The sequence below is a fragment of the Ochotona princeps genome, chromosome 14 (assembly GCF_030435755.1).
Source record: "Ochotona princeps isolate mOchPri1 chromosome 14, mOchPri1.hap1, whole genome shotgun sequence".
NCBI classification, from domain to species: domain Eukaryota; kingdom Metazoa; phylum Chordata; class Mammalia; order Lagomorpha; family Ochotonidae; genus Ochotona; species Ochotona princeps.
This window is the reverse complement of record NC_080845.1, coordinates 22,442,080-22,514,168: the sequence shown is the minus strand read 5'-3', so window position 1 is coordinate 22,514,168 and position 72,089 is coordinate 22,442,080.

Here is a 72,089-nt window from a genome sequence, read left to right as displayed (position 1 = left end):
CGAGGAAATGGAAAAGAAAAAAAACCTTCTTGGAGAAAATGATGCTACTGTATGATTTATAAGTCAGTGAAGAATTTGATAAGACAGAAGAAACTATTTTGAAGAAATGAAAATAGAAATAAAAATATCAAATCCCCTGAGATGCAGCAAAAACAATATTGAAAATGCTATCAATGTTATAATTTGCATGAAGATTGCCTTTTATCAGAGAGAATATGTGATATTTGTCCTTTGGAGATTGACTTTCTCCACTGAGCATAATGGTCTCTAATTGGGACCATTTGGTTGCAAATGGCATAATTTCGGTCTTTTTAATGGCTGAGTAGTATTCCAAGGAGTAGATACACCACTGTTTCTTTATCCACTCCTCTTTGGATGGGTTGTTTCCATGTCCTTTCTATTGCGGATTGTTGCCAGTATCTCCTGTTGGGATTATCCTCACTTTTGTGAAAAATCAGTCCAATAGGTTTATGCAAGTTAATTTCTGGGCTCTCTATTTTGTTCCATTGGTTATATAACAGTTTCTATGCCAATCTCCACCTGTTTCAATTACTATAGCTTTGTACTGTGCTTTGAAATCAAATATTTTGATGCTGCCAGCTCAATCTTTCTTAGAGTTGCCCAGGCAATTCAGGGTCTTTTTCTGTGATTCCATGTGAATTTTAGAATTGGTTTTTCTAATTCTATATTTTTGGAAGGATTGTATGAACCTATAGATTGTTTTAATTAGTATAGACATTTCAGTGATAGTGATTCTTCTGTTCCATGAACAAAGGCTGTCTTTACATTTTTTGTGTGTGTTTGATGATTTCTGTCATGAATACTTGATAATTTCCAATGTAGAAAACTTTGACGTCTTTCTGGCTATTGTTAATGAGATTTCTTTCTTGATTTTTTTTTTGGTGAACTCATCATTAATATATAGAAAGTTACTAACTTCTGCATGTTTATAACCCGCAGCTTTATTTAATTGGCTTGTCAATTCTAACAGCTTTTTTGGTGGAGTGTTGAGGTTTTACCATGTACAAAAACACCATGTTATCTGCAGACATAGATAATTGACTTCCTCTTCCCTGGTTCCAATGCTCAGTATGTCTTTCTCTACCCTAATTGATTTTGGTAAAGTTTGAATAAGAGTAGTGAAAGTAGACATCCTTATCTTGTATTAGAACTTTAGTGGAAATGCCTTCAGCTTTTCCCCATTTAATATGATATTGGTTGCTGGCTTATCATGTACAACATTCATAATTTTGAGGAATGTTCCTTCTGTATTTAATGTGTAGAGATTTTGTTTTTTATCTTGAAGGAACACTGAAATTGATAGTTGCATTTATTTAATTCTGTTGCCTTGCTTGGAGAGCTTATCCAAGAAGTCATCCCTTAAATCAATGTATTGGAATGCTTCCCCTACATCTTCTTCCAGACACTTCATAGTCTCAGGTCTTAAATGTAGGTCTTTGATCCATTTTGAGTTGAATCTTTTCAAATGCTTTCTGTACATCTATTGAGATGACCATATAGTTTTTGTTCCTCATTCCATTGAGGCAACTTATAACATTTATTGATTTGGGGATATTAAACCACCCTTCACTGCAGGGATAAATCTTAATTAATAATTATATGTGATCTTTCTGATATGGTCTTGGATCAAATTTGCTCATATTCTAGTGAGAATCTTTGAATTCATATTCATTCAGAGAATATATTTCTGTAATTTTCTTTTGTGATCATGTTTGTTTTGGTATCAAAGTGATGTTGGCCTCATAAAGTTTGGCAAAGTTCTATCCTGTTCAGTATTTTGGAATAGTGTGAAACTATTGGAGTTACTTAGTCTTTGGATATTTTGCAAAACTCAGTAACAAAACCATCAGGTCCCAGACTTTTTATTTATGGAAGATGCCTGATTATTGCATCAGTCTCACTGTTTGTTTTGGTTCTGCTTAGATTGACTGTAGCTTCTTGATTAATATTTTTTAGAATTTACACATTTTTAAGAGGTTTTCCAGTTCATTAATATATAGTTCTTCCCAATATTTTTGTGTAATCCTTTGTATTTCACCATTATCAATTGCAATGTCTCCTTTTTCAATTTCAATTTTATTTATTTATTTGAATTTTCCTCTTTGTTTTTGTTGGTCTGGCTAGTGGCTTATCTGTTTTATCTACTCAAAAAATCATCTTTATGTTTTGCTGATCTTTTGCATATTTTTAGTCTCAATTTTCATTTATTTCTGCTCTGATCCTTTTTGATTCTCTGCTGATTTGAGGTTTGGTAGGGATCTTGTGCTTTGAATTCTTCAAGATGCATCATTGGATGTTTATTTTGAAGCATCATTCTTTTTTTTAATGTAATTGCTTAATGCTAAAAACTTCCCTCCATACTTCATTTTGCTTTATTTCATAGGTTTTGCTATACTGTGTTACCATTTTTATTTATTTCAAGAAAGCTTTTTATTTCTTTTTTAATTTATTTGATCACACAGTGGCATGTTATTTAATTTTCATTCATTAGTGTTCTATTGTTCTGGGTGTTGGTTTCTAGTTTTACTCCTTTATGATCTAAAAAGATACCTTGTATGATTTCAATCTTTTTAAATTTTCTGATTTAATTTATACTTTATACAGAAAATTCATATAAATTTTTTGATAAAATTTGTACTAATGTATACTCTATCCTAGAAAATGTTGCATATGCTGATGAGAAGAATGTGCGTTCTATGGCTTTTGGGCGAGATGTCTTATACATATGTGTTAGGTCTACTTGCTCGATAATCTATTTCAACACCTATGCATCCTTACTGGTTTTCTGCCTAGATATTTTATCCATTGACACAGGTAGGGTGTTGAAATCACACACAGTTATTACATTGGAGTCTCTCTCTTTAGCTCTAATAGTATTTGCTGTATATATCTGGATGGCCTTGAGTTCAGTGCATATACAATTGTTATGTGCTCCTGCTGGTTTCAACATTTTATCAAAGTGTAACACCATTTTTTATCATTTTTTCAACAGTTTTTGGATTAAAGTCTATTTTCTCTGATTTAGGACAGCTGCTCCTACTCATTTTAATTTCCATTTGCCTGGTGTATCTTTTCACAGACCTTCACTTTCAGTCTCTGTGTATCCTTGCTTCTGAAGTGTGATTTTTTTTCTTTATTTTTGACATTCTTTACATAGTTAATTAGGGCACAAAGGTTCAAGGGCTGCAGGAAAGTGAGTATGACTATTATTTCCACATTGTTTTTGTCATGTATCTGGGACAAAGGGGGAGATAAAGGGAGAAGTCCCACCCAGTCTCCCACCCATCCTAGGTCCCTGATGTGGGGCCTGCTCCAAGGGTCTTGCTCAAGTGGTTTTGATAGTTCACCAGTTATGAATTGCTGCCCATCTTGCCATTCCAAGCACGATAAGGTCGCTGAAGAATCCAATGATTAACATAGTCCATCTTAGAGTCTCTGTTTGCCCAATTTTTCACTGCCAACATATGGCTGAGGTAGTTGACTGACTTGTTCTGTCCTCTGTCTTTTCATGGTTAGGGTTCTGAGTCTGGCAGTTCAATTGGGGAGATCCCCAAAGAAACTTTGTCTGAGGTGTTCCCTCAGCTGGTGGTTGCAATTGCTGGATTAGTTCTGTTTCCATCTCTGTCTTCCACTGGAATCAATAGGTGTTGCTGTCCAGCCTGGTTCTGCCCAGCACACACTTGACCCTCACATAAACCAGTGGGAGCTGCAGCCTAGTCGGAGTGACCCACAATAACCCCCACCAGGCCCGACCCCTACCCAGGTTTGCCAGTATGTGCAGCAGATGAATCCAGTCTGTTCCATATCCCATTCAGCTCTCATACATGTCAATGGGCATTGAAGCCTAGTTCAACCCAACAAGCCCGACTATCCAGCCCACACACATGCTGTTGGGCGCCTTTCTGTCTAGCCACTCCAGCCCCTGTCCTAGTTTTTGTGCCCTCCTGTGGGAGTGGTAACCCAACTATTTCCCTTCTAGGCCACTCCCACTCCCGGATTATGCACTCTCCAGGTGGTTCTGCAGTGTAACTTGACAGAATCTGCTACGGCTAAGCCCAACCAACCCTCACCCACTCTGATTTTTGCACCAGTAGAAACAATCAGCCCAGCCTGGCTTTTCCCTGATCTAGTCCACATGAGGCCCACAGGTGCTGTAACCCTGCCTAGTCTGGTTTGCCCCATCCCAGCTCATGCTCTCCAGTGGGAGTAGCTGCCCAGCAGAGGGTCTCCCTCCACATTTCTCCTGCCAGCTCCAACCCCTCCCTCCCTGGTTCTCACATGTACTGGTTGGGCGCTATGGTCACATCCAGAACAGGTCACTTCATCTTGGCATTCCATAATGTGCACTGGTTTTTGTTGCGACCGAACCTGGCTGACTCACACTCTCTTCTGGTGCTTGGATTCACCAGTAGGTGATGTGAACTGGTTCAGCCTGGTCTGCCTCCGACCCATGCCAAATGTATGCCAGTGAGAAACTTCCAATGGCATGTTCTGGGCTGTTTCCTATTATGCTTCTTGCATTTACCTGCAGGGACTGTGTCCTGCCAGAGGAGTTGCCCAGGATTCTCTATCAGAACCTCTCCCCATGCCAGATTTCACACATACCAGTGGGTCCATGAGCCAGCCCTACTCAGTTCACTTCCTGTCCTAGCAGGGACAGTGGCTTTTCCTGACTAGCCTTCAACCCAATCTGGTTCTTACTGTTGGATGATTCAGCCCAGCCATGGCTTGTCCATATCCACATACAGCTCACACTTGGCTCAGTAGGGGCTGAGACCTAGCCTAGTCCATCCCACATCTACCCTGGTCCTTCCAGAGCACCAGATGATGTTGGAGTCTAGCCCGGCTTAGTGCGTCCAGTCCCAGCCCACACTTGGGAGACTACAGCCATATTCAGATCAGAATGCAGCCCCCATTCCAGCCCCCATGCTACTTGGTGGGATCTCAACCCAGCTTGGGTGTCCTTAGCTCCCCCACTGGGCCTGTTCCCAGCCATAGATCGCATGCATGCCAGTGGTTGCTCTGACTCAGCTTGGCACAGCCCCTCATCTGTCCAGGCCCCTGCCCTAGCTGTTGTTGCTTAGCGTCCCAGGCTCACGCAGACCAGTAGGTGCAAGAGCCTAGCTCAGCATGACCTGTGCTCCATCCTGGTTTCTAGTTTTGCTTGTGGGCTAAGGTTTGCTCAGTCTTACCCGGTCCACCCCATTCCATTACCAACCCACACATTAGCCAGCCATTGGAGTTACTTTACCCAGCTTGTCCGACCCCCAGGTCTGGACCAGGTGTTCACCAGTGGGAGCTATGACCTGCCAGGGGAGTTTCCCAAGTTCCTGCACTTAACCCACTCCCAGACCCAATTCTCATACATGCCAGTGGGTTTTAGGCCAGTGTCAGGCATAGTCTGGCCTTCCATTTGGTCTCGTATGAGCTGGTGAACGTTGCAGCCCGGCCCACACCACACCCTATTTAGGATGCACATTTGGGTGCCGCTGCCTTGACCAGTCCAGACTGCTATGGGTTCCTTTACACATGAGTGATGGCAGACTCCTTGGTCACACCTAGCTTAGACCATCACCACCCCATATTTTGAGCTAACCAGTGGGGCTAGTATTTCCACAGGGTTTGGCCCACACATCCCCCACAGAATCTACCCCCGGATAAGGTTCTCTTGCTTGCTAGTTAATGTCATGGCCATGCCTAATGAGACCCATCTCCTGATTCATCATCATGTCAGATAACAGGATATGATCATGCTAGACAAGCTTTTGCATCGGCTGGTGTTCAGTGCTCAGCTTTGTTCAGTGATTACAAGTTCTACACAGGATTGATAGGAGGTTGGTATATCAGACTTTTCATAGAGATCATCTGGTCCCTCTCCTCAAACCTGCCAGGTCTCATTACCCTCACTTATCTTCAAGGAAAAGTTACTCTGTTGTTGGGAGTCATTGACATCACAGAATTGATTGACATCCCAGAGGTACAGTGGGCTTAACATGGAGCTACCTAAGCAGCAATTCAAAGCCCCAAAGCTCCAGAGCTGGCCACCAGGGGGGCCAGCAGGGGGAGCCTGGCACCAAATGGCGCACTGGCTGCCCAGGGACAGGTCACTGCATGTATGCGGTGGCTGGAATTGGGACTCCAAGCATAGAAATGACCCCAGCCTGGTACCCGCCAGCAGCCAATAGGTTGTTGGAAGTTTTAATTCCCAGACCCCAAGTTTGCCCTCTCCCCAGTCCAATCCACCATGCAATGATGGCAGCAGGTGGGACCTGGGCCTGCTCAGCTCTCCAGACTTCCCCTTTTGGTGTACTCACCATGAAGGGAGCAGCCTCTGGAGTTTGGGTAGGCCCAGAGACAGGTCACCAAGTGTACACGGTGGCTGGAATCGGGGGTCAGAGCATGGAGACGATCCCTGCCTGGCACCCACCTTAAGTGTGATTCTTAAAGGCAGTATATAGTGGGGTCTTTGTTTTTTAATCACTTAGCTAATCTAAGACTTTTGGTTGGAGAATTTAACCCACTTACATTCAAAGTTAACAGTGATAGATAAAAACTCTATCATTGAATTTGGTGATGTCATGTGTTTTCATGTTTACTTCTAATTCATGATGGTCTTCAGAATTTCTTGTAAGTCTGGTCTGGTGGTGGTAAATCTAATTTTGCTTCACTAGAAATTACCTTATTTTCCCTTCACTTCAAAGGATAGCTTCACTGTATATAATATTCTTAATTGGAAGCTTTTTTTTTTCATTCTAAGAACTGAACTATGTCATGGCATGCCAAGTCAGTATTATTTTCCCAGTAGGACCAATACAATGCATTGAACTGGATGTAAGTTCTCCCTTGGCCTAGTACATATTATCTCACTGTTGTGCCTTCCAGGGGTTTTGCTGCAGAATTCAAAGTGGTGCTTAATGTAGCACTGATGGGGGTGTGGGCTGTGAAATTCACCCTGTTCCCATACCTAACCAATAGCAGTCCATTACTTCTGCTTATGATCAATTTTAAACAACAGCAGGTCCACAATTCTCTGGCTCCATTCATCTGCTGTATTCCTGGTGATTTCCTCTTCCCACCTGACCACTGGTGGAGTTCCAATTGTCAGTGAATTATTTGTTTGCTGCAACACTGCTCTGCTGTCTCTGTGTTCCTGTATCCACAGGTCACCGAGTGTCACTCTGCCATCAGCAGGACCTTTCCTATTTCCTAAGATCACACCTTCTCTGCTTCTCCTTGGTGAATCCTTCTTTATCAGTTTTAACACGTCCCTACCTTATTCCACCATCTTGCTCTCCCTCTAACTTCCTTGGTCATAGTCAATGTCAGTTGTGCTGTGACAGAGTGGTTTAGTATGCTGCAACTCAAGTAGATGATAATAAGACTTTGAGATGAATATGGGTTTCCTAGGATATGTGTCTTTGATCTAGAGAGCTTAGTGTCCGTCTCCCTGCTAATTGGCCAGAGCTGTGTTCTTGCCACTGAAAGAGAAAAAGATAGCTGTCTCCTTGTCTTTCTGGCAACACTGTTAGATGTTGGGACTTGTTGCACCAATTAGTGTGGCTCCAGGACTGTGATGTAGATAGGCCCTTTATCAGGTCCTACTAAGAGAGTAAAACTAGTTCTATGACTTACACCACCAACAACCCTAGTGTTAGGACTAAGAGATGTGAACTGAACCATGCTCCAGTACTTCATCGTGACAAAAAAGCACGCAGGGGATTTAGCTCTGGAGGAAAGTACAGAGTGGTAAAATGCAGCTGGCTTCTTTCCGAAGCCCACAGGTAAAGTCCATTGAGAAATTTAGAATGGCTAATTACAGTGTTGCATTTGCAGGGCATAGTAGGGTCACTACCCAGATCTCTCAGTGTAGGAGAAGATTTTTGTGGGCTGTTTCTGGTATTTACTCCCTAAAGCTAAAGCAAACACCTGGGGCTCATGTCAAATGTGAGATAGCTCTAGGGTTATGCCCCCAAATTCTCGTAGTTGCAGGATGCAACTCAAACATTGTCATGGCTTTGAATCTAATACTGGCAGGGGTGGAAAAGAAACATGATGTGTGACTTTTGCTGTGTAAGAGCTTGAGAGGGGAAGAAACACAGTGGTATCCCTGCTCCAATCCTGGAGGGTTTTCACACCCCAGTCAACCAGCCAGGCTGAAGTAAAAGCCCATGAATTTTGGGCATCTTTAAAGGTTTTTTTTTAATGTAATAAACCTGGTACCTACTTTCCAAACACTGTTGCTTATCAGCTTTGGCTGGGAATTGAGGACTCCCCAAAAATCTTGATTCTTAAAAGGTTTGCAAGTGATTGTGATATATGTGTGACCTAAACAAGGAAGCTAAAGTATAAATTATTGTGAATAGCTTTTCTTCAAGTTCCTTCCTTCAAGTGACTGTTTAAGTCAAGCACATATCCATGTAACTTGAAAATTCCTCTTTTATGTTCATCACAGTAAATCTTTTCTTTCTTCATTTAGCATCTCTGTAAATGATACCAGTCATAAGTGGAGATCATTTGGGGGAAAGCAATGTTCTAAATGACAGAGGACATAGGTTCTAGAACAAACTTGGGTAAGTATGTGTTGAATACATGTAACCCATTTGGGGGCTCTGAGTTTTAATTTCCCTGTATTGCAACAACAACATGAAGCAAATGTGCATCTTTGAAGGTGGACTTGGTCATTCCACACTATCTCTTGGCACTGCTACTTTATGTTGCTAGATACATGACTATCATTAGTGAAAAAATTTTGAGGATATCTTGGAAACAGATTGGGAAAATAGTGGCACTAGTAACAACCTTCAAATGGCAGAATATTTTCTTCATTCGCTGGGTGCAGAAACAACAACTATGGATAAATTGTGCTTAAGAAAACAGAACTCCCATAGTCTGCCAACTGGGGTACTTTCATTTCATTCCTGAAGATGCTGGGTGTAGCCATGCTTTGATTCCCAAGCCTTCCATTCCAGCTCTGAGTGATAGCAGTGGTGTCTACCCATGAAGGGATTGGAGAGAATCATTTTCTCTGTCTCTCACTGCACATGTGTGCTTACTGCTAAACTCCAGGCTAAGGCTTCCCTGAAGAAAGCTGAAGTGAGGGCTGGAGTACGAGTATTTCTCAAGAAGTAAAAGGAGGGTCAGGAAACAAAATGAATTGCCCTAGATGGCTCAACCAATGAATCACTGAGCACTAACTTTAGCTTCATATTCTGCAGCCTTTCCACCATTTGATGCTGCCTCACAAAGAAACTCAAGGCTAGACCCTTGAAGAAATTTTTTAGTTATCCACAATGAGACCCATTTGTTTAAGAAATGTGATTATGACCAGTTACCCTCCCAATCCTCTCTCCGTGTAGATTCACTTCTGATACTACGAATCCTACTGGACTTTTTCAAGCCCAGCTAATTTAGAAAAAAAGATTTGGAAAATCCTTTCTCTTCTCTGGAATCAAATGTTTCTTGTGTCTTGGACCAAATTGCTGTTTTTTGTGTCAAGATGTTAAGCTTGTGATATCAGACCTCTGGGGTGTACTTCTAGCTGCTCCACTTGGAGTCTGTCTGCCATTCAAGAATCTAACTCAGCAGTCAGACCATTTTTTGCACTTTCCCTGGGAATGCCACATCATTCCATCCTCGAAGCCCAGTTGCCTACCCATCTTTCTACCAAGATATCTCAAGAGACACATCCTCTGGAAAGTTCCTCCTATTTCTTTCACGTACAGCAGGCAATGCCAATAGGCTCCCCTAGCCCAAAACGCCACAACGGGGAGATTGTGACTCTTGGTTTACACAGCTGTCATCAAGTGAACCACAAAGTCCTAATAAGAAGGTGTGTTTTCTTCCAGTATACATATCCCAGCACTTCAGATATACCTTGCATTGACTTGGAGCTAGGCAATTATTTGTTGAAATAAGGAAGAAGGTAAGGAGGAAAAGGAGTTGTGAAACGGAGGGAGACAGCCACGAAGAGTAATTCTATTAGTGTAAGATCTCCAGGAAATCAGTGTGTGTGTGTGTGTGTGTGTGTGTGTGTGTTTGATATAGAAGTATCAAGATTATTACTTATCTACTCTGTCCAAGGATTGATTCAAAGCTGGAGACTCTGTGAAAGGAAATATGGTACTATCTGTCTCAGCTTTTTCCTTGGTTTATTTCTTCTCTCTTTGCTCTTCCCAGCCATAGGCTCAGCTCATTGCACATAACATAAGGATAAATACACTAAAAGCAATCGGATGGCATCACTCACTTGCATAGCCAATCAAGTCACCAACTGCTGCCAATCTTTCTTCCCAGATCTTTTTCCTATTTGCTTCATCTTTTCTAGCCTCTCGGAAAGCCCCAAGCCATCCCCATCTGAATGATTACCAAAGCTTCTCGGGTCAATCGGGCTCCTGGAACTTTCACCAACTGCCCAAAGAGCTTTCTAACTCTCACTGTAATTTGTTCAGGTGTCTTTATTGTTTAATATTCTGTCCTAAACAACAACAACAAAAGAAGAAACATCAGCCATAATCATTGAGGGTTTATCTCAGGGACTTCTTTTTATCTTACTTAGTGTGTTAGCATCTCCTAATAAGACCCCACTGTGTGGTTTTGGGTGTAGGAATTCAGTATGTAAATTTTAGAGGAGTACAGTTCAATTCCAAACCTCACCCTTCCAGTTCCTTTCCTACTTTCCTATTGCTGCACACATTTACCCTTATTTAGAATTACTCCCTCCTTAGCCTCCATGGGTAGAACAATTCTATATTTCTTTCCTTCCTGATCACCACTTTCTCATATCTTTTTCCACAGATGAACTTCAATGATTTTGAGGAAAATTAAATTCTCAAATTGATTGTGAAAACGTCAAAATCCATGCATAGTTTTTTTCATAATATACATTTTCTATAATTTTTGAGACTTCCTTGTATACATGAATTTCACATTATTTTGCAACAAAAGGAACTTGCCTTCAAATTCCATTTTTCCATGAACTTTTTGAAGTACCTTCATTTTAGAAGCCTTCTTTCTGTGAATAACACCTGTTTCCCTATGTATCTCCCCACCATTCTTCAGGGCAGATGTGGTCTCATTTACCATTTTGTTTCCAATGTCTAACATAGTCAGTCCCCAGAACAGAGTAGGACATATGAAATGTTTGAGAAAACAATGAATAACAAGTAGGGGGCCAGAGGAAATGACATATAAGCTGACTCTGCATAGCCCTCCACAGGGAGGATTAAAGTAATCCAAAGCAACAAGATGAGGAAGAACTCTCCAAGCCTCCCTAGAACAGTGAAGCTACATATTTACAAACCCACTAGCATCTAAAGTAGTGGGTTAGGAATTGTCAGAGGTGTGATTAAACATGTGAGCAGAGGTAGATTCTAAGAGATCTAGTGCACAAAGGAGTTTAATCAGGATTTTATACTCATTCATTTATTTTATGGACTCATAACGTATTTACTAACACCTCACACATCATGTTAAATCACTAAAAAGTTTTAAGGAAGGAAATGACATGGTCACATTTGTTGCTGGGAAGATTAGTTTTGGCAGCAAAGTGAAGACAGGGTGAAGAGTGTCAAGACTGGAAACATAGGAACCTCTCCAGAAACTGCTGTCCTGACTCTGGTTGCAGACTGGAAGGGAATGGAACAGGACAGACATTGCAGAGGTTGAGACAAGGGTGTAAACCATAGAAACATGCAGGATGCAGAAATGGATAAATAAGAAGATTGAAGAACCAAGAGACATAAAAATAATGAAAGTAAGAGCTACATCCCAAGTCTGATTGATGGTAGTAGATCTGTTCACAAAAACTTAGAGGAAAGAAGCAAGTTGGAATTTTATTTGGGAGTGGGATGGAGTAAGAGATAGACATAGAGGAAGGCAAAAGTTGAAACAAATGAAATTTGTGTTGGGGATATTCAATTGGAAATGGCAGAGAGGAGGCCATATCTACTGGCTTGGAACTAGAGAGGTTTTGACTGGAGATGTGAACACTACTATCATCAAATTAAAAAGTATAATTGAAGTCATGGGAACAGATATATAACCCACCAAAAGTGCATACAGTGAGATGACACACAAGTTGGGGATTGAACTCTAAGTCTGCCAGCAGCAACCCAGCAGCTTTGGCTCTGTCAGATTTCTTGCCAACCATATTGTTTGGAAGACTATTGCGTGCTCAAGTTCAACCTGGGAACACTTTGTTATGAGAACACATGTAAACAGACTGTGAAAGGTAAAGGCAAAATTCTAGCCTTTGATTGATCTCAGTTTCTTATTCCTTTAGTCTGCTAAGTTTATCTTTTCTCTGTGTATTATTTGCCACTTCACTATTTTATAAAATGCAGCCATCCTTCATAAGTCAAACCTCTCCTAGAAGCTTATCCAAAGTGATAGTAGCAATAATCGAATTTAGTTACATGGAGCAAGCAAAGAATAAAATCTACCCCCTCTCCTTACTTCAATGAAACAAACCATGCAAGTGAAAGTCTGTTATCTTCCAGAGATCCTACCCACACTGGAATCCTCCACTGTCAAAGGTGAAAACTGGGGGATTCATTAACAAGTGTGTCACAACTGGTCCTCATGAAGAATCAGCTTTTTACAGATTCTACTCCAACAACTTGTAATCCCAAGTTTCTTAGGTCCCTCATCTGTTATCCCTGGGCAACCTTCCAACCTAGAACAAGCGGCAATACAAGCACAGTTGACAAGCCTACTTGTCTCCTACAAACGCCTGTGACAGATAGAAGTTGTTATTCTATCCCTTGTGTGTTTTGTCTATTCTTCAGTATCTTATCTGTATTCTTAGTTTTTTCTTATTTACAAAATGAAAACTGTTCTAATTTTCCCACATAACATGCCTGCATTATAAGCTATGTTGTCTTTGACTTATCCTTCTAGTAAAATCTTTGGAATGATTTCTCTGCCAGGGTAAGCCTTTCTACTTTCATTGACTGTAGTTTCACAATAACTTTGATGTTAAAATTCCATTTCCCACATTATATTCTTTCCAAGAGAAAGAATAATATGTGTGCCAGAGAACACTCATTGAAACATTATCTATCATAGAAAGACATCTCAGAATAGGAGATGAATTAAGTAAATATCCATTCTAGACATTTTGTGAAGCTCTTAAAATGGCCTATCTGTGAAGAAAACTAAGAGGAAAAAGGATAAAGGTGATGCCAATTATATTTCTGTAATAATCTAGAGAATTTTAAATGATACAGTCATCTAAAGAAGAATTTTAAGGGAGTACTCACAAATAATTTTTTGAAAGTCAAATTACATAGTTGTCTTTGAGTTCCTATCATTTGTGTGTGTGTGCATGCATGTTTATTTCTCATAAAAACTCCACGTGGGATATGTCATCACAGCTGCCATCTGCATTGAACAGAAGCGGAAAAGGCTCAGGAATTGTCCAAGACCAGTCTTCACATGTTGTCGTAGGTGTCTCGTAAATTAATTTTCTTTTATTGTTTCTTATTACTAGTGTGGAATGGTTTTATGCACTTTTTGCTTTTGTTCTTTCTAGAAAGAAGAAGAGAATGATGAGTTTCATTCTGGAATACAAAGCAGAACCAGTTCATTTCAAATTCTGTAATTAGAAATATAAGCTTCAGCATTAGGCAGGCTCCTTGTTCCCTGGCTATTGTGGGAAATGTCTCCTATATCCCAGGTTCTCCCTCTTCCCCCTCACCCCCACAGCTGGATGCCTTGTCTTTTTCTGTACTCACTCATGACAGTGACTGAGATTCTGTCGATCATTAGCTGCACACAACTGAGCTGTCCCTTGGTCTGAAACTATACCACAGCTGGGTTGTAAAATGCAGGAGGAAGGAGCCCTACAGCTCTCGGTGTCTTGGTTGGTTTCAGCCCCTTTAAGATTGCTAATGTGAGCTAGCTCAGAGCCTCTCGGAGAGAAGACTTGAAGACTCACTTAAATGATTGACCTATTTCTGGGTTCTCTGTTGTTGCAAATTACAAGAATATACTGTGTGCATTTTCAGGTAATTTGATACTATTACCTTAAAACTCACTGGTTCCTCCTCCCCCTTCCCTCTCCTGTTCAGATGGAGTATCTGACCTTTTCCCTTGGCAGGCTGCTTCTCTTTTCCAGGTAACTGATGATGATTTTATACCCTGGATGATAATCAATATGTAGAAGCTGTCTTTATTGATTTGGATAAAACCACCAATTATGGCTATTTTGAACAGAGCTCAGTGGGATTAGATGCGATTACATAGCAATGGGGTGTGAGCCCAGAGGCTGCTGGGAGCTAAGTAATTATTGGAGAAACACAAATGGGTACTCCTATCCATTTCTCACTCACTGGGCATTGTCTCTGCCCCTCCTAGGCCAGAACCTCTAGGGTGGAGCACTTGGCCATGCACATTTCCCAGGACACACACTTAGGACTCATTGAGTCAGTCTCAGAGACAGTAAAGAGAATGGCTGTAAGAGAAACAGGGCCACGTGAATCCTATTTATTCCAGTCTCCCACAGTGTCATTCACTCAGACATCACAAGCAGTAACATTTGCAAGAATACTTGGATTTCAGACAATTCAAGGAGGAAAGAGAAGGCGAAACAACAGTTTTTGGCTCAGGTACTGTCTTCTACTTAGAAAGTCCTTCCTATAATCCCATTTCCCCAAGAGTCACAAATACATGCTATCTCTGTTGGAGACTTTCATCACGTCTGGAGGCTTGCTGTATATTCCCGTGATTGGAAGTATAAACTCTGGAGCTAGCCTGTTACTTTTCAGCTAAGTGACTGTGCAAATTGCAGTAACTTTTACGTCCGATTTGTGAAACAGAGACAATAATAACACTCTTACATCGTACTTGGCTTCCTTTTCCACCCTTCTGTTTGCTCTGAAAAAATGGTTGGAATCAAGGGCCACTTGCTTACAGGTGCTCTGTGCATTTTCTATGCAGCCCATGCTTCTGTTTCTTCATATGCAGTAGTTACATGTGACGATCTTGGCCCACGGAAGATGGGATTTGTCATTATCCCCTTCTACCTCTCACTTACCTTCTGAATGGACTGTTTTCTATTGAAGGCTTAGCAGCATAATAAGGTCAAACAATTAAAACAGCCAGCTAAAATTCACTTGTTGATTCAATCCTACACTCATTCAATCAGAAGAGTGTTCTGAGCATTTATTAAGGAAGATACTATTCTGAGTACTAAGGAACAACACTGGGTGAAGTAAATGATGCCTCTGAAACAAGGACATTACAAAATTAAGACCTGGAAACCAAAGAATCCTAGGTGAATTTCTGGGAAGGATTGCAACAAGGCCATAAGGGGGCTCAGCCCGATGTATTTGAGGAACATGGCAGCCCAGTGGGAGCGTCAGAACCAAGCAAAAAGCAAGTGTGACCTTGAGGATGACTTGTGGTGCTCCAACCCCCACTGAAATCATCAGTTCCTGTTTTAGGACTCCTGCACTGAGTCAGGGAGAGTCATGACTCAACCCTCGCTCCCTTGCGTGACTCAGCTCCTGGCTCAATTGTGTGCGCTCTCCAGAGTCGGAGCAAATGAAGGCCTCAGCCTTAATCTCCTGCAGCTTCCGTTCTGCCACACAGCATTGTCAGTGTCAGCCAAGATGTGCCCACTCTCCTGCTTTCTGTCACTCAAGAAAGGACAAGGAGGGTGGATGTTATAGTGCAGTAGGTCAAGTTGCCATTTGACTTGCCTGCATCTCCTGTGGGAGTACTAGTTACAGCCCCAGTCCCAGTTACTCTGCTTTCAATCCAACATTTTTTGTAATGTCTGAGAAGGCAAAACATGATGACAAGTACTTGATGACAAGTATTTCAGACCCTGCCACTCATAAAGGAGACCAGATGGAGTGCTTGGCGTTTGGTTTCTGGTTTTTTTCCCTCTCTCCGTCTCTCTCTCAGTCTCTCTCTCTCTCTCTCTCTCTCTCTCTTTAGATATTACATATACTATTTATATAATATATATATACTATTTCTTTCAAATAAGTAAATGTCTTTTAAAGAAAGAACAAACGTACAGACCTGTGAACACAGATGCAGGCCTGCATGTATGTTTCACTTAAACCCAAGAGCACAAAGCACCCTGGGTAACCACTTTCTTTACAAGCCCTAATGAAGTACATTCTGTTAATGTAACGGTATCTTCAGTTCATTCAAGCACCCTGAGACTCAGCTTCTTGTTACCTATCATCCATTCTGGAATCCAGAATATTTTAAAAGAATGGGAGTATGCTCCATTTTACACTAGTCTTTTATCTAGTATAATATAGGGAGGGAGAACAGACTTGAACTCAGACAGGCCCTGTCCTTTCACTGATTAGATGTATGAACTTGGGCAAGGGACACAGCCTCTCTGTGTCGCATCTTCCTTGTCTGTAAAAGAGAGAAAGTTATACTACTGTAACATAGCTTACAAAGCACCACATAAGGTTATCATATGTTTATTGTTGTTCTTGTGGACCAAAATATGCACCTTGATTTTGGCCTTTGTCCTCAATTCTCTCCTTCCTTCCTCTGATGCTAAGATGTGGCTTTTATTTTAATTCTTCATGATTTGGGACAAGATGAAAAACAGCTTGAGAGCCAGCCATCATCCTGTTTACTGAGTTACTAATTCCTCAAGATTTCCAGAACTTTGTACAAGTAAAAGAGCATGTTTCCAGAAGTACCTGGATTGTCAAGCATTGCACAGCTTTCTGCTTTCTCTGTATTCTTTGAAATTGTAGAAAAGCTAGAGATCACTCCATACTAATCAGTCTGACTTGTGGATTTGTCTGCACTTCCAGACATGCATTAAATTCATGGTGTCAGAAAATAAGCATGGTAGCCCACTGAAGGCTCCCATCCCCTTTTTCTTCTTAGCTTTATATGCTTTCCAGTTACCAAAGAACATGCTTGCTAATTTTTTAAATGCTAGTTTAGGTTGTTTTTGAAGAGAACTCCTTACACACACTGCAAGCGTTTTAAGGATTCAAAGATAGAAAACTTGGAACCACCAAGCATGACTTCTGGCCCCAAAACGTAACACTGCTTCTTCTCTCTGAGACACAGTGATGGTCTCCATTGCATAATTTAGACTCCTGGCATGCACTTAAGACTTATTAGTACAGAGCAGATGAGCTTGCAGCAAAGGTAGACTATACAGTCTCTCTGTGGTATTGTTACAGCAGGATAATGAGAGAATTATCCTGCTCACCTTCTATCCATTCTGGCAGCCTGGCATTGGGGAGGTAAGAGAAAGACAAAAATTGTGTCCAGGTGGAGTGAGCAGAAACAGGTAGCAATAGAGATGAACACTTTTGCTTCTCAGATGTAAGAAATGGGTCACATTTACTGAAATTTTATACTGCTCCTGAGCATCTCACAAATACATTAGGATTAAGGATCTCTAAACCGGAAAAGAAAGGGCCTAGCTACAGAGCAAGTCAGCACTGAAGCAGCTGCTTTTACTTTTCTAGAGTATTTGTATCCATGTCATTGATGAGACAGGAAACCAACCTGTTCTGGTTATTTTATTATTATTATTATTATTATTTGACCAGTTTTGTTTGTTTGACAACCAGGTTATATAATCACTGAGATTCAACATTCTACTACCAGGCTGTAGAGTTGAACTGTGTATCTGCAAGCTTTCCCATTATTTACCTGATACAACCAGACCAACTGGTACTCACCAGGTCATGTTGATCGTTATCTAGATAACAAAGTCCTATTCCAAGCCCTCCTCCCTCTGTCTTCCTGTGTGACTGCCTTCCTTTCTCTATTCATTCATTTGGTTTGAACTTCATGTTAATAAATTTACCCCAACATTCCTGTGGTTTGAGCCTCCACTTAATTCTATAGCAGTGTGTTCTCTCTGCTGACCTTCCAATGGATGTGACTTCATGCTTTTTGTGCTTCTTGACTTGGTTTCCTCATGGACCCTTTTGCTCACCCTACATAGCTCTCTTCTCTTCCTCCCACCTCAAATCTAAAGCCGAACTCATTTATCTTCTTCCTTCTGAATTCTCAGGAAATGCTAACTATACATATTATCCAAGCCAGGAACCCAAAGGAAATCCATGATTCTCCTGCACACTTACCATCTTTATACACTTGGTTAATAAAAGGTATCCATCCTCAACTATTAAGATGCTTTGTCACTGCAACTCAGCCAAGAACATTTCTTACCTGGATCACCCCATCAGCTCTCCCTGCTTCAGTTCTTATTCTGTTTTGTTCTATGCAAATGAAAATGATCTTTCTGAAATGCTTATCTGATTGTGTTACCTACTGCTAAAGTTCTCCACTGACTCTCTGTAACTTTCAGTATAATCTCCTTTTTTTCCATTTAAGATGCTTTCCATAACCTGAGCCTTTACTGTTTTCACAGGCCCCTCAATTACTACCTTCTGCCTACTTCCAGCCTTCCAACACAAATATACACAGTTTAACTCTTCTTTTATCACTTTCGTGCATGGATGTGTTGTGGTCCCGCTTCTGAAAATGCTTTCCTTCTTTTGTCCACCTGTTTATTTCTGTTAATTAGAACTGAGCTGATGGAACCTCTTCCAGAAAGATTTCTCTTATCAAATTCTTCCTTGGTTAGACTGTGGTCTCTTTAAAGACAGAGCCTCTAACTTCTTCATTTCTGAATCCAGAGTTACCAGCACAAGATCTTCCACAGAGTGCTCAATAAAATGTCAAAGGTTGAATGAGAATTTCACTCTCAATGCATTCTGAATGGCAGATTCACCGTGTTACTGGGAGGCCTCATGAAAAAGCCATTGCTGTGTCCTGGATTCCCCCAGCATCTTCAAGTAGGGAGGCAAATAGATCCCTGCTACTTATAGCTATGAGGCAAGCCAGCTTACTGCATCTTTTTGAAAGCTCTCAATGGCTCTGTTTTAATTTTGCAAGTAGGAAAATCGAACTGAGAGAACTGGTTGCAAACAAATAATCTCAGAGCCTTGAGCAAGTCTATCTTGATGTCTTACCAGGAACATGGCAAACAACTGACCTGTTTATTTTGGAAGGGAAAATGTCAATATATTTAATCAGAAAAATAGATACGAAATATTCTTCAAAAACATGTTTTAGTCATAAATTGAGAATTCAAAGAAGAAGTTTGTTACAAATCAAAATATCTTGTATTTATCTCATTTAAATCTCATAATAATCCTGTTAGGTAGGTTCCAATTTTATCCGTATTTGAGGGGAAAAAGCTCAGAAAAGTTCAATATCTTACCAAAACCATACTCTGGGAGCAACATAGTCAACACTTGAATCCTACTCTACCTCAGCAAGCTACAATGCCTCTCTTGAAAGAAAATCAAAAACCTGTAAAAACCGTTCTGCTACATATATAGCCTTGCCACATAGACCAGGCACTCGTTAACTACCTGTTGCATGAAAGTGAATGAAATATTAGTCTAGAATTTCTTGATGATGCATTTTCAGGCTTCTTCTATGTTTAGAACAGACTCCTCAGATGCTGGACAGCATCTTGACTTTCTTTTTTGTTTGTTTTGTTTACGAAAAATCTAACTATTGTCAACACTGGTCCTGAACAAGATACAAACATCTGGAGCATCATGGTTCAGTAGAGCTGTCTGCAATACAGAAGCATTTTGTGACTGTGCCATTTAGCCCAGGAGTCACTATCTGGCCGCATGCAACATTCCACATGTTACTATTTGATACATGAAATGTGACCTGTTTCAGGAGTTAAATTGCTAATTTATTTCATTTTAATTAGTATTAAATAAAATGGGCACATTTAACCATTTGATAGAAGTGAAGCTTCATTCAAAACTATTTATTGAACACCGTGTTCATTGCATGTCAGACATGAAGCTAAGTATTGAGGACAAAATTAACTGAAAGTACAGTAAGTTTTTTTTTAACCTAAGAGGCGTAAGTTAATGAAGCTAGTTATCAGATAATTATACCAATAAAAGTAGGATTGGTAAAGTGGCAAGTGTTGTGGAAGAAAACTATTGAATGTGTTAAGATTTAGACAGATCCATGTGTCTTGGATCTGTGGAAGTCTCCTGAAGAAGAAATGTTGAGTCTAAGATCTGATGGTCCAAGCCTGGTGAGGACTTTCTATGGCAGAAGTCTTAAGGCCAGTGGCAGCATGGGATCAGACCATGTCAGGCCTTATGGAACCATATTAAAGCTTTCTGCCTTCATATCAAACATGATGGGAATCTACTGAACTAGTCTGACTAGCAGAGAGAAAGAGATGAACTATTGGGTTTGAGAAGACTTGCTGCAATGAAGAAGAGTATCAAAAGGGACTCACAGAGAGGGGAGGCTAGTATGTATTTCGGTGACAAACTTGACAAACACGAAAACTTAACTCCAAATTCATGGGGAGTTAGGTGTCCCTACATTCACTGATTCCAGCCTTCTTTAGATTATTGTTAAAGGGCTCAAAACCAAAAGCCAACGGAGTGGGCATGTGGGCTCACTACTGCTCCTGCATATTAGCTGTGTGAACTTTCTAATCTGCTAATCCTAGTTTTGCTGTGTATAAAATATATTCTCCTGGAATCGTTAAGAAGTAAGAAACCTACAGGTATAATGCACTATGCAATTTGTTATACTTGTAGCACCCTTTCAGAATGGTTTTTATATGACTTACCCAGAGACAAGACCTGAAAATATTATGGATGATGAATTGTCCTTTCCTGGAAAGATTGGGAGTATCTGAAATGCCTGACAAGCTCTCTTCTATATAAATAATCAAAAGAAATTTAATTAACTGGAGACTATAATAAACCAAACATGGAGTATGTTCTGTCCAGTGCCCCTGAGAATTTGTGAATGATCTTGATCTTTGGATATCATTTGCCTTAATTGACTGCTTATTACATCCCACTGCCTGCCCCTCCATGACATGTGTGTATGTGATGGGGATGAACACAGACACACTCCATGCATGTGATTCGTACTATCAACTTCCCACCTATTTCAAAGGCTATGGAAGAGATTGGTTACATTCCAGGGTGAAAATAGAATTTGTCACCCTAGGGGATATTAACAATTACAGGAGTAAATGCAGGGCATCTGTGGGGATGTCAAGGACAAACATGATGCTTAAGATGAACTCCCTTTTCCGGCCAGGCGCAATAGTGGTTAAATCCTCACCTTGCAAGGCCAGGATTTCATATCAGTGCCAGTTCTTATACTGGCTGCTTCACCTCCCATCCAGTTCCCTGATTATTGCCTGTGGAGCAATAGAGGATGACCCAACGCCTTGGGAATCTGCACCCACGTGAAGACCTGAAAGAGGCTCCTGCCTTAGAATCTGCTCCACTCTGGCTATTGGGGAGTGAGCCAAAAGACAGAAGATTTTTTTCTGTGTTTCTCCTTCTCTCTGCAAATTGGCCTTTCCAATAAAAATAAGTAAATAAACCTGAAAAAGAAGAAGAAGATGGAGGAGGAGGAGGAAGAGGAAGAGAAGGAGAAGAGAAAGAAGAAGAGATCTCACCAAGTCCTTATAAAGGAAAAAAAGAAAGAAAGAAAGGAAAATAAAGATGGTCTCCCTACTCATGCTTTATCTACTCAGTAATCCTACAGCTACCTGCATATCTATTTCCAGAGCCAGGCATGAAACCTGTCTCACTTTTACCTTCTACTGCAGCTGAGATAGGCTTCATAATGATCTTTCTTCCTCAGCAACTAGGAATTAACCCACCATATATGAAGCACCTCTGGACTGTTAGATCCATGGCTCCTTAGGATGAACTGTTGTGAACATTACAACAAAAGGCTTGGCATGATAGTTCAGTTGGACAAATTCTTACCTTGCAACTGCTAGGATGTCATATGTATGTCAGTTTGTGTCCCAGCTGCTCCACTTCTCATCCAGTTTCCTGATTATTGCCTGGGAAAGCAACAGAGGATGGCTCAAAACCTTGGAACCTTGCATCCATGTGGGAGACCCAGAAGAGGCTCCTGGCTCCTGGGTAGGATTTGGCTCAACTCCAGCACTGAGGTGATTTCAGGAATGAACCAGTGGATGGAAGATCTTTGTCTTTCCTTCTCTCTATAAGTATGATCTGCCTTTCCAATAAAAATAAATAAATCTTTTTTAAAGTAAGTTACAACATAGAGCATTGATTAAGTTGAGCAAGATCCTTCTTATTGCTTTCTTCTGTATTCCCAAACATCATCACCCTTTCTCATTTCCTTTCTAGTAAAGAGTCAATTTCTCTTTCATCCAGTTACTACTCTATTCATTCGACCTCTGACAAACTCAGCCTTATAATGTTCCTCTCCTAATGACAGCTTAAGCGGCAGGAGGATGCAGGGACATGTATACAACACAGCACAAGATGACAAGTGCTGGATATCATCTTCATGAACCACATTAAAATAAGCACCTGGAATACAAAAATCATGAAAGATGTCATAGAGGGGATGAGATTGAGCTAAGAATGCTTGCATGCTTTTTGTTTGCACAGTCAGAGGTCTCTGCAAAGGAAATAAATGCATAAGCAAAGGCCAGTGAGAGAAAAGGTGAAGATTGCAACTAGAATTATTTGATTAAAGCTCTTAGGGAAGCAAGGTAGGCCAGACAAATTGGATAGAATTGAAAAGACCATGAATGCCATAACACATCAAACCATTTGGGTTGTTTTCATGAAGTAATAGGGAGTCATTGGAAATACGAGAAAATGTGAGCTTATCTGAGCGGTATCTCATGAAAATGGATGTAAGGCTCACTATGAAAACAAAAATCCCTTGGATAAAAGAACAAAAACGAGAGACAAGAGCAAGAGTGCTTGTATCACCTGGGCCAGGTTTTCTACAACTTTTATTACAGGACTCTGGTCACTACACAAGTAATTTTGTATGGAAATACTTAGTAAGCTCTATGCATAGTTACTTGAGTCCAATGTCAGACAATCAAGTTGCCCTTGACTCTTTCTATCCTAACACTTTGTAATCTTCATCTTATATCCACGGGCTCTCACACAGAACAAGGCATGTAGTAGGTGCTTAACAGGCAGTTGTCGAAGCAACTGACAACTTCAGCTGTTGAAGTGGTGACAAGGATAAGATGATCGGTAGTAGCACCAACAGTAGGGAACTACTCTGAAGCAAGCCAAACTCTACACATTTTTCATGTTGCAATTAATCTAAACTTCTCAATCACCTGATGGGATAAGCATATTACTACGCTCGTTTTAAAAACTGTTCAGCTGAGACCCATAAGGGGTAAAAGTCCAAGTCACCACAGCTTGAGCAGCAGAGTGGGAACACAACTCTTGGCATCAGTTTCGGAGTCTGTGTTGTCACTCACTTGTATCTCCCAATCTTTCCAGCATTGTCTTGTGATTTCTGGGCTCCGCCTCCCACATTCTGTTTCATGTCTAAACTAGCAGGACATTGAGACACTCTGCAAGTAAGGTTCATCAATACAGCCCCCTACCTTCATGGCAGCTATGGTGAATGCCAACCAAAAGAGGCTCTTCAGAGGCATGCTATGAGACAACATGGAAAGAAGTCTCTGGAAAACAAGTGGAAGGAAAACAGGGGGAGGTTGAGGCAAACTAAAGTTAAATAATAGGACCCATCCTCTTCTAGGAATGAGATTCCTTTTCAAAAGTAATAATAATAGAGCCCAATACAGCAGTCTAGTGGCTAAAGTCCTCACTTTGCACATGCCAGGATCCCATATGGGTGCCAGTTCTAATCCTGACAGTCCCATCCATCTCCCTGCCTGTGGCCTGGGAAAGCAGTTGAGGACAGCTCAAAGCCTTGGAACCCTGCACCCACATGGGAGACCCAGAAGAAGCTCCTGGCTCCTGGCTTTGAATTGGCTCAGCTCCAGCTGTTGTGGTCATTTGGGGAGTGATTCAGCAGATGGAAGATCTTCCTCTCTCTTTCTCCTCCTCTCTGCATATCTGACTTTCCAATAAAAATGAAATTAATTTTACATAATAATTCCTTATTTGAGAAAAGGAGGGCTCAAGAGAGCTCGTATACACTGACCTTCCCCACCCCCAAGTGCTCACAGTGACTGAGGCAGGGCCAGCGCTGAAGCCAGGATCCAGGTCAGCCCTGTGGGTGGCAGGAGCCAAACCACCTGAGCCATCACAGCTGCCTCACGGGGTCTGCATTAGCAGGAAGCTGAAGTCAGGAACTAGAACTGGGCAAAAAGTCAGTCAACTCTGATGGGAGACCGGGCTAAGCCAGGCGATCACTCTCCTGTGCTCTAGGAATCATGTTCCTCATCTGAGCTATGAACCAACAGAATCCCAGAGCAGACTGAAGTATTGCTTGGTCACATCACTACATAGTGACTGGACATGTTTATCCCTGAATAATATCCCTGTGCATGTGATCCCTGTACATACAGTGAGATATGAAATTCAGAGGACCTGGAAGAGGGACGGAAGAGGGTATTTGTGCCCCTCTCATTAGCCAAGTATCACTTACCTTCTATATGCATCACCATTGGGGATTTTGGGGAGAATTAGGGCCAATTTGTTTTGGTTCTCTTTGGATTTTTTGCTTGCCATGAAAATCAAACGCACTGCATAGCTTATCTAAATAATCTAGCTGTCCCTCATTGTAATGAAGCCACATAAGCCTTTGCCACAGTCAAATGCACTGAAGCAGGAAAATATTTCCATTTTGCCTAAGTATGTGAATTCGTAAACTTTTCAGGTTTCTCAAGTGTGTGAACACCAACTATTATCCTGTCCTGATCCAATTAGCATTACGTCAAATATCACAAAAAATTTATAGTTGAAAATCTGATAGAAAAATCTAGGTCAAACAACATGTATTGAAATCAAGCAAATAACCTGCATGACACAACATCAGGTTGTTCAATAATCCTCTTGACATTTATAGTTCTGAGTGGATGAAAAAAAAATTTTTTTTACTTTTATTTTTATTTCAAAATAGTAGTAGCAGAGAGTCAAACCTCAAAGGCCTGCTGTTCCTAGAGTCATAGTTTTCAAATATATTTCCTGTGTTCCTTTGATTACATACAATAACAAAAGTCCCTAGAAGTTCTCATTAAGGGAAGAGCTCATGGAGCTGACCACAAGTCAGGAGTTTCAGCAGATTAAGTCTGAATGATACAGCATTTCCCTATCCTACCCCCAACCTCATTAAAAAGAACGAGCTCTCACTATCATCTGATTCCACAGTCAAAGTACTCGACTGTGTCTTAAAAACAAAACAAAACAAAACAAAACAAAAAAAAAACACTGAGAACAAAAAGTAATGAAATGGTCCAAAATCATCTTAGGGATAAAAATCAGAAAAGCAATTTCTTCCCGAATGTGATCATTAGTGAATATGACTGTGCATGTGTATATGTGCAGGAACATGTATTAGGGCACTATAATCCATGTTATCTCTAAATAGTCTGAAGATATTGTCTATACGTCTCTGTCTTCAAACTAGATGGTAAACATTTTAAAGACAGACATTATGCTAACTGGGTTGTGTTGGAACCAAATAAATAGCTTATATTAAATAAGATTTGCTCCTCGGTGCCTTCCGTTTCTTTAAAATGGTGCTATGTTCACATGTAAACATCAGAAACACTCACTACATGTGAGATTCCTGAGGAAGGAAAAACGTCTTCATTGCATCCAGCTAATTCCATAACACCCACCTAGCACGCTCAAACCTAGGTACCCTCTCTTGCTCTTTTCCTTTCCTTCCTTCCTCTCTCCCCCTTCTCTCTCTCTCCATCTCTCTTTCACACACACACACACACACACACACAAATATTTTACGAAAAAGACTTGGCAGTATTAATCAATACATATTTATTGAAATGCTTCTGAATACACGCTATGTGCATGCATGTTATGAGTGCACAGGATCTGCACCAAGAATTGAAATGGCCCAACTTTCTTCCACGGAGTCTGTATCACAGAAGATAACCGTGAAAATTATATCACCACTATGCACTTGCTGTGTTTCTACAGGTGTCTATGTATTTTCCTTCTTTCTTTCATATAAATAAGTATACACCGAGCACAGACTTTAAAAAAATACACAAGGTATTTACTTCAAAAGTCGAGTGACACACAGAGGTAGAGCAGAGACCTAAAGAACGGGGTAGGGTGGTGGTGGTGGCTTTCATTTGCTGGCTCACTCGCTGAATGAATGCAATAGCCAGGTCTGGGAGACCTGAAGCCAGGAGCCAGGAACTGTATCCTAGTTGACCACACAGGTGGCAAGGACCCAAATACTTGGACCCGTTTCTACTGCTTTCCCAAGTGCAATAGTAACGAGCTAGACTAAGAGCCAAGATTCCAGGGCTGACAGTGGCACTCTGATATGGAATCCTGATGTTGCAAGCTTCAGCTTAACTCATTGTGCCACAGCATTGACCCTGAGCATTTCTTAGAGTTACTGTGAGAAAGCACAGAATCAAGCATGTGTCTTCATATGTCCAGGAAGAGGGGAAGAAGACAATGTGGTCAGAGAAAAGGGCTGTGGGTGTGGACGCTGGAGTGTGCTGGCTTTCTCCCACATTCCCCAGGTCACCTCCCGTAGGTCACTTAACACTCCAGCACGTCAGTATCTTCTTTGTAAAACAGGGTTGACAGTCCTCTTCAGGGCTTTCGCACAACTCACATAGACTCATACACGTGGTATGAAATTGGGAAAGCATTGTAGAATGCTCACTAAAATATCAGCTCACCAACAACATCTGCTAGATTTACTGAATAGTTGATACTGGAATACTGCCATCCAAAGGCCAAATCTGACCTGCACTCTGTCTTTTGAAACTTTAAATGAACAGCATTTAAATATCAGATTAAGGTTCTATTAAGTAAAAATGTGGAAAACAAATGGTAACATTGGTTCATCCTTATAGTAACAATGGACAACATTTGAATAGTAACATCACTTTTGAATGAAACACTAGTTAACCACAATCCACACCATCCCCTCTTGATTTAGGCAATTTAGAAATGACTTTAATATAAGAGAGACGGAGTATGTGCAACTGAAGAAGGGGAACTGGGAAAGGTCTTGGGTGGTGGGGAGGCCTCCATATTGTAAGAAAGCACTAGCATGTGGATGGCCTGGGAGAACTGCCTGGTGGAGGTGGTATTTAAGCACTTCTTGGTCATGTGAGAGTGTGGGAAAGGTAGCAAACATTTCAGATAAAGGAAATGTTGAAAAGGAGATATCATGACAATAACACATGGCACAATCATGGAGAATCCTAGCCACCACTGAAGTATAAGAAGGATATTCATATACTCATCAAATATTCATTGGAAGTCTATGCGTTGGGCCTTGAACATACAGAAATAAACAGGTAAACACTTTGAACTTGCCTTCTTGGAGCTCATAGTCTAGTAAGGGGAAAAAAAGGAAATAATTTCTCAGACTGCTGTAAATCTGCAATTCCACTGATGACAACTAGGAGAAACACAGAATTTCCCATCTCTGCTGAATAGATCTGATATTCACAAGGAGTTAGGATCATTGTCTCTACACATAAATACAGGTCTGCCATTCATACCCAGTGTATTTATCAAGGACTGGACAAGCTTAAACCTCTCTGAAAGAGTAGCATTAGCTGCTACTCAAAGTCTTTTGGATGACAATAGTAAAAAAGCACAAAAGTGTCAGAAATATAAAGTGTGCTATGCAAATGTGTGTTGTTAACTTCTTTCATCTCCAGGGACCATGTTGCAGGCTGTACTGAAAACCCACTTTCAGGGGCACTGCAGCACTTAATGCTTCAAACGTATGGACAAAGGAACATGAGGGCAGACAGTAACACAGGCCTGGAGTCAAATTCTATCTTCATTATTTCTTATCTGAATACCTGGATATCCTGGATATTACATAATATATTTAAGCTGATTTCTTCACTCTCAATAACACCTAATGTTTCCTGCTTCCTAAGACTGTCATGAAACTAAAATCAAAGAGTTTTATAGTACCTGGTACATGGTAATCCTTTGATGAAGGACAATAATGATGATTTTACATAGGCCTCCTCTAGCCATCTCGAGATGATTGAGATCGCATTGCACAATCAGGGAATCACAAAATTAGAAGTGATTTCAAAACCTTTTCCTTTTCTTGAGTGTATGGTCTTTCACACCTGCTATAGCTTTTATCACTGCAATAATGGTGAATCTATTTTTTGTGTCATAAAAGATTCTTCATGCATTTAAGTTCATTTTGTCTTCTGTCATTCCTCTATTAAAACGAAAGAACTAGAGACAGAGTCATCCAGATGAGACCAAGACCCAAAGTAACACAAAAATCTGGTCTTCCTGGAACTAAAGGGTTGCCCTAGCACAGTGGATCTTAAGAAATGAAACAGCAATTGTCCCAGGCAAACAGAGTTGTTCATCCCACCTCACTTAGCTCTGTAAATGCACTTCTCTCTGGTTAACTCTGAAAAGCTAAGAACTTATTATGCGCTATTTCCTACTGCATATCCCATAGCTACACAGACAACCAGGAACACTGGAGAAAATGCCCCACAGACTAGTGTGCACCCAACACATGGCCTTCTTAATCAATGTCCGGGAGCAGCTGTGGGTACTTTATGGATATACATTGTCAGGACCTTGGGAGAAATGTGGCCTTCTCTTCCACGTATCTCTAATGCCACTTCGGATGGTAAAATCTGACATCTTTGTGCCAAATGGTTTTTAATGTCTGTACTAAGAGACCTGTTTTTGAGTCTTGTCTTACCAAATCTGCACAGGATATGGCACCTCTTTTACTTGTGCATCTTTGTCTATATGTGATCTTTGTCTATAAGTCTGGGCCAAGGTCAACTTCTTCAGTTGGTGTCTGCTTGATCAGTGACAGTCCTTTCTTCTTTGATGGAAATGCTTTAACCACTTCCCTGTGTGGCTTGCAAACTGACAAATGATGTCTGAAGGCATTGAACTTTCTAACACATCTGCTGCATCTTCTTTCCAAAATTCCTGTCTTGGTTAACCTTAACTTTCATCATCTCAAAATAACTTAGTGGAACATTTTTGCTTTAGGGTTTCCTTCACTTTTTTTTTTTCTCACTGAGGTAAAGACGTGAAGCCAATCAGAACCATGTCTAGCTAGAGAGAAAAGAAGGGAGACTCCCTCCTGAATATTCTCAGCTTCCTGGAGGACTATTGGAAATAAGCCAATAATTTCCAGTGGTCAGTCTGCTTTTCCAGTAACTTGGATGACTCGCAATGGCATAAATCAGATCTTGCTCACAAAGTATTACACCATCCCCTTGAGACCACAAGCAGAAGCTTCTTGGTAAAGTTGTGCAAACCCAGCAGCTGCTGCAGAACCGTCATGATAAGCTTAAAGAACCATCTGAAGGTTTAAAATGCTGAAAAATGCTTCACAGAAATATCTGGAAGATATTGTGACAGTGACAAATGACAAAAAAAAATTGTATTACAGATGATGTACAAACAGTCTGGCTATGTTAACACCTAAAAAGCTATTGCAATTCAGTAAGAAAAAGAAACATTAACAATCCAAGAGAAAAATAAATACCACAAGGAGGCTTCTACACAGAATATAAAATAATTTATCAGGATTTGACAAGATGTCCAACTTCACTATAAGCAAATATATACAAATATGAAAGAAGTATTTTCATAATCGTTAAAATCAAAATACATTAACTTGCAAAAAAGTGTAGGTACTTTGAAAAGTTTCCAAAAATACTTAAAGGTGCCACCTCTGCAAAGGACAATTTAAATGTTCAAAACCTGTAATGCATAACAGTAGAAATTTATTTTTGTAATCAATTTGTATTGAGAGTTGTGTATAGAGACATTTTTTGCAATGGCTAAAGAAAAGACAATAAATGTTAACCAAGTAAAAATTACTAAATAAATCAGCATACATAAAGATACACACTTTGCTACTACAAAGAATGAGATAAGCTTCCCACATTCTGATGTGGAAATTTTTTGGCCACCGATTTAACTAAGAAAAATGAGCAAAGGAGACTGTGTGTGAAAAGGGGGCACATAAATATGTGCAGTTTAACACGCAAACATATAGCTAGATCATGTGTACTCTGTCCAGAAAATCCTGAGAAGGCAAACAAAAGCATGTTGTCAGTTACCTTTCAGAAAGTAGAAACTGGAATCAGCGAAAGGAGGATGCTCGTCGACGGTATCTTTGCTTATACTCCAAATCATTTCATCCTTTCTGAGATGGATGTTCACACGTTGAAGCTAGTATGTAGCCTAGCAGTTAGGATGAGAGCTTATATCTTCCTGTCCCACTTTAGAGTCCCTGGATTTCACAAGTGGCTCTGTCCTGGGCTATGATTCCTGCTAGTGCACACCCTGGGAGGCAGTGGTGATGGCTCATGTAACCGAGTTCCTGCCACCTACATGCAAGACCTAGATTGAGTTTCTTTGTGTTAAGCCTGGCCATTGCAGGCCTTTGGGGAGTGAATCAGTAGATACAAGCTTTCTCCCTCTGTCTCTTCAATAAATGAATAAAGGTGTTTTTAACAACACAATAATACAAATGCAGTATATTTTCATGTCATATTAATTCATAATAATGGAGAAAAACTTTCTAAGGACTGAAGCACCATCATGTCTTGCTCTATATCCCCTTTCTGTGTCACTTACCAGGCAGCACTGATGCATCGGCTGCCTTGTAAAACTCGTTGCAGGTTGGCTTCGCTGGTTGCTTGGATCTCCAAAGCATAGGTTAGTGTTTCATGGAATGAGGACCAGATTCTGATGCGGCCTCCAACTCAGAGCCCAGCCCCCACTAGTAGATAAGGAACCTGAACTTCAGGATGAGGACAAGGTGATTTTTATCTAAAGACAAATAGCTAGTTAGCAGTTAAATCATGACGTGAATGTTAGTGTTCTCCCTCCGGTCCTTTTTCTATCTTGGGTTACTGAGGAATACCTGAGTTTTAGAATAAACATTGACCTGATGTCTAACCTGTTCCAAGAATGGGCCTTCAGAGTTCCTTCTTTAAAGGAACCCTTCCTCATTCCAATGGCAGGCTTATGCAGAACAAGGGTTGGAATGGTGAGAGTTCCTTTGTACAAACTTTAGAGGTGCTGAATAAGGTTATGAAGTCAGTGTTAGCAGCCAAAGACAGATACATAATTTTGTAATATTTTATAAACTAATTTATATTCATAAATATAAATTTATAAAATTTTATAGATTATAATATCTAATTATATATCACATACACATATTTAATTTTATAAGTTTTTTATGTACAACTCCTTGGACCCGTTCACACATATTCAGCAGCAACTGGGGCATCTCTGGTTGACATTTCTGGTGCAAATTACCTGGGCTCTGTTGCCTTGAAACCGCTTTCCTTTGGTCACTGGTCGCTGGAGGGCTACACTGGCCCTTGAAATCTTCAGTTTCTCAGAGACCATGGATGGTGTTATAAGCTCATAGTTGAGAACTTCCTTACGGAACTTACGGTAAACAGCTGTATCAAACAGAAATAAGCTATTGAGTTTGTCCTACACTTTGCCTTTCAACCACTTCTTTTTCTTCTTGTCTCAAATGTCATGGGATCCTTATCTTTCTTGGATGACTTTGCAGCATCTTTCTTCTGGTCATCCTTGGACAGCATGGAAAGGTAGGGACTAGCTCAGGCTTACAAAAAAATTACACGTGGTTGACAGGGTCACTGGGGAGTCCCAGACTAGTGAAGACATTTGGTCGTACTACTTCCTGGCTCTTTGTGGACCAGGCCTGAGCTGGATTCCTCTTCTGTAAGATGCAGACAATAAGACTCTACAAGGTTTTCATGAGACTTAGATAAAATCAGGAAAGTGTCCTATAGTCTGCAAAGCACTCAAAAAATGTAATTTCCAAACAAACAATCATCTGTGTTTATGTCTTGTCCTGTTAATACTTTAACAATTTGGAAGTCATTCATGGTCATGCTGGGGTCAAGTCTGACTTGCATTAAGTCTTTAAACCTTTGAAAGAATGGTCAACATTTAAATTTCAGTGTTTTTTAAGAAAGATATATTTTATTTATTTGGAAGGCAGGATTGGCACAGATCTTCCGTCCACAGGTTCACTTCTAGAGGGGCAGCATTGGCACTGAGCAGGGTTAAGCGGAGGTCAGCAGGCATGCACTCCATCTGGGCCTTGCACATGTGTGACTGGAACCAAGTGCTTGTACGAGCCTTTACTGCTTTGCCAGGCACATAAGCAGGGAGCTGGACTGGAAGCAGAGCATTCCGGACTTGTCTTGATGTTCTGATATGAAATACCAGAATCATATGCAGCAGCTTGCTCTGCTGTGCTACAACACTAGCACAAATCTGAGGCTTTTTAAAATGGGTAGCAAACTGGGCAGTTTTAGTTCCATATTCTATCAGGGCAATAAGGACTAAAGCAGAGTAGCAACCTCCATATTACATGTACCTTCGGTTAGCCTCAGTGCTTACTATTCCTTTTTAATTAATTTCTATTTTTCATGAAGCAGTTCCATAGGCTTAGGGATTTCCCCTTCTCCATCCCCCAATCAACTCTCTCACTGCTGTTTTCCCCTGTATGATTACAACAGTATAGTCCTTCAGCAACAGTTGCAATTCTACCACTGGACGTAAGAGTACCATTGCACTGTAGGTAAGGACATGATAGAGAGTCTAGTATGCTAATCCCTTTTGACTTCTGTTTCACTCCTTGGCACTTTATGCCTAAAGGTCTGTGATCTCTAATCCTGCAGTTGGTTGGTCACATTTTAAAAAAAGAATATCACAGTTTCTTTGGGATCACCCCATAGCAAGAACTCAAATTCATCCATCTCTTTCACTTAACATCATATCCTCCTATTCCATCCATTTTGCTGCAAATGATAGACTATCACTCACTTTATGACTGAGTAATATTCCTTTCTGTATATTTAGACCACGTCTGCTTTAACTGTTCATCTGTTGATAGACAACTAGGTTGATTTCTGTATCATGGGTGCTGTGAATTACACAGTATGTGCGGCATAGCAGGTACCTTTTTGATATGCTGATTTCATTTCCTCTGCTTACACATCCAGAAGAGGGATAGCTAAATCAGATGAGAGATGGATTTTAGTTTGTTGAAGACCTTCCATACTTTTCTCTTTAATGGCTATATTTATGTTCTCATTATACATCATCTCCAGCACTTGCTGTTTTCTCATAATAGCAAGTATTGACTTTTCATTAAATTTTTAATAATCTATTTATTCTTATTTGAAAAGCAAATTATAAGAGAGAAAGAGACACAGAGAAGGAAAGATCTTCCATCTGCTGCTTCACTTCACAAGTAGCAGCAATGATGGGAACTGAGCTGGTCTGAGGCCAGAAGCCAGGAGTTTCCTCTGGGTCTTCCACCTGGGTGCCGGGGCCCAAGACTTGGGCCATCCTCTGCTGATTTCCCAGGCCACAAGCAAGGAACTTTATTGGAAGTGTAAAGGCTAAGTCATGAACCCGATTGCTTGAAGGTGGAGGATTAACATGTATAACCACATAGCACTGGCCCCTGATTATATTTTATCAGATTTAGAGAGAAAGAGAGAGAGAGAGAGAGAGAGAGAGAGAGAAGGAGAGGTCTTCCATCTGCTGATTCATTCTCCAAGTGACCACAGCAACCAAAACTGAACCAGGTCAAAGCCAGGAGCTTCACCCAGGTCTGGATGTGGGTGGCAGGGGCAAAAGCACTGGTGCCACCCTCAAGGGCTTTCCTGGACCTTTGCCTGGGAGCTGAATCAGAAATATATTAGCTGGGATATGAAATGAGACACATTAACATGCCAGGGTCTTAGGTAGTGACTTCATCCACTACACGACTACATCAGCCCCCTCAAAAATGTTTTAAATGTTTAAAGAGATGTAAATGCTAACTAACTTAATTTGGTGAGCACCCATTGAAGGCATATATCAAATTACCATGTTGTACCCCATGAATGTGTATAAATTCAACATTTTAAAATAAGAAAGTTAATCTAATAATGCTCACTCACGAAAAAAAAAATTAGAAACTTAACAACTTCTGTTTTGGAGCCCCTTACTCTAAATTTCCTGAGTACGGCACACATCAGAGCAGCTGGTGTGTTGGCCACTTAGTGGCTATAAAACAACAAAGATGTCTGTGTTCAGTAGTTGAGCTCAGTTTCCCCTTATTGAAAAAACAAACAAACAAAAAAAGAAAAACTAAGCTTTAAAAGATAATCCTTGAATAGAGGCCCATCTTGGTTTCCCTCTCTGGCTTAACCACTCTTACCTGCCACATGCTCCATTATGCAATTTGTCTGCTACAGTTTCCATTACTGTGTACTCACTGTCCTTATCATTTCACTAGGATGGTAACATCACAGAGCAATTGATTCTGCAGAAGCCATTTTGCTGTCAATAGAAACCTGGTTAAGTGTCAGGATCCTGTGTGAGGACAGCACTTGCCTGGATTCTGAAAGATCCACGGATAAGGAAGTGATTGTGTATTTCTGTGTGTTTCCCTGGTTAGCCATTCATATCATTTTATACTTCCAAAAAGATGAATCTAAGAGATAACTAACTTCTTGAAATTTCTGTCGGAATTCCTTGCAGCGAGTGTTTTGTTTTGTTTTGTTTTGTTTTGTTTTGTTTTTCTTAAGAATTTGTGCTTTGAAGACAGGCATTGTGACTCAGTGGGATGAAACTGCTGCTTGGGATGCAGCAAGCTATTCTGCTTCTAATCCAGCTTCCTACAGCTGCACCTGGGAAAGTAGATGTGGCTCAAACACCGGAGACTTGGATGGAATTCCTGGATCTTGGGTTTGGTCTGGTCCAGGCTTGGCTGATGTGGACATCTGGGGATGAACCAGCTGGTCAGCTGGTGGAAGGTTTCTTTCTTTCTTTCTCTTTCTCTTTCTTTCTCTTTCTCTTTCTTCCTTTCCTTCTTTCTTTCCTTCTTCCTTCCTTCCTTTCTCTTTCTTTCTCTTTTTCTCTCTCTCTTTCCCTCCCTTCCTTCCTTCTTTCTCCTTTCAAACAAATGAATAAATGAGTAATTTTTAAAAACTCCAATAATAAAAATTCTTGCTTTTGAACAGTGTTTCTGAATTTATAATTTGTTCACACTCCTCTTGGAACAATTTGCAACTGGCATGTGAAAATGGGTAGAGACCAGAAATACAGCTCAACGTCCTCCAGCGCCCAGGACAGCTCTCTCACACTGCTGAATTTTCACATTCAAATTGACAGTCATGGTAAGTATGAGAAATCTTCTTAAGGAATAATATTCAACAACAGGTCCAAAATTCCCATTCTTTCCATTTTTATCATATATTCACCTGTTGTCATCATCTGCCCCTCCCTTTGAAGTCATAAAGATGAAATGAAAATTATTTTTGTTTATAATTCCTGTACTCACTCCAACTCCAACAAGCATTGCAAGGGAAATATGTCCTGGTTCTATGGACAGGAACGAGTTCTGACTGCTACTGGATTCCCTGGGTTTAATTCCCGGAAATGTGGGAGGTCTAATTCATACACAAAAGCAGATGGTCCAGAGCCCTTTGCCTAGTTATCCAGGCCTTGGGGTGACCATAGAGCTAAAATCAATGTTTTCCATAAGGGCAACCTCGTTTAAAATGCAGGGCACCTTTCCAAAGCTAGAGGGGCAACAGGGAGGAAGAAGGAGGTGAAAGATAAAACATTTTCTCCACCTGGAGACCAGTAAGAACAACATAAGTACAAGAGAACCTTCGTGCTTCTTTCCCCTTAAATAACATGTCCATCGTTACAGGAAAATCTCTCATGTGCTGATTTTTGAAAAATAAATTTCTCAAGTGAAAGAACCAAGATGGAAAATCTCAGGAATGTTTTTTAAAAGCAGAACAAAGGGTAGAAGTCACAATAACATTTTTCAAACTCTTGTTGGAGAAATCTTGACAAACAGCTTGTCTTTACTTTGGCACTTTTCACGTTTCCCATCCAGACTGTGAGTGACATCCCTTCCTGCTTGGAAGTTCCAAGAAACATCTGGGCTGGGCTGGTGCGGACAGTAGCGTAGCTAATCTGCTTTTCTCTGTGTTGTCAAGAAGCAGGACAAGTCATGGACATTCCAGAATCATAAGAAGTAAATAGTTCATTTCCAAGTGGGTTGGTTGACTGCTCAATAGTGCAATACTTGGCACTGAGAAGATATTCAACAAATGTTTCTTAAATGAATGAATTCACTAATTAATAAATAAATCACACCTATTCTTTGAAGAGAGATTCTGTTCCCATTTTACAGATGAGTGAACTCATGGAATTGAAGTATAGCTGCCCAAATTTGCAGAATTTTTGCTATACTAAGCCAGAACCTGCACCCCAGGTCACCTAGCTGATTTTCCCTGAGACACACTTAGTCTCAAAGTATTTTAAATAAGCTGAACAGTGATCTGGCTGGGATATTAATCACACCAATAATTGTCAGCAGTGATGACAACAGATAGATTGGAAAATGCCACATTAGACCAAATTAAACCCATTTCTGTATTGCAATCTTACAGAATGTTTAATATACCAATACACAGCAGAAATAGAATGCAATTTTCCCTGAGCCTAACCTGGGAGCACACTTTGAGTAGAATTCACTACCAAAGCTATAGAGTACTTTTTTTTTTTTTGAGACACACAGGTACCCATTTTGCTTCTCTTGCCCTGTTCCCCAGTTGGATAGTAGCTGGAAAGAAGTGATCATTTCACTTCATCTTCAGAATGAACCAATGTGGCGAGGCAGCTTCTCACCATCATCTGGGTACCAGAGACCAGTTCCAGTTATTCAGAATGAAGAGCCAGCTCTATGCTTACTCAATTTACCAATGGCTATCATGTAAATTTTTGAAGAAATCATCCTTCTTTGTTTCAATGTTTGTTAGGTACAGAGTAACTCTCCAGAAGATTATGCAGCACCAAAACGTGTGTTTAATTTCCATCTCACACCAGCAGATAGCGTGACTTCATTAAAGAAAGGTATCTATGAACAAATAAAGTTGAAATGATGTTTCTCGCTGTTCCATAATGAAAAAAATCAATGTGAAGTTCATTCAGGATGCTGCCAAAACAATTACCTACCCATTGTTGGGGTACATGTGGGAATTGTTTTTTCACCCAACTCTTTCATCTCCGGTATGCACAGAGATAATTTCTCAGGAGATAGAAACATGGAACTGATACAACATTCATAGTGCCTGACTACCTACCTGGCTCATGAACTATCAGGACAATGAAAAGTAACATCCTACGATGTCTGTGCAAACTTTAAAATTGGAAAAGAAAAATATATTCTGAAATGTAAATATAGGTCAGGCTACCTAGCTCGTAGATTCTATATTTATCATCTCTTCCTTTCTATTGAAAATTGTATCAACTAGAGTGTACTTTTTTTTTTCAATTGTCACATGATGGTGCTGTGTATTCTTTGAAGGGAATTTTTTCAAAGAAATGGACTTCTAGTGACTTAAGGCAATGATGAAAACACTCCAAACACATAGATCCTCTGGAGGGGAAGAGAGTGACCCTTAGAAAGTAAAATGGAGAGGGATTTCCAAAAAAGTGACAATGTTGGGAGATTCAGAGCCCAGACTCAGTGGGCCATGGCGATTAAGAACACAAATCCAAGAGCTAGACTGCCAGATTGGAAACTGAGCCTTTTTTTAAAACTTCCCATGCCCCCGAGGTCCTCTCTACAAAATGGACGGAGAGTAGAACCCACTTGTACGGTCAGGAAGATTCATACAAAGAGTATATAGAACAGTGCTTGGGGCACAGTCAGCCTTCAGTGAACCTCAGCAATAATGAGGGTTACTCTGTGACCACGGAGTCTATTCTCTTCAGTAGGTCTCCTTTCCTCCATTCGAGATCATCATAATTACATCACAGCCTTATAAAGATGATCAAATAAGACCAGAAAAGCAGCCAAAATGGAAAACATCCCTTCACAAACATTAGGAAACTGCTTTCTTGTCTGATAGAATATAATCTTTATTCCTTCAGAAAAGGTACTTCCTTTTCATCTCCCCAAGCTTCAGGCTTTCTCTTTGAGAGCTGACCTTTCCAGTGTTCAACACAGTGTGCATTTTCTCTGTGTGCGGAGGAGGGAACCCCTGGATGTCATCAGGCGTTTCCACCACCATTGGGAAGCCGGAGCCCACAGTGCCAGGCATGACGACTTCGCCTCACCACCTGCATCCAGCTGATGGACACTTTCTCTTGTGTCACTTCCAGCATAGACAGCAAACCCTTTCACTTTTCTATGTCTGCAGCTCGCCTCCCAATTCACCTTATCAGGAAAAGCCTCCTAGGCTCCTGTTTCCACACCTGCTAATCCAATGTATCCCATTCCCTTCAATACTGTTAGAAAACTCTTTTAAAAATATGTCAGAGCCCAACATGATAGCTTAGTGGCTAAATCTTCGCTTTGCAAGCACTAGGGTCCCATGTGAGCACCAGTTCATGTTCTGGTTGCTCTACTTCTCATCCAGCTCCCTGCTTGTGGCCTGGGAAAGCAGCATAGGATAGCCCAAAGCCTTTGAATTCTGCACCTGTGTGGGAGACTCCAAAGAAGCTCCTAGCTCCTGGCTTCAGATCTACTCAGCTCCAGCTATTATGGCTATTTGGAGGATTAACCAGCAGATGGAAGATCTATTTATCTCTCCTTTTTTATAAATCTGCCTTTCCAATAAAGATAAATAAATCTTTAATATATATATATATATAATCCCAGTCATAGTTCTTTCAAATTCTATCAATAGATTCCCATTCTCATTTCCCTGACCAGAAACAGTTTTCGCAAGGTTTTGTGTGATTTTGGACCCTGCCTCATTCTCCAACTTTATCCCGTGCCATTCTGATGCCCTCAATCCCACTCCCCACTGTCCCAAAACACATCTCTCAGAGACTGACACACACTCAATCCTCGATCTCCCTCAGGGTCTTTGCACTGGCGGTTCCCTTTGGCTGGCTCTTAAAGGGGCCTATACTTTTGCAACCTTCATATCTCAGCTCAAATTTTATCACCTTGTAGGGATCTTTCCGAACTACCTCTGAAAGTTCCATTTGCTATTATCTCATAGGGTTATTGGGATTGTATGAGGAATGTCTTTAGCAGGACTAGTTGTGATTATTGCCATCACCACATTGTGAAGCCTATTAAGTGACACAGAGAATCCTAACAAGAATGGGGGTTTGTGGTGGTGCTGGCTTCCCTACACCTTGCCTGATTGTCAATTCCAGTGTGTGTTCCTTAGCCTGGGAGGTGTGTCCTCCCCTCCCAGCAAACTGGCAAACATTTCTTGACAAACGTAAATGGAAGAGCATCTGCCTTGGCTGCCAGCGGGCTTCAAACGACTAATATTCCATGATACTGCAGGACAGTCTCACCATCAGGGCAGTCACACATCTGCTCCCCAGGGAATCAAAGGTATGTCTCAAAACTCTCGCCTGAAAGTGGTTCAGAATCTCATATTTTTCACCGTCCCCAGTCTCTCCCTGTCCCCACCACCCTGTGATCCCTCCACACTTCCCTGTTTGTATTCGATGTATCCCAGTGTGTGCAAGAAAAGCAAAGGATCTCACAAAACTCTTTTCTTTATCCTCTTTCCAGAAAAATGGGCCAATTCACAGCTGCAATCATTGGGAGAATTTCCTGTCTGGGAGTTTCAAAACTGCCAAGAGTAGAAAGCAGCCAGCCAGCCAGCCAGCGAGGCCTCTGTTGTCATTGGCCCGGCGCACAACAAAAACAACCCAACAACAACAACAACAATAACACACGCCACGTGCTCACAGACACACACACACCCGCCCACTGATCCAAACCAAAGGGACGGGATTGCCGGCAGGAGCTCTAGGCGGTGCAGCCCCACAGCGGAGGCCTTCCCCAGGCAGCTTGCCACGGAAGCTCAGTCCCGCCCCCTCTCCCCCCAGCTACCATCTGTCATCAACGCTCTGCCTACTGCAAGTGTGCAGACACAGTGCGGGGAGGCTAACAAGGAGCAAATGGAGAGGAAGGAAAAACAAAGCCACCGCAGTCAGTGGGAGGCTGCCGCTGTGTCTGTGACATACAACTGACAAGAGCCGGGAAATTTGAACTGCAAGTCTGCCCTCCAGGCCTTCAGCTTGAGGGTTGAGGCAAGGAGGAGGAGTGTGCAGTGAGGGAGGTTGGCAGGGAGAGTCCTCAGAAATGTGGGGTGCTAGAACCAAACTGGTTGGCCTTTTTTTTCCCAGACTCCGTGAACTACAGACGTTTCTAGTATCCATGTAGGTGGTGCATGCGTTGCCCTGAAAGACCTTCTTAGCCAAGAGGAGGGAGAAATTCTCACCAGCAACAACTTGCTTCCCCCCTCAGTTTGTGAAGGACACGTTTCACTGGGCCATCACATGTGATATAATGCATGTTGCTGAATTACCAAATAACCCCTGCCACTGCAGAGAATTGGGATAGAGTGCCCTTACTTTGTTGCTCTGTTTATTTTCATGTTACAGTTTTAGAACTTTGAGGGTAAAAAAAAAAAAAAAAAAAAAAAAGCCAGAATATGTGTTGTTTTGCACCACAAGGAAAAAAAACTTTAAAGATTTTTTTTAATCTTTCCTTTTCGTCTTATTTGAGAGACATGGAGACTGACAAAGAGAGTCCTTTCACCTGCTGGGTCACTGTCCCAATCCCTCCAGCAACCAGGACAGCAGCCCAGGCTAGGCTGAAACAAGGACTCTGAAATTGATCAAGGTTTCCCAACGTGGTGCCAGGGACGCAAGCACATGAGCTAGCCCTCCTCCCAGCCCCAGCTCCAGATTACACGTGAGTAGGGAATTGGGTAAGAAGCAGAATAGTTGGGACTTGAACCAGGCACCCCAAAATAGAATGTGAGTACCCCATGTGTTGTCCCAACTGTTGTGCTAAAGGCTTACCTCAGGGGGAAAAATGTCTTATAAACCCATTAGTGTACAAAAGAAGCAGCAAAAAAAGTCAAAACAACTTGTGTGTGCCTAAGCTGCTGTCTCACCTGGAGCGGACTCCGTTTGCTCTCGGATGGATGGATGATTTTCACTGACTTCTCATTCATTCTCATTAATTACAAAGATTCTATGTAGCCCTTGATTATCAAGACTTGGTGATGGGTTTAGAAGGTTAGCATTATTCTCCCACATTAGAGATAAACAAATTGAAGGTAACAATGCTTGAAGTCGAAAAACTAAACACTAAAAATCTTTGGCCTTGAGGCCCTACTATCTTTTTGTCTTTTTCTTTCAGACATGAGCTCTGCTTAGTTGCTACTTTTTCTGTTTGCCTTTTTAGTTCTTACCACAAATGTTACAAATTCTAATTTCCACTATATGTATATGTCTTTGTACAAGTGAAATTCAAAATGATTTTTAGACTAAAGTACTAGACTGGTTTCTAATATATTGCTAAGATATATATCATGTATATATCAAAATACATACAATATGCTTTATCTATATATATAAAGCAGAATTGCAGTAAGTTTTAACCAGGCTAGCCAAAAAAAGAGCATTTTTTTCTGTTCTTTCACCAATTAAATGCTATTTTTTGATCCCTCTTTAATGGTTGATTACTAAAAGCTAAATTCTGGGAAAGAAGTATCAACCTCCAAAGCATTCTGATTGACAGCATAATAGCTTGGCTCATTATCCTTAATCGACAGAGTAAACACATATTTACAAACAAAAACATACACCAGATGTATTTTCATCTACAAGGTGATGCTGTCAACTAAAATAGGGAATGCGCACAAGTATGCAGTATCCATTATTTTTAAGAGACATTCACAGCAAATCTCCCACTTTGTGACTCATGGGTAAGCAACTGCATGCAGACTTGCTGTGTTTACAAAGAAGTGATAAGGCACTTGAAAAAGTACTAGCTGCAAAGCCAGAAGAATTAGCCCTGAATGCAGGCTCTGTCATGATGCCTCACTGTCTTCTATTAAATGGGCATAAGGGCAGCGGCTATAGAATTGTATAAAAATGCTTTATAAACAGAACTGCTAGGGCAGCTCTTTTTCTTCCCCTATATCTCCTCATTTCCTTCAAATTTCCTTCAGCTTTTCCCAGGCTGCTCAGGGTTTAAGGGAGATGTTACAACACTCCTTTCCCACACTCTTTTCAGAAAGTAAAAGTCCATTTTAAGGGACTTCTTCACAATACTTAAGAATCCAGTCTAGCACTTTATTCGAAAACCCATTTTGAGTTTCACCTGTAAAAAGAGGAATATGTGGAAATAACTTTCATTTCCCTCTCCTGTGGAACTGCACAGAGTTCTCCAAAGCCCTACACAAAGCTCTGCTGGGAGTGTAATGAGACTGCAGAACCTTTCCAGCCCAGGCTTCATGTATGCCTGGGAGTCAACAACATACATTAATCATTTATTACACTGGTCTGATCAGTAGATTTTTCTACTATAGAAAGAAATATTTTAAAGTTTTTGGAAGTACTTTTGAATTTTTACAAGAACTCACTTTTGTAAAGAACAATGAAAGAACTTAGGAATATGCTTCTCTTCCTGCTTTTACACTTAGACAGCTTTACCATAAGATTTTAAGTGAGATTTTATATTTTGTTTCATAAAACGTCACACAAATTCATACCAAATACATTATTCACACAAAATGCATACAGTTTTCACTTGGCTTGGCCTCACAAATTGCGATGATCTAGGGCAGTCTGATGCCAGTACACATGGTAAGATGCTATGAGGAAGTTCAGAACCACAGAAGACTCAAAGCCTGTTCAGGTCAGGGTCTCCCAGCAGCTGTAAAGCTTCCCTGCTTGCCCCATGTTCTGTATGGTTCGTGGGAGACCATCTTTCACCCTTATCCAAGTTGTAGCTGTCTTCATTTACTCTGAATCACTCATTGGTGTAAACTCTGTTTTGCTATGGATTCCTCCTGCTGCTAATCTCATGGCTTATTCTCGTGTTCTGTGCTTGCTTTATCCTTCACACTTGTTGGTCAGCATTGTGGCTCCAGCAGGAATTCCTCCTATAAGGCTTCATTTTAAGGCAATAGCAATGCTCTTGGCCTCCTTGGTCCTTGGCTTCTATCCATGTGAACTATGGTGTAATGAGCATGACATTCACTAGCATTAGCTGACTTCCTTGAGCAACTTCTAAACATAATAGTTAATAACAGAAGAAATAGAAGCAATTAGAATCAGAGGTGTAGAATTTTATCTGCTTTCTGGTGGATGAGCAGGGAACACAGCAGTAGGGGGATGTGCAATGCAAATTAAGAGAGCATATTAAAGTCCCAGCACTGGAATAGAACTCAAGTTCTGGGCTATTATTTTGCTTGTAGTGTGCTTGTAACACTACCAAGGTTCTGAGGGCTCTAGGGCTCCTATAGGGCTCTAACAGTAATATCAACCAGAAAACTTTAATGCATCAATATGTTTACCTAGAAGATGCTAATAGTTCCACTTTGAGCAAGAATTTTAAGCCTTGCTAAAGGCAGTGCAGGCACTGCATTCTGCAGTCTCTGAAGAAATGCACTCATGACCCTTAGTCTGTGGTTTGGTATCCTCTGGGGCTGTGCACTTTCTATATTGCCTTTTACTGGAGGTGGCAAGAAAAACTCCCTTAACCTAAATAAGTCATATTTAACCAGATATCAGACATTTTGCTGATTTCAACTTTATGATCCACGTCATCTACATGCAGTCAAGGTTTCCCTGTGAAACAGTCAATAGACAGTTTGCCACTCATACATTTTTTAAAAAAGATTTATTTACTTTTATTACAAAGTCAGATATACAGAGAGGACGAGAGACAGAGAGGAAGATCTTCTGTCTGATGATTCACTCCCCAAGTGAGCTGCAACGGCCGGTGCTGCGCCGATCTGAAACCTCTTCCAGGTCTCCCACACGGGTGCAGCGTCCCAAAGCTTTGGGCCATCCTCGACTGCTTTTCCAGTCCACAAGCAGGGAGCTGGATGGGAAGTGGAGCTGCCGGGATTAGAACCGGTGCCCATATGGGATCCCGGGGTGTTCAAGGAGAGGACTTTAGCCGCTAGGCCACGCTGCCGGGCCCGCCACTCATACATTTGACACAAGTCGGGGGTGAACCAGGCAGGGCCAGTTCTCATCAGCCGCTGGTGAATCTGAGAGAATGTGGAAACAATGGTCTTACCCACTTTCCCTTGACCTTTGAGTCCCAATCAACTATGTAAAAGATCATCGAAATAAAAAAAAAAAAAAGAAAGTTTGCCTCTGAGAGCAGTGAAGTTGAGTAATTGGTAAGTGGGTGAGGATAATACATTGGCAGCACTTAGGGCATGAGAGTGGGAGGGAAGGAGTCCACTGCATGAGTCAGAGATGAGTTCAGGGAGATGACACTTCCTGGAGATTTAATAACTACTTGGGAATAGATACATGAATAAGCCACTCTTTATGACTTTTCCCGGAATCATGATGAAGAATTAAGGCTAAAGATCAGTTATGCCCATTGAAGTACTGGGTTATGTTTGGACCGTCGGCCAGTTGAGGCCTTAGTTGAGGCCTTAGAGGAGAAGCTACTGTTGCTTTGCAACTGTGACCTCAATCCAGATTGGTCTTGAGGGGTAGAGTGACTCATGGGAAGGAGAGGGCTGAGAAGAGACAGTCACAGGGTGGGTAGAGCTTTCCAGGGCAATGTTTTCCAGAGCCAGCCTATTTCTGGCACTAAGTGTTACTCTCTAGGCAAATGTCTATTTGCTATGTTGATCCAGCACAACATTTACTCCTGTAACAGTTGCACTCTTTTTTGCCAATTTTCCAAACACAAAAGAGGAATGGAGTTAATAAAGCAACAGAGGCATTTTGGATGGTGAAACTCTAATTTTAAAATGCCCACATGTGTATAATTTTCTACTTTCTTCCTAAATTCCTGTTGCTGGAAGGAGTCTTAGAAATCTAAACCTCTTGTTTACAGATGAGAACACTAAGATCGTGAGAAGCAGAGAATTTGCTCAAGGCCATATGGCAGCTAGGGGAAAGCCAAGAGTACAAGGTAAGAACTAGATTCTAGAATGCATTTCTCAATTGTATCCCAGTCTTCCAAGGTAGAAATGGAGACCACTGAATGGATTTAAGGCATTGCTTGGACACCAAGGAGCAATCAGAGTGGGTCCACTTGTAACCATGTAGAATTCTGATCTTCTTTTCAAACAAGTTTCACACTGTAGCTAATAAATACACAGCTATTGTATGTTATTTGAAAACTGAATTTAGAAAAAGGACTGATAAAGGTTTAGGGAACATTTATCAGAAGCTGATATTTTATTTTATATCCGTTATCTCATACTATGATATTATTTATTACAAAATGCTAATTCTTTTACTTCTTTGATTGTCCAACACTTATGTGCACCATAGGCCAACACCGTTTTAAGGACCTTGGGTTAAGTAATCAGAGCATACAAGGAATCACCAGTTCTTACCTAATCCATTGACTGGCACTGTGTCTGATAAAAACATGGTATATACACTTGTTCCCAACAGAGCCCTAGCATAATATTTCACGCTGAAACATCCATACTAGCTTAGAAAACAAAGCAAGAGAAAATTAAAAAAAAAAAAAACCTTCAATGTCAGGAAAGTACAGAAACTGCCCAAAGGAGAAAAAAGATTGATTCAAGGCCTATTTGCTTTTCAGGAGGTAAGAAAACATTTTTGCATGCCAGTAATGTGATTTACAGAAATTAAGGCTTCATTCACAGGCTCACTCAAGGTAAGCAATAAGAGAACTCAATTATTATGTGCTTTCCCCACCCCAACTTTCTTTCCAATGAGGAATTAGGTGAGGGAGGCAGATAAATTCACATTTTGTCCTATGCTACAAGGTTAACTGCCTTGGAGCCAAGGATACATACTTCTAATAGTTCCAAAAGTTAGAAAAAGGTCTTCACCAATGTTCTTGTGCTTCTGATTCACTTAGGCAAGCTGCTCAGTGGTCTTTGTCTGCAAGGACTTGTGTGCCAAGTGTATCCTTTAGCATCAAACATGGTCAGATTCTGTAAGAGCAAAGACGGAGGATATGCCATGTAGAAAATGAAAACAGCCCAGAGAATTTTTATCCCCAGAGTCTCAGCCTCTGCTTGTCTCCCAGAGATCCTGGATGCCACCGATGACCAGGAAGCCAGTTTCAAAATGAAAAAGCAGCTCTGCTCCATGTGTACTGCCCCGTGACTTCAAGCTGGTGAAATCATACAACTTGGTTCAGTAGCATGGCCAGTTTGTGCCTTAGCTTTTATTTTACCCTTTGGTTTCTTCTTCCAGTCCCTCAGCTACGTAGACCCATAATGTAATTTTGCAGAAACTAAGCAAAAAGGAATACATTAGTCTAGCCTTTTGGAACTGCTGCCAAAGGAATAGTAGCTTCAACCGATTGCCAGCCAAGTCCCTTATGAGATTGTGTAGACTCTTGCAATATTGCTCAGGGAGCAAAACAAAGAGGAAGAAAAAGAAGAAGGCTGGGCTTCTTATAATTTATAGTATATGGTTATGGGAAGCTTCTTATGTTACCAGGAAGCTGGTGTCTGGGGTTTTCCTTCCCCCGCCCCCCCAGGAGAAGAAAATGGGAAGAGAGAGGAGAGGGTTTTCTTACCAACTTTTGCAGCCAACATGATCAAAGCCAAAATTCCTTTCTAAAAATGTCAGGGGCAACATTCACACAGTTACCACCCGGCCAGCAACCCCCAGCCCTGTGGGTGAGCACGATCATCCTCACCATTCAACATCAAGTTCACTGTCTCTTGCCTTAAAATAATTCTGATGAAAAGCCTCAAGGAAGGAAGCCCATGTGTTAAATAGCTACCCCAAGCAGTAGCGTACCTGGGCTGCTCTGATTTTCTGACTCATTTTATTCTCCTTGCTGTTTGTCTCAGGGTCTAAAGAGGCTTTGAGTCATTTTGATAAAGTTCTTTAACCCAGTTGCCCCCAGCAGGCCATTCTGCAGAGGAAAACGAGCTAGGCAGTCCTCTCCAAGGATGGCAACTTCAGCTAACCTGCATTAATTACATTTTCTCAAAAAATCAGTATTGTCCTACTCAAACTGTGATGCCAGGTTCGTGCTGGTTGTTCACAGTGGCTTCATCTCTTTTCTCCTCGTGTGTTCCATGACCCTGACGCCGGATGCAGGTTGATGGTCACCTCTGAAAGATTGCTTTACGCACAGAGCCTGACTTTATTTGTCCTGACTTTCAATTCCACAGCCTCTTCTTCATGCAAAAGACACTGTTGAAGGAACATCATGGTGAGGCACAAGGAAGAAGAAAGCTACCAACACAAACAGCAAGGTAGGGAGTTCATTCCCCTATGCTCTGGGCTCACGAATGTGAGGCCTCCTTCGGACTAACAAGTCAGTAGGAAGAAGCTTAGGTGGCAAAGGTGTTCTGGGGACAAAAGCTAAAGAAAATCTGGATCTTCTTGTGATGCTTCCAGTGTTCTCTGTGAAGTTCACTGGTTGTGGAATTTAGAGGTGAGAACATTAAGAAGAGATTGGGTCACAGTGGCATGACCTTCCTGGGGAGATTGAGCCTAGTGAGCATAGGTGCCTTCAGGGCCAAGCTCAGTCCCTTATCCTATCTTTCTTTCACCAGATCTCCTACCATGTGATGCTTTCCATCATGTTAGGATGCACCAAGAAAGGATTCACCAGATGCTGCTCCTCCACCTCGAGTTTCTCAGCCTCCAGAATTCTGAGCTGAATAAGCCTCCATGGTTTATACATTACCTACTCTGTGATTCTGTTATAGTATCAGAAGGCATCCTCTGCACAGGCATGGTCACAATGAAGACACGTGACTCACAAGCGTATCTTAATACCAAGCTATGGGCCTTCAAGTGATCCAGCCCACTCATCCAATTGTCTTCCAGTAAGATCCATTTTTGGAATCTTCACTGGGTACCAGTTCATGATTTTAAATACAAGACACCAGTTCATCTATAGACGGCATTTTCAGGAGCAAATACACATTTATTCCAATTTACCACCCACTAACTTGCACCTGAGAAAGCGCACGGGTCTAAAAGCAATGTAAGTATCCTGTCATAGAGATAATTTTTGGAGCCAATCTCATGCTCATTTATAAGTTTCTGGAGAGTAATTGATCAATAATCAGTTTCGACAGTTTTCATGCAGTTACTCCATTCCCAGCTGCTTTGACACACCTGCATTGAGAACATGTGTCTCAGGAGCCCTCTAAGTAAAGCATCCTGCTTCCTAACACACTCCACTTTCATCTTCCTTCTACCCGCTTGGAAGCCTTGGCTCTGCTTTGCAGTTCTGGCATGGGTCCTACCCTTTGGAGGATTTAATAGATTATCATCATTTCCCTCGCTCCAGTGTCGGCACTTCCTAAAAATCTTGGCTTGAGCTCACATTCTGGTGCACATGATACTCCTGTTTCTTCAGTATGTTCTTCTCCCCCTCAGCCTCCAGTAGCACCCCCAGTACCATCACAAGACTTGTACCCTCAGGACACCACTAGCGATGCGTGACAGAGAGCAGGGATCAAAGAACCTCAGGAGACTTAAAGAAAGTGGGTTTGGAACCCATGGTTGTTCCTCAACAGCCAATCCTTCCTTCAGCTGTAGTTCATGTTCAGATCTGAAAAGCAAAAGAAACTTGAGAGTCCAGCTATGTCTCTGCTTCTGATTACACCAAAATATTAGCCATTAAGGAAAGATTAGCATTCCACGGCGTCCTCTGAGATCTCTGAAGTGGATTCCATCACCTCCCTTGGTAATGCATTCCAGAGGCGCATCGCATTCAGGGAGATTTTCCTCGCGCTGAACCTAAATCCTGCTGGAAGCAATTTAGAACATTCCCCCTTTGGCCTGTATTTGTGTGGAAAAAGAGGAGAGCTCTTTACTGCTGCCCTTACCGGGATGCCCTCGCACATTCCTTGGCGTCGAAGCGCACTTCATTCACTGATTAAAATGAGAGTCGCACCGGGCTGGGAGAGCCGGAGACCGAGGACGAGAGGGGTCGGAGAGCCGGAGACCGAGGACGAGAGGGGTCGCGAGGGGAACTTGCTCTTCTTCCCCTCCTTGGTCAGCGATTCAGAAGCAGCAGCGAGGGCTCGAGGCCTGACTTTAACCCGGCTCTCGCGTCTCATTTTCCTGGGTTAAGTCTCCTTCCCCTTTCACCGCCTGGTGACCTACTTTCATCTCAAGTGAGGTTCTCCCCTTGAAGCTCGTAGCTAACGTGCAGCCCGACCCGGGGTGACTCAGCCGCACAGCACAGCTGCTGTGGCCTTATCCTTCATCTGCTGGTAACACGAAGGAAGGAATAAAGACGATCAGGTTCTCTGCTGGCCAGACTTGCTTTGCTTTCCTGGCAAAAGGACACCGGGAGACTTTTCCACCCAAGACAGTAAATAAAAGGAAGAATGCTGTGGGTGTATAGAACGTTTTGGAGCGTTTCATTTCTGTAACTGTGCTTTTAGAGCTAAAGAAAAAAAAAAAAAAAAAACCACCACAAAAGACCAGTCTTGGGAAATGGAAGGGGTTTGTGGTTGTATTGTGAGCCTTATTGGCCATCCATGATTCTGTTTCCATTTTTCCCATTCATCTTCAAGTTCTAGCGTGAGGCACCCAAAATCCTGGGGCTGCTCACCAGAGGTAGCTGCCAACATTTTTTTCCCATGATGTGCCATGGAATGTGCATGCGCTAGGCACGTTGATTGGCAAGGTGTTGACACAATTTTCTGGTTCTTTGTTCCACCTGGTTTGCTTCCTGGCCTCAGCAGTTTGTGGTCTGCGATGGGCCACTGGATACAGAGGCGAGCGATAAACACTGTCTCCATTCCTTGGGTGCCGCTGGTGTGTAATGTTCAGAATTCCCATGCTGTCCTTTTCTTTTCTTTTTTCCTGGTTTTCCCTGTTTCTTCCCCCACCCCCTCTGGTATCTGTGTTTACACCATTTAGACATTGGGAACATTTTGGTAGTTTTCCAGCTGCTTATGCACAAGTGTAATTGAGTCATTTATTTTTAGTGATGTCAAGACTTTGAGAACAGAAATAAAAGCAACATTACACACTGACTAACCAAAATGCAAAAGAGCCCTCATTTGGAGGATGAAGATACAGTGGGCGTGATTATTTTCAAATTGGAGGCTCTTCACTGTTCAGTTCAAAATCAGACTTGGAATATCATTCGCTTTATTTTCAGCTGACGGGGTCTCCAGCCTCAAGGAAAATCATTCCAAACCTTTCCAGGGTTGATGGCTGACAGACAGCTTCCCCTTTTCCCATGTCAAGTGCCAGAGCTACTTGGATTATTCCCTGGGTGGAAGGGATGAGGCTTGACTTACAGACCAATGACATATCCTGGGATCCTTAAAGGTCGCTGGAGTACCATGTGTCATTCAAGACAGAACAACTAAAAAGATGCAATAACCTGGGAGTTTCATGAGAGGCGCATTCCAAGTGCATTGGGTTGCCTCTTCTATGCACAATTTTAAATATAGATCAAACCTGGGATAGGAGATTCCTTCATCCCTTATAAGGCTGTCACAAAATGCTAATGGTACTTACATGGTTACTCTGCCTCCTTTGGGTTCCTTTTCTTCAGGCTCCTCCCCAAAAACATATAATGAAGTTATGACATCTTGGAATAATATAGTGCAGAATATTTAAAAAGAAAATTCTCTTTTATCAAGCTAGCTGCTGCTCACTGAGTTCATGAGATACTGTAGGCACTGTTCCAAGTATTGTACATATCAGGGAGATACCACAATCATGCCAACTTATAGAAAGGAGAGAGAACAAAGACACCAAGTAATTTACCCAAGGGCACACAGCTGTTGTGCAATGAACCAGGGAGTCGCTAGTGTCTTTATTTATAGCCATTGCTCTAGTAGGTCTTTAAAAAAAAATTGATCGATCCATTTGAGAGGCGGAAATAGAGGGAGAAACAGACAAAGAGATCTTCTATCAACTGGCTCACACAGCAAATGTCCTCCACAACCAGGGTTTGGCAAGGTTGAAGCCAGGTGCCAAGAACTCCATCCAGAACCATTGACCACTGCTTTCCTAGTAGAAAGCTAGATTAGAAGCAAAGCAGCCAGGACTCAAATTGACACTTTAATATGGGATGCTGCCTTGGCAAGTAGTGGATTAACCCATTGTACCACAATGTAAGCTCTAATACAAGCTTCATACAGCAGTGGAAAAGCAAGCAACAAATGGAAGAGACATATACAAGGTGGATAGCTAAACATTCATCATATATAAGACCTTTTGCCAAAAATATAATCAATAAAAACCAGGTTCCTCAGCAGAACAAATTAACAAAGGATAAGGATAGGAGCTTTGAGGTGAGCACTACAGCAAGTTAAGCCACATGGACACTGTTGTAGTCCAGGCTGCTTTACTTGCAGTCTAACTGTTTGTTGAGGTGCCTGGGTGATGGCCCAAATCTTGGATTTCTGCAGCCATGCAGGAGACCCAGATGAAGCTCCTGGCTCCTGAGACTGGTTTTGCCCAGTCCTGACTGTTGTGGCCTTAAATGGAAGTGAATCAGTGGATGGGCAATCTCTCTTCCTCTCCCCCTCTCTGTAACTCTGCCTTGCAAATAAATACACAGATATTTTATAAGAAATAAGTGATTCACACATAATGACTTCCAAATGATTAATAAGGTTGGAAATTATAAAACCCATATTTAAAATTAAAGAACATACAGTGATGTATATTTTTGAATTTAATGAATTAGATAATCAGGAAAAAAATGTTTCTCAGCATTGACAGTTGTGTGAGCCAGCAGGCCCTCTCAAACACCACTGGGGCAGAGGAGAGCTTGCAGCAACAATGACGCAAGGAAATTGAGCACATAGGAAAAATCATGATGACCAAGTTTTCACTTAATGTCTGGATTCGTATTCTAAGCTAATCAACTTGATCCCAAAATTTGTTTTTGAGGATGTCAATACTGGCGTGTTTAGAACAGTTACATATTCTTGTTATTAAACAAAATCATAAAAACTCACCCTCCGAAAGAAAATAAATTAAAACAGAAAATGTTGTTAAATGAAAGAAAAGCTTATGTAACAGTGTGAACAATTGGATCCCAAGGTATGAAAAGGATCTGTATGCACAAAACCCACCCTGGGAATCCAGAATGTAAGCACATGTGATTCCTGAAGATGAGATTAGAGTGATTCTCACTTTGTTCTACACACTCTTTTTTGATCAGGATGCATTTTTCTATAATAAGATTTTATAACATGTAAAGTTAGGGAAATGTAGCTGTATCCAGACAACTGTCCTGAATTAAACTCTTCAACAAATATTTATTTATTCTTATTGAAAAAGCAAACCAGATCTATGAAGATAGTAAGATCTTCTGTCTGCTGGTTCACTCCCCAAATAGCTGCAACGGCCGGAGCTGAACCAATCCAAAGCCAGGAGCCAAGAGCTTCTTCTTGGTCTCTTCCACTGGTGCAGGGTCCCAAGGCTTTGGGCCATCCTCTACTTCTGTCCCAGGCCATAAGCAGGGAGCTGGATGGGAAGTGGGGGAGTTGGAATATGAACCAGCACTTGCAAGGTGAGGATTTAGCCACTGAACTATCATACCAGGCCTGAATTACACTTTTAAAAAAGATTTATTGATTTACTTGAAAGTCAGAATTACAGAGAAAGGGAGAAAGAGATTCCATCCACTAGTTTGTAATCCAAATGGCCACAATGACCAGATGAGCCAGGAGAGTTTTTAGATTTCCCCACATGAGTGTCAGAGACCCAAGCACTAAGTCATCTTCCACTGCCTTTCCCATGCCATTAACAGGAAGCTGCATGGGAAGCAGGCCTCCAAAACACAAATCCGCATCCGTACAGGATGTCAGCACTGCAGAGGGCATCTTTACCCAATATGCTGAATGCCAGCACCTGAATTAAACTCTTGCAAATTGAATTTAAGCACCAGTTTTAGCTCTACAAGACCTAGCAGATCAAGCAAACAGGAAATAAATTGCACATGTCTGCTCTACATGAAATGACCATAAATTCATCTTTCAAAACTGCTTTTCCTAATATTAAAAGTGTCTTACTAACAGTTTATAAGGGACATTGGGTAACATATTAAGCAATGTCTTCACTTTGTGTCTTTAAAGACAATTTTTTTTTGAAATGCACAATCCAACTGAAAAGTAAATGTTGAGGAAGTAGGTGTAAATAACAATTCAGAAAAGACATTTTTAGGGCTCAACGTAGTAGTCTAGTGGCTAAAGTTCTTGCCTTGTGCATGCTAATATCACATATGGCCACCAGTTCTAATCCCTGCAGCCCTGCTTCCTATGCAACTCACTACTTGTGGCCTGGGAAAGCATTCAAAGACCGCCCAAAGCCTTGGGACCCTGACCCCGCACCTGCGTGGGAGACCCAGAAGAAGCTCTGGGCTCCTGGCTTCAGATCAGCACAGCTCCGGCTGTTGCGGTTGACGGGAGAGCGAATCAATGGGCGGATCTTCTTCTCTGTGTCTCCTTCTCTCAGTATATCTGACTTTCCAATAAAAATAAAATAAATCTTCAGAAAAAAGACATTTTTACATGGACTTGGAGTAAGGTAACGAGAACATTTTTTGCCTGGAATAATATCATAATCCAGGAACAGAGTTTAGAGGTTCCAGAGGAGCACTCCTGGATCAGAATACAAATTATTTACAGTAAACAATGGAAATAATGCAATAAATAACACTGTGGGCCTTCAAGACATTTCAAGTTTAATAGATGAAAATGGGAGGACTTCAGACCTCCAAGAATTCTCTAGTAAAACTGTCCTCTGTAATATAGTTAGCCACAGATTAAATTAAGAGTGTGTATGGGTCCAGCACAGTAGCCTAGTGGCTAAAGTCCTCGCCTTGCATGCACTTGGATCCCATTTGGGCACTGGTTCATGTCCCAATGGCCCCACTTCCCATCCAGCTCCCTACTTGTGGCTTGGGAGAGCAGTGGAGGACGGCCCAAAGCCTTGGGACCCTGCACCCACATAGAAGACCAGAAGAAGTTCCTGCCTCCTGGCTTCAGATCAGCTCAGCTCTGCCATTGGCCACTTGGGGAGTAAATCAGCAGATGAAAGATCTTCCTCTCTGTTTCTCCTCTGTATATCTAACTTTTCAATAAAAATAAATAAATCTTAAAAAAAAAAGTGTGGAGCTATGGCATAGCTGTTTAAGTCACCATCTGTTGTGCCGGCATTCCACATTACTAGATCAAGTCCAAACTGCTCCGTTTACAACCAACTCCCTTTTATTGTGCCTAGGAAAAACAGGCAATTGAGCTGTTTTTTCTCTCTGAAATAATATGTCCCAATAAGTCTTATTGCAAAGACAGAAAATGAATGGCAGCATCCAATTGCAAGGCTTCCCTCACACTCCTCCATAGTTCCTCAGGTTATGAACACCTGAATTAGTTCAACCTTGTTTTGCTAACGGATGCTGACTAGTTGAACAAGGGGATAAATCGCTTGAGTTGAGTAACATAACTCATCCAACATCAGTAGGCAAGTTGAATGGCACATTCAGGATGGAAGTCAAGTCATCTAACTCGCCTTTGCTCACTTAGATTTCAAACGTCCCCAATTTCCCGTAATCCTGATTATAAAAGAGATTCCCTGCAGTACAGTTATGTAAACTCCATGGAAGACAAAGGTCTTTCCCGAGAACACAGTACTGTTATAACAAATGGAATGAAGTTAGGCTGGGAACCACATGCCAAATGAATGAATCCCTGATTTTCCAGTGTACAAAAACGTCACTAAAACCAGTTTAGGCAACTCTGTCTGGATTAATCCTGGACCACCTTCTGATTATGATCAAAGCATCGGAAAGTCAAGTACACTGTCATGCTCTGGTTTGGGAAGCAATGATGAAGCAAACCTCAGCAATAAAAGTGATGATACATTTGAAAATGGGACGGGTGAGGCATGACCATCAAGCCCACAACTTGTTTTCCTGATAGAGAGTGATCATCATTTTCTTCATTTGCCAGGAGGAATCTGTGACTCACAAGCAAAGGAGTACTGAAGGATGCATTGGAGTCTGAGACACAGACAGAAAATTTAGAGCTTTCCTGTTATTTAACCAAACAAGCGGTTTGACTACATCTATCAGCTGATTTCATGGTTATGTTTGTGCACTAGCTTTGAATAGAATGCCCTGTTTAGTACCCTGTATATAGCACCTGACTCCTTCTTTGCAGGGCCGTTGAACATCCCTCTAGAGTCATTCCTAAGGGTTCCAGCCCACAATTGTCTGACCCTTGTGAGAAGTCCCTCCAGGAATTCATGCAGAGCTTAAGTCAACACTCACATTTTCCTGGCTTGATTTGACAAACTGCTCTATGAATCGGGTTTCACTAACTAGATGACAAGTTGTTCACGACCCAGATTCATGTCTCTTTTGCTGTTTTCTGCTGAGCGCACTGCAGGTATTAAAATGAGAAAGGGTCACTGTCCCACATGAATCCATTTGAACAGCCTTCATCCAGGACAAAATCCAGCCTCCTACCTGCTGAACCACTGCTGAAGCTTCAAGTTTTGGCTCCCAGTGATACGTCCTCTACAACAGCTCCTGGGAAATAAAAGCTGGGAAGCTCCCCCTGAAACTGAATAGCATGTTTGTTTTTAACGGATAAAGGAGGCACTTCCTCTGATTGTTTATTTATGTCTGTTTATTTTCATCTCCTTTAAAGGTGGTAAAAGAGTGACCTTTGACCTGTAGGTTCATTTCCCCAAACTCCACAACAGCCCAAGCTGTGTCAGGCTGAAGCCATCAGCTAGAAGCTCCTGTAGGGTTTCCCCAAGTGGGTGACAGGGATCAAAGTACTTGAGCCGTCATCTGCTCCTTCCCAGATGAGTTAGCAGGAAAATGGATAAGAAACAGAGTAGCCAAGTCTAAAATCTGTCACTCCAATATAGGAAGTGGGAATCCCAACAAAGGCATAACCCATTGTAGCACAACAAATATATTTTTAGCAGATGAATTTCCAGAGAAGTGGAGACACAGATACCCTATCCTCAAAAGGATTGTTCTGATCCAGACAAAATGCCTTTCAACTAATATTTAACAGTATGTTACTGCCATCTTTACTTGGGATCTAAGAAAGTAGAAATTCCCATAACAGTACATTAAGACCCTTAAACATTATTTTAGTTATAACTAGTTAATGAAATAGTATGTGGCCATTCAAACTAAGATAGAAATATATGCAATGATGCCTGAAATATAATTTTATGTGGGAAAACAAATTGCAAATACATAGTAATGAGAATATGATTTGTTGACAAATGGCGTGTGCGTTGATGCACATTGACATGTAAGCTCAGATATTACAAGTGCACAAAAAATATGTGGGTACTCATAAAATGATCTGTCATGACTCTCCCTAGCACAGTGGATTTGCAACCTGGAAAGAGGAGGAGAACAAAAACTTTAACATTTCCCTTCAGGCACTTTAGTACTGTTTTTAGGCTTTGCAATAAGCATTACTTATATTCTTTATGTCATTTTAAGGTCACCATGATTAAATTTTCCAAAATCATTGCCAGTCTAGGTCTTCCTCTTCCTATCACTGCTACCATACCCTCTGGGTCTCAAACCACCCTTGTGATGGATGCATTTTCCCCGTTCTGCTTTTACCACTCTCCTTCTCTCGAGCAGAAATGGCCATCCCTGTATGATATCTCTGATAAATTCCTGTTACACATTCTTTAAACCACTAAAAGTCCCACTTCCCCATAACACTCCCAGGATGAATTAATTGCTTGTACTTCTGTGTTCTTATACAGCATTGCACACAATTTTGCTGGAATTGGGACGTACAAGTGGGCGAAACTGTTTTCAAAATAATTACATTTATCTCTGTCCTTCCCCCTCACCTCCCAGAGAGAGTGCTTTCCAAGTCTGCCGGCATCTCCTTCATCCTCAGCACCATCTTTAGCAGTTCACAAGGTACTACACATGGTGAGTATTCGCAAAAGTATCTCATGAGCACAAACTCCGTAAATACGTTCCTAAGGTCCCTTTTGTGCAACCCCTGGACACTGCAAATATCTAGACAATTCTAGATTGCAGTCTGATAACTGCTACTCTAAATGAAATACCATTCTTGCCTCCTAGCAAAGACAAAATCCCATGTGTAGCCTGCGTGGTCACTCCAGAAAATTTGATGTTATGACCTATTATAGATCAATCCAAGGAAACTCTTTGGATTGAATTAAAGAAATGTAATGAAAACACAAGTTTTTCTATAACATGTCCCACAGAGAATCTCAGGCTGTCTTTCAGGAGAGGTTTCTTGGATTGTCGGGATATACAGTCAGGATGCAGTTTTCTTTAAGTTCATATGTATATCAAAATTTCTTCCTAGGTTGATACTAACTGACCTGATTTGAATGGTTTCCCTCATCTGAGCCACACATTGGCTCTTGAGAGATTCATGTTCACCAACTTCAACCAGTGTTGAGCAAACAAAAAAAAAAAATGGACTTCAGGAATGTCACCACAGTAGAATATAGACTGGAATAAACTTAGTAACTACTACAATATTTGAAGCATTCTGCAAACCTTATCTTTAATCTTCCTAACAGCTCTAAGAAGTAGACATTATTAGCCTTAGCTTATAAAAGTGAACACTGAGGACCAGAGAAGTTAGGAAATTTGAGATCACACAGCTTTAAACAGCAGAGCCCATATTACATGCATCCCCTCAGTCCTGGCCACCAAGTAACATGTGTATATCGCTATATTAATCCTAAAAGTGTTTATACCTCCAATTTCTACTCTAAGACCTTTCATAGCTGGTTAAACAGCAATAAAAGTAGAAATTTCGTTATAGCAGTCGTAGATATTTTCTCCCTTTTTGTCTGCTGTCAATCCACATGGTAATTCATGAAGCATTCAACAGGTACCTACTGTTTACCAGACTTCATGGCAAGCCCTAGAGAAAAATAATACGCATTTCTGTGGTCCCAAAGAAAGCTGGTTGCTATTCAAACTAGAACTCATTTACCAGTATGATTTTTATCTTAAAGCAACTTTTTCCATCCAGAGAAGAATTGTATGGGCTTATAAATATTAATTACAGCCAACATTTTGGGGGGCATACTATCACCTAGGCATTCTAAGAGCTTCACTATTAACTCATTCAATCATAACTCTGATGAATTTCTCTTTTTAGATTTATTTATTTTTACTGGAAAGGCAGATTTACAGAGAAGGAGAGACTGAGGGAGAAAGATCTTCATTCCCTGGTTCACTCCTCAAATGGCTGCAACAGTTGGAACTGAGCTGATCTGATGAGAAGTGGAGTGGCTGGGATGTAAACCAGCACCTATACAGGATGTTGGCACTTGAAGGCAGAGGATTGGCCAGTAAAAAGACTACACCAGCCCTGATGAATTTCAACAATCACACTTTACCAATAAGAAAACTGAGGTACAAAGAAGTGTACTATCCAAGATCAGATAAATGAGAAAAAGCAAAGTCGAGGTTAAAAATCCAGCCGGTTCGAATACAGTCTCTATTTAATAGTGGACACTTCCCCTGAGATCGCCAGTATAATAAACAGCATTCCTGTACCCAAGAAAACATTGGGAAAGCAAACAAGTGAACAGGAGGAGCAATCCAGATAGGCAGGTAGTGGGTCTGGACTCTGCTCAGGGAGAGGTGGGAGCACAGGCAAGGACACCTGGTCTTGGCTACAACCCCTCTGTTACCCACAGAAAGACTCAGCCAAGGCCTCTTCCCCCAGCATATAGCAGTAAATCAGTGCTCAGAGATTTGTGTAAGAAAGATGACAAAATAAAAGGGTAAATATCAAGGAAAAGTAAGTAAGATCTGAAACATCAGGAGATGCCAATGTTTGGGATACCTGCATTCCTTATTGGAGTGCCTGGTTGGATCCCCAGCTCCTCCAGACATCCAGTGCATGCAAATGGAAGGCAGCACATGATGGCCAGGTGTCTAAACCTCTGCCACCTTACAGGAAAGACTTGAATGGGATTCCTGAGTCCCATTGGCTGCAAGGAGGCCTACCCTTGGCTGCTACAGGCATTTAGGGATTAGACCAGCAAACCAATGGATGAACGATTCTCTCTCTCTCTCTCTCTTCACATTTCATATAAATAAATCTTACCCCCCCCCCCAATAAAGGGGGGTGGCGGAAACAAAGAAAGAAGGAAAAGGCTTTTGAAGGATGAAGCCATGCTGCACCACCACAGGCCTCGGTCCTAGGGAGACGTTTCTCTCTGGGGACTACACAATGCTCAGAAGATGGTGTGGAGGGCGGGTCCTCCTTTCTTGCCTTCTTCCTCTCCATGCAGAAGAAAAGAGCAGGTCTCTCCTCTTTTTCCCCAGCAGATACCCTGCTTGGTGACATGAGGGCAATCAGGAGTCTTAGCCAGGAAAATGCAAGGTTCCTCCCTGCTCCCATATGTAGACAGCCCCCCTCAGATTATGTAAATTAATTTTCCAGCCTTCTGTATTACACATTCAGGTCATTTTCAGTTTTCTACAATTGCAAATAATGCTGGCATATCCATGCGTTTTTACACTGGCATTTTTATACTTTGGCCTGTTTCCTTGAAAAGGTCACAGAACAGATTTACAAATTCAAAGGTATTGTATATGCTTTTGGTAAACAGTTCACATATCAAAAATAAAAAATATTTTCCAAATAATTATAAAGAATTATATCCCTCTGGAAGAATCTGGAAGTGCTTTCCCAATCACACTTACTATGCTTTTAAAAACTTCACCATTTTGTTACAGAAAAAAAATGTTGTTCTAATTCTTGCTTCTGCATTGTCAAGAAGTTTGAAAATATTTGGTGAGTTTATTATCAGCGACATTAAATAAAATGATGTGTAACAAAGTAACAGGTTTTCAAATTTTGCTTTATCATTGTTGACTTTGTATATATCTTCTTAGAATTTTTAAATTTATTTTTCCCATTCTCTGTTTGTTTCAGCAGTTTCTTTGTAGTGAGTCATGAGCTTTTACATACTTCATATATGAACTCTTTGTTCTGAAGACATGATCTTATTTTGAATGAATGTGTTCATTCATGAAACAACACTATGCAAATTTTTATGCTGGCAAATAGAACTCTGCTGGTCTGTTTCACTGAGGCATTAGAGACTTAAAATTCATTGCGTTTCCTATTTTTGAAGTTTTATAGATGTCTGTGTGTATAAATATATAGTGAAATGCATAAAATCCTAAATATACCACTTGATGAATTTTGAGCAATGTGTGCATCATGTAACAAAAATTCTATTGAAACAAATATGGTCATCACTCTGGAAAGCCTCTCATTCCCCTTTCTAGTTAACTCTGCCTTTAACCCACTCCAACTCTAGAAGTAAACCATCACTCCAGTTTTGAACTCCATATAATTACAACCATACAATAGCTACCATCATCGCCATTATTTCAGTCTGGTTTCTTTAACTAAACATAATGCTTTGGAGAGTCACCCACCCTGTTGCATCAGAAATTCAGGATGAAACGGTGTGAGGCAGAGTGGCTGAGAAATGTTCTACTGTGTGCTGATCCATTTATGTTGGTGGATACTCGAGCTGTTTTCAGGTTAAGTATTACAAATAAAGTGCCCATGAGCATTCTTGTTAACTACTTTTTTAAACTTTTTATTATTTATTGATTTTAAAGAAGAGAGAAGCAAAGAGGGACATAGGTCCCATCTACTCTTTCACTGCTCAAATGGCTGCAGTGGCAAGGATTGGTCTGCAGAAAAAGCCAGAACAGGCCAGAACTGAGGTCTCCCATGAGGGTTCCAGGTGAGTCATCACCATTGCCTGGAGCATTAGCAGGAAGCTGGATTCAGGAGCTGGAGCCAGAAACCAGACTGAGGCCCTCAAATGTGGGATGCATCTATCTAAACTACTAAACACCCACTCCTTTGTACAAGCGACTTTTATGAATGTCTTACTTCCTCTTGAGCATTGTATCTAGAATGGAACTTCTGAGTCACAAAGTAAGTAGGTGTATATGTAATTTAGTGAGTAACTGCCAACCCTTTTCTCAAAGGAGCTATACCCACTTTCCCTTTTCTTACAATGCAGGAAAAGTTTCCAACATGTTGTTACTTTTAAAAATGAAAAGTATATGAAGTTGCATCACACTTTATATGTGAACACAGAATAAAAATTTCAAATGTTAATAGAAATAATAAACTCTGCACATTGGGCCCTGCACAGTAGTCTAGTGGCTAAAGTCCTCGCCTTGTACACACCAGAATTCTGAATGGGAGCTGGTTCTAATCCCGGCTGCTCCACTTCCCATCCAGCTCCCTGCCTGTGGCCTGGGGAAGCAGTAGGGGACAGCCCAAAGTCTTGGGACCCAGCGCTTGTGTAGGAGACCTAGAAGAAGCTCCTGGCTCCTGTCTTTGGATCGGCTCAGCTCTGCCATTGCAGCCACTTGGGGAGTGAACCAGCAGACAGAACATCTTTCTCTCTGCCTCTTCTTCTCTCTGTGTATCTGCCCTTCCAATAAAAATAAATAAAGCTTTTAAAAGCAAAAATAAAAATAAACTCTGCACACTGAGTGGAAAATAGTTTCCACATCTTTCTTTGTATTTTCTAACACATAGCAGGGTGTATTATTTTAAATCAACGTAATTTTTTTTAAATCCTAGTTTATAACTTCTAAATTATTTGAAATCTCAAACAATAAGATTCTTTATATACATTAATGAATCCTTTGGTGACTGTCAGTCCCTCTTGGTAGCTATAGATGATCTGTTATTTAAAGACCAAGTTGTGGTTAAAAAGTTGGGACTTTAGGCCCCACCCTTCAGTCTCCTGGGAAGGAAGAGGAGTTGAAGTTTGAGTTGATTATCCATGGCCTATGTTTTAATCAACTGTGCCCATATACTGAGACTTAGTCCAAACACACACACACTGGAAAAGGTTCTGAGAACTTTCTGGACAGCTGAACACGTGGAAGTTCCTGGTGGCAGCTTGGCCAGAGAGGCCGTGGGGGATCTGCACTCTTTCCCCCATATCCTGCATTATTTCAGCATAATTTCATCTGTATCTTTTGTTATCCTTTATAATAAACATGTGCATCAGAAAGAAATAAAGGAAAAAAATGAATATCATAAGCAACCAAATCATAATACTCTCTTCCATTCAAAAAGTAAAAGCAAAGAGACACATAATTAATCATAAACTCAGTTGGCCAGAGTAGAAATGCATAGTGTGTGTGTGTGTGTGTGTGTGTGTGTGTGTGTGAGTGTGTGTGTGTGTGTGTGTGTGTGTGTGTGTGTGTGTATGGCAGGATGAAGAACAGAAGTTATAAATAAAGTTTATCTACAACTCCCAAGTTTTTTTATGCGTTCAGGTCTTCCCTGGAATGCTTGTATCTGGGAGTACACAGTAGGGCGTTTCTTCTGTCCTTTTTAGTCTCCAGGCTACGTCACATTCTAGAAATTTTGTCTAGTTGATAAGCTTCTGCCTCACTTCTCTGAGGCAAAGACATCATCGATGTTCGCTGTCTTTGTGGGACCAGCAGACACCGTATGGCAAGCGTGCTTGACACAGAGGCCATGTTGAAAACACAGCCGTGCCATTAATATCAATACTGGGGAAATTTCAGATACAGAGGAATGTTTTCTCACAACTTGAAAAATACCCAGTTACACGTTGCATTGGAATGCAGCTCCCCATGGCAGGCACAAAGAGGGCACTTCAACTTGAGGAAACACTTGGAGGCCATTCTTGATGTGATTCTTCTTTACTTTCAAACAGAAACTCAGATTACAAGGGGATAACTTTTCCCTCAGTCAGTAGCAGGAAAAAATTTTAAGTACACGGTGTGAATGTTGCCAAACAAGAAAAAAAAAAAGAACTCTCATTTCTAGAATGGACATTTCATGTGTCAGCCCTTTATAGGAAATAGGATATATAATATCTCTTTTAATCTTCATGAAACTCTATGGGTGAGATATTAGAGCTAATCATTTCACAAGCAGGAAACTATCGCATGGGAGTGTTATTTACTCCAATCCACATGCCTTATAAAAGGTAGAGTTAGGATCTGAGTTCAGTCTAGGAAGCCAAATTGCACAAGATATGCACTTTGAAGGAGTTTAAATCTGTGACAATATTAAAATCAAAGTCACTCAAAAGCTCACATCACAGGCTATACAAGCAACACCCTTTGGAGAGACTTGGAATGAAACTTCAACTAATTATTACATTATGAAGAGGTGCAGCCTACCTCCTTGTGAACTGTGACAGGGAAGCCATTTGTCTTCTACAGCAGAGGGGGCTCACACAGAATCAGATTCCAGGCCCTGATGCAGGGAGTCCAAGATGTGCGTCTAGTTCTAATAAGAACGCTGTGAAATCTGAAACCATATAGGAATGAGAATATAAACTCTAGAAGGATCTTTCCATTTTACCAAACATGCGTTCTAAAACAAATCTCTCAGCCTCTCTCTGGCTTAGCAGTTTTGAACACTGTCACGACTTCTTAGCTGCTATGAGGTTTAGCAGAGTCATCCCTGCAGATGAGTGAGTTAATCCATGTCTAAAACCATACCAACACATTAATCTTTCAAACAAGGTAAGTTATTATCATTATTAAAATACTTCATACACATACTAGTCTATTTACATATTCAGGATAGTTTATGATTCACTTAAGATGAAGAAGGTAAAATGTTTCTTGAATTACTGTAAAATATGGGTTTTTGAAATATTTTTATTTTTACTTAGTTTTATCATTACTTTCCAAAAATGTAAGTATTTAAAATGCAGCAAATGAAGCCAAAATAACTGCCAAGAAGTAACATTAAATGCTTTATCTCTATAAAACATTTCATCCATATTCTCTAAAAAGAGACATTAATAATTTACTTATAAATAATACTTCCTCTGAGAAATATCCTCTATCTAACGGGGTAAGTAATACATCACATTAACACTATATGTGTGGCTATAGAGAACAACTACTTTCTCTACAAAAAGTAATTTCCAGACCAAAAAAAAAGCATTAAGACCCATCTTTAAATTAATTAAAGCAGATCCCAGCACAGTAGCCCAGTGGCTAAAGTCCTTGCCTTGCACAAACTGGGATCCCACATGGTGTCGGTTCCAATCCCGACAGCTCCACTAGCTGCTGTGACCACTTGGGGAGTGAATTATCGAGCGGAAGACCTTCCTCTCTGTCTCTCCTCCTCTGTATATCTGACTTTCCAATAAAAATAAATAAATCTTTTTAAAAAAATTAAAGCTAATCTCACTTTTTCCTAGGAAATCCTCAAACCATGTAGTACTTGGCATCAACTACATCCAATTAAAAAAAAAAAAAACCTCCTTTCATTCTGGTCCATTTTTAGAAAGTACTTCCTTCGAGCCGAACTTGTTTCTGCACACTTCCACTCTGTCTCTGACTGTCACAGTTAGAATGAATGAGAATCACTCAAATTCTCCAACCACTTTCCCTCCCTAAAATCATCAAGGGTAACATCCTCCACGCTTTGGGCTAGTTTTCATTGTTGTGACGTTAGCATATGTCACCACATTGGTTTTTTCCCCGGGACTTCCTCCTGTTTGACCCTTTTCCTCCTTTATTGATATTCCTGGAGCTGAGAACGAAACCCCAGCTGTAATCTGATCAAAGCAGAATAGCTGGTGAGATACGGCCTTGCATTCTTGACTTTTGGCATTCATACAACTCCCTGTACTTACACCAAGTTTAGCAACACTCCTCTTTCTCCTTCTAAGAGACAGGGGTTATACATAGGGCTTTCTGGAGATTCAGAATCCTTGGATGTAGGTGGTGTGTGTGTGTGTGTGTGTGTGTGTGTGTGTGTGTGTGGTGTAGAGAAACAGCTGTATTATAAAAGGTTGGCTTGCATGAGAAGTCTAGACTTAGAAGAGTTAATGGTATAGTTCCAATCTGAGTCTAAATCGGGAAGGAACAGGAGCCTGATGGTGTGAATTTCAGTTTGAATTAGTGTGTTGGTGTGAGCTGCAGTATGTGCCTGAGCCTGAAGGCAGGAGAATGATATCCCAGCTGGAAAGCAGTCAGGCAAAGAGAGAACCTTTTACAGAGCCCCTGATTGCATGCAGGCCATCAGTGGATTCATGAGGCTCACCCACATTGAGGCGGGCCACCTTCTTTACTCAATTCATTCATTCAGATGTTGATTTCATCCAGAAATGTTAATAAATGAATGATGTCTGGTCACTTCGCTGGACTCCCCATGGCCCTATCAAGTTGACAGAGAAAATTCACCATCACATGTGTACTGTGTCAGTCCTATCTTTCCCAGCTTCCGTCTTGGATAGTTCCTAGTACGTCATTATTATAGCCACATGCATTTATTACATTTATTTCAATAGTCTTCTATAGTTTCATAAAGACATCTCAGATACCTATTCCCTTATCTTTATATTGAACGCTAAGCCACATTGCCATTCATAACACTGCTCAACAAGACTTCGTCTAATACAAACTTTTAAACGAGAAGCTACCAAGAGAGCTAGATTTTAAAAGAAAATCTTCTCTGGTTTATTTTTTAATATTTATTTGCTATTTTATTAAAAAGCAGAATTACAGAGAGACAGAAAGAGATGTATATATAGAGACCTTCCATCTACTGGTTCATTCCCCAAAAGGTTTTTTTCCAGGTCTTCCAAGGACTTTGGCCATCTTATGCTGTTTTCTCAGGGACATTAATAGGGAGCTGGATCACAAGTGGAGCAGTTGGGTCTTGAACCAGTGTCCATACTGGATGCAAGCACCACAGGTAGAGGCTTAGCCTATAATACCACAGCAGCAGCCCCCAAGGAGCTGGATTTTCATTCACTGATTAATCAGTTTTTTTCTGAGTGTGGTCATTAATGAATTATTATTACCTCTTTATAGTATCGGTTGCTATCATCTTCATAAGATCTGAAAAGTCTGGGGGGAAAAAAAAGCTTGCCTGTTCTTTCTTCTGTCTTTAAGACTCTTCGCCAAGAACAAACACATTACAAAACTGGAGTTCAGTTGGATATTGTCTATAACATTTTCCTTGGCTGGGCATTTTGCAATCTTGTTGAAAAAGAGATTCAATCCAGCATAACCAGTTCTTCATAGACTTATTCTGGCCTTAAGTTCACAATTCATTTCTTCAGTGACCTTTTTGAGATCTCTGCTTAGGAAAAAAAATTTAAGCCTATAATTCGTAAAATGTATTCTCTTGTCCATAAATTCGTGTGTACTTCATAATCAAATCACAAGTAGACTGATTCCTGTATAATTTAACTTCCCACAGTGAAATCATGTGAATCACAACCTTGCTCACTCAACAAGGGGTACTTCCCTCATCTGTCTTTGAGTAATTTTGCTTTGTCCAAAGTTCCAGATTTGTGATTTCTTAGCAATTGAATCAATCCTTGACTATTTTCTAGATCACACCCAAATTGAAAAACAAATTAAGTGAGAAAAATACTTTGCTTACCTGAAGTCAAAGTATTAAGCGTAAGTACCCTTGTTTTGTTGTTGCAGTTTTTGGGTTTTTTTTCTTTGTTTGTTTGTTTTTAATAATCTTATTTAATTGCTTAGGGTACAGATGGCCAAGGGCTACAGAAAAGTTAGTAATACCATTGTTTCCACACTAATATCATCATTTTTCCCCCTGTATCTGGGGTCAGGGGAGAAACAAAGGGAAAAGCCCCACCCAGCCTTGCACCCATCCCAGGTCCCCGACATGAGGCACGCTCCAAGGGTCCTGCTCAAGCAGTTTTGATAGTTCAACAGTTCTGAATTGCTGCCAATCTCGCCATTCGAATCATGATGAAATCTATTCAGAATTTACTGGCTGTCATAGTCTCTTCATGATTGGGGTTCTGAGTTCAGCAGTTCAGTTGGAGGGAACTTCAAAGAAACTTCGTCTGAGGTGATCCCAGACCTGATTCTTGTGTGCTTGTTTCTCTGGAAGAGCTATGGTTCATTTGGAGAAATTCAAAATTCTTGGCTAGGAATGTTTTAAATTTGTTCTTCATGCTTTGTGATCCTATCATGTAAAACTTAAATTTCACTAATATTCCTATGTGTCAATCTGATTTTCAATATAGTAAGTTTTGAAAACTGTTTTTGCACCAATAAATTAAGAAAAAAACTCAGTGTGACAGTCACATGAAATTTCTTACATAAGGAATTTTGTGAAACTTTTAGAAATCAAAAATGCAGATCAAGAAAGGGTTTCAAAATATGGCTGTAGGGTCATATTTGTAGCATAGTAGGTTAAGCTGCCTTCTACAATATTGATATCACCTAATGGGCTCGAATTCAAGTCCCAGCTGTTCTTCTGATGCAGCTCCCTGCTAATGTACCTGGGAAAGCAGCAGAATATGGCCCAAGTGTTTGAGACCCTGAACCCATCTAAGAAACCTGAATAAAGATCTAAGCTCCCGACTTCCACCAGGCCTAGCCATTGAGGCCATATGGGGAGTAACCAGTAAATGGAAGATCTCCTCATTGTCTCTCCCTGTATCTCCTTCTTTCTCTTTCTCTCTGTAACTCTGCCTTTCAGAGAAATAAAGAATTATTTTTTGAATATGACTATGACCATGGAAATCACTGGCCTTAGGGTCTTTGGAAAATTCTCCTGAGTACAGTTCTCTTCCTGATTTGCAGCTGATCTTTGAACTCCCTGCCTTTCCTGACCTAATGCAAAAGTTCTTAGCATCCTGTTCCATTCCCTTTACTTTTTTGGTGGTTGATTTTTCTGGCTTTTGGTAAATGCTTCTTTAAGCTGCATCTTGGTTAAGGTGAGTTTTTTTGCCTCCAAACTTCAGTAACCATTTTCCACCAGGAAGGAAATATTTCCACTTCTGGCTGAGAACACTCAATGAAGCTTTCTCTTAGCAAATAAATGCCAAATGCATGTCCTGTTACCCCTACTGATGACACCTAAATTGATTAATGCATCCTACATGTTAAACCTTTATTTTTATAAGTAAGTTGGATCAAATTAAATCTATTAAATAACAATGAGAATTACAGCAAAACCCAACTTTAGTCTGATCTCAGACATCCAGTCAATTACAGATATGTTGTAGAAAAACTGACCAGGTGATAATTTAGGGAAGTCATGTGGACGGATGTCAGGTCTCAAGAATGAATCCCAGCTCTTCTCTGTGAGTCCTTGGCAAACCATGCCTTTTCTCCAAGATTCAGTTTCATAATCTACATAAAAAGATGACTTAACCAGAGGGTTCCAAAGGTCCACATTAGCTTTCAAATTCTGTTAACCATGGCTCTGTTGTAAAGTTGGTATTTTAAGCATTAATTCAAACATTTGTGTGCCATAGCCTAAGATAGCAATTAGCAGTACAGAGATGTGACCACAACTTTGGAGGCAACGAAAGGATGGCAGTTCTTAAAGAAGTCAAACCAGTTTTCCTTCCTATCCCTGTTTCTCTGTCCCTGTTTTTTTCTTGCAGTTCTCCAAATTCTGATGTAAAACAGTGCAGGAGGTGCTGTTTTCTGTCTGGAATGATGGTGAAGATCCAGGGAATGTCATGACAGTGCCTGTCCTCAGTTGATCCAGCCCATGTTTGCAGGGGCAAGAGCCCCTGGATTCCAGTCCAAACCAAACCTCTGAGTTCTTGAACTCAGGCCGGTTATTTTTATTATTATTATTATTTTAATGCAAAAATAAAAACTTCACTTTCTGTCTCAAAAGATGTTGGAACTTTTCATTCAAGCCAATCCATAAATGCGAAAAGACACACTTGCATGGACAATACACATGCATATGCATATTTATCTATATGAGAGTAACTACAGGGACTATATCATAATTACACATATTTTTAAAACATTAGGATGAAGCCAATTTTCTACACAAGGATGCCAATTTTAAAGGGAGCTAAAATAATGAGTTTTTCAGGAGAATGCTAACCTATTCCAGTGATGGCTTTGGCTAATGAACCACTGCGTGTCTTTGTCCATGATCTGATCACAAAGACTTACCTTTATTTATATGCGGACTTTGAATAGTGGGGACAGTTTGGCAGCATGAAGGGTATGGGATCTCATTACTACATATCTTGAAATGCTACCAGCTTTTAAACACTTCTCTACAGCAAGCTTTGCTTACGGAACAGTGAAGAGGTAGGGATCTGTGGAAACTAAAACGACAACACAGAGAAGCAGGTGAAGATTACGGAGTTCAGGCCTTGACGAGACAAAAGATTTCAGAATTCTTGATCCCATTCTGCTCTGACGTCCAAAAAGCTTTCCAAAGTTTCCATTCATTGCAATCCAGAGTGTGATGTCATCCAGAGCTTAAGCAATATGTTGAGTCTATCTCCATTTGCACACTCAACCTGTCGGCAAATATACTTAGTGAGAGTATATTCTGTATAAGGCATTATACTAAGAACTGTAAGAAGCATAAAGATAAACAAGGCATAACTGTCCTTATGACCTAATTGTCTCATGCAGAAATGTAACAATATGGATTAATACATCACCCTACATTGATTATTAAAGAATTAACTAAAGAAGAGGCAGTTAAAGTGCACATTAGGTTGTAGAGGAATGGAATTTCAGGAAGAACATCTTGAGTAGAAAAGCAGAGACAAAGAAAAAAACCACACAGGCAAGGTTATTTGAGGGATGGCTGAAGCAATGTGATAGAGTGGTGCAGCAAAGACAGGGAAGGTCTTAGAGTGGAGTATAGGCTGGGACAAGTTGTGAATGATTTTAAAGCTGACATAGACAAGTTTGGCCTTTAGTAGAAATGGGAGGTCAGTGATGATCTGGACAGCCAAAGACATGAGCTGAGTATGCCTTTCAGAGAGTAGTGTCAAAGCAAGGGGTAGGACCAGTAGGTGTAAGAGGGCCTGGGGCTTGATGACCAGGAAGGAGTCTTTCAGTTGACTCAGTATAAGCAATGATGGCCTCACCTTGCTGGAGAGTGGCTGAAAAATGAAAGAATTGAAAAATTCATATGGAAGAATTGGATAATATATTTGTGAAAAGAGGAGCAAAGAGTTAGAAAAGACTGTGGAGCTTTAACTGCGATGGCAGAAACTGTGTATCTGTTAGGGAACAATTCATGTGCAAAGGTGACTAAAAATTCTGTTGTAGGGGCTGTTCCAGCGTAGTTAGTTAAGCACCGCCATGGTGCCAACATTACATGGCGACACAGCTGGGTGCCCCGGCTGCTCCACTTCTAATCCAGTTCCCTACTGATACACCCCAGAAAGCGGTGAAAGGTGGCTCAGGTGTTTGGGCTCCCAGCACCCACATGGGAGATCCAGAAGAGGGTCCAGGCTTCTCCCTTCAACCTGACCCATTCTCAACCATTGTAGCCACTGGGCAGTGATCCAATGGATGGAAGGCCTCTCCCTCTTGGTTTCTCCTTTACTGACTTTATTTAAATAATTTTTTAATGACTAAATCTTTTAAATAAATATTCATCTATTTTAAATATATTTTATTAATTATTTTAAATAATGAACTCAATATCAAATAAAGTAGATAGTAAATAAATATTATTTTAAAAAACTTTTTTAAAGATTTATTTATTTTTATTACAAAGTCAGATATACAGAGAGGAGCAGAGACAGAGAGGAAGATCTTCTGTCCGATGACTCACTCCCCAAGTGAGTGCAACAGCCAGTGCTGTGCCAATCCGAAGCCAGGAGCCAGGAACCTCCTCCAGGTCTCCCAACACATGGGTGCAGGATCCCAAAGCATTGGGCCGTCCTTGACTGCTTTCCCAGTCCACAAGCAGGGAGCTGGATGGAAAGTGGAGCTGCCGGGAACTAGAACCAGCACCCATATGGCATCCCAGTGCGTTCAAGGCGAGGACTTTAGCCGCTAGGCCACGCTGCCAGGCCCTAAAATTTTTTTTAAAGATAAAATGAAAAGATTCTATTTTAAGGGACCAGCACTGTGGCTCAATAGACTTTTCTTCCACCTTTAAGCACAAGTATCCCATGTGGACATCAGTTTGTATCCCAGCTACTCCACTTCTGATCCAGCTCCCTGTTAGTGGCCCGGGAAAATAGTGGAGTATGACCCAAGTCCTTTGGCCCCTGAACCCACGTGGGAGACCCGGAGGAAGTTCTAGGCTCCTGGCTTCAGATCCATCTAGCTTCAGCCATTGTGGCCACTGGGCAGTGAACCAGCTATGGAAGACCTCTCTTTCTCTGTCTCTGTTTTTCTCTGTAAATCTGCCTTTCTAATAAAAATAAATCTTTAAAAGGAAAAGATTCTATGTTAAAGATTTAAGGAGTTAGAAAGCATGTTTATATGTGCCTAGAAGAAACCTTTCTTTTCAAGCTTAAGCTTGAATTGTGAAGTAAGAAAAGCCAGTAATACCTTCTATTCTTTGTTTATACACTCATTCTGAATTCTAAACAAAAAAGAAAATAGACACACTTCATGTTTTCTTTGCCTAATTACCAATAGAATTGATGGTCTAACACCCAGTCACTTGCATTGCAAAGATTCAAAGATCAAAGATAAGCTTTTGGAATTAGAAAAAGGGTTTTTTTTCTTTCAGTAAGAAAGGGACTTCTTATTTGAAATATATCTGTTTATAGTCTTATCCAGTCCAGTGTCTGAATTTCTAAAGATCAAAAGTGAAGATGATTTTGTAAAACCCTCCATGTGCACTCTAACTAGCCTATCTGTGTTTGTAAAGCAATCCTTAATGCATACATCTTCTGGGAAAGAAGTATGTTCTAGAAAACTGAAGAGAAGATGAGAATCCTCCTCCACTCTCTGACTGCCCTGGAGTAATCTGGGTTCTGGAAGGGTCATGAGTACGCATTCTAGCTTGTATTTGAGGTTGGTGGTGGGAAGGAATCTGCACGCTTCGGAAAACTGCACCATCAGCACACAGCTCTGGTTTGGCTCCAATGAAGTCACTTGTCCCATATTTTCTGATGGCAGTGCATTGTGGGTAAACCATCCGATCTCTTCCCTCACACACTGTTCAGGGCTGTTTCCAACAGCACCACGGGGGCCCCAGAAGATGGATGGAATACATACTTGCTTTAACTTCCAACAGCACGGGGAGAAAGGTAATTCCTCCAGATTCAAAGAGTGACATGAAT